The sequence below is a fragment of the Oncorhynchus mykiss genome, chromosome 17 (genome assembly GCF_013265735.2).
Source record: "Oncorhynchus mykiss isolate Arlee chromosome 17, USDA_OmykA_1.1, whole genome shotgun sequence".
NCBI classification, from domain to species: domain Eukaryota; kingdom Metazoa; phylum Chordata; class Actinopteri; order Salmoniformes; family Salmonidae; genus Oncorhynchus; species Oncorhynchus mykiss.
The window spans coordinates 37,259,446-37,331,534 of NC_048581.1; the positions used below are offsets into that span (position 1 = coordinate 37,259,446).

General features: G+C 40.8%; 3 protein-coding genes and 2 long non-coding RNA genes across 14 annotated transcripts in view; 3 read left to right on the forward strand and 2 right to left on the reverse strand.

The window, feature by feature from the left end:
* Nucleotides 1–4,496: 4,496 nt before the first annotated feature.
* Nucleotides 4,497–35,799, reverse strand: tmem74b (transmembrane protein 74B). 4 transcript variants are annotated; one of them, XR_002469199.2, is made up of 4 exons: nucleotides 35,396–35,799; nucleotides 33,038–33,943; nucleotides 4,742–4,900; nucleotides 4,497–4,633 (listed from the first exon to the last, which is right to left on the reverse strand). XR_002469199.2 is itself a non-coding variant. In XM_021568374.2 (2 exons), the coding sequence occupies exon 2, from the start codon at nucleotides 33,880–33,882 to the stop codon at nucleotides 33,127–33,129; it is 756 nt and encodes a 251-aa protein (XP_021424049.2). In that variant the 5' UTR covers nucleotides 33,883–33,943; nucleotides 35,396–35,794; the 3' UTR covers nucleotides 31,968–33,126. The 4 variants fall into 4 exon arrangements, 1 of the variants encoding a protein (XP_021424049.2); XR_002469198.2 differs by having other exon boundaries at nucleotides 4,497–4,900; nucleotides 35,396–35,794; XR_005036976.1 differs by lacking the exons at nucleotides 4,497–4,633; nucleotides 4,742–4,900 and adding an exon at nucleotides 18,480–19,419 and having other exon boundaries at nucleotides 35,396–35,795.
* Nucleotides 35,800–35,876: 77 nt separating this feature from the next.
* On the forward strand, nucleotides 35,877–42,370 carry LOC118940423. The gene is made up of 3 exons (XR_005036977.1): nucleotides 35,877–36,345; nucleotides 36,956–37,094; nucleotides 41,961–42,370. It is a non-coding gene; the product is annotated as an uncharacterized LOC118940423 (long non-coding RNA).
* Nucleotides 42,371–43,436: 1,066 nt separating this feature from the next.
* On the forward strand, nucleotides 43,437–48,499 carry LOC118940100. The gene is made up of 4 exons (XR_005036702.1): nucleotides 43,437–43,603; nucleotides 43,747–43,825; nucleotides 43,927–44,108; nucleotides 48,367–48,499. It is a non-coding gene; the product is annotated as an uncharacterized LOC118940100 (long non-coding RNA).
* A 1,767-nt stretch (nucleotides 48,500–50,266) lies between these two features.
* Nucleotides 50,267–58,258, forward strand: LOC110493859 (bladder cancer associated protein). Of its 3 annotated transcripts, none has more exons than XM_021568382.2 (2): nucleotides 50,267–50,442; nucleotides 57,022–58,258. In XM_021568382.2, exon 2 carries the CDS (start codon nucleotides 57,160–57,162, stop codon nucleotides 57,421–57,423), a length of 264 nt encoding a protein of 87 aa, XP_021424057.1. In that variant the 5' UTR covers nucleotides 50,267–50,442; nucleotides 57,022–57,159; the 3' UTR covers nucleotides 57,424–58,258. The 3 variants fall into 3 exon arrangements, 2 of the variants coding, with proteins under 2 accessions (XP_021424057.1, XP_036805742.1); XR_002469200.2 differs by having other exon boundaries at nucleotides 50,295–50,446; XM_036949847.1 differs by lacking the exon at nucleotides 50,267–50,442 and adding an exon at nucleotides 55,240–56,116.
* A 2,177-nt stretch (nucleotides 58,259–60,435) lies between these two features.
* Nucleotides 60,436–72,089, reverse strand: part of ripor3 (RIPOR family member 3) — a 72,533-nt gene continuing 60,879 nt past the window's right edge. For 4 of the 5 annotated variants that reach the window (XM_036949845.1, XM_021568379.2, XM_021568375.2 and 1 more), the window contains exons 16-22: nucleotides 70,965–71,094; nucleotides 68,907–69,068; nucleotides 67,823–67,981; nucleotides 64,179–64,381; nucleotides 61,765–61,848; nucleotides 61,228–61,318; nucleotides 60,443–60,880 (exon numbers count right to left, since the gene is read on the reverse strand). In XM_036949845.1, the coding sequence (XP_036805740.1) occupies nucleotides 60,780–60,880; nucleotides 61,228–61,318; nucleotides 61,765–61,848; nucleotides 64,179–64,381; nucleotides 67,823–67,981; nucleotides 68,907–69,068; nucleotides 70,965–71,094 (930 nt within the window). In that variant the 3' untranslated portion in view covers nucleotides 60,443–60,779. Of the gene's footprint in view, nucleotides 60,881–61,227; nucleotides 61,319–61,764; nucleotides 61,849–64,178; nucleotides 64,382–67,822; nucleotides 67,982–68,906; nucleotides 69,069–70,964; nucleotides 71,095–72,089 lie in introns of all 5 variants that reach the window. The other variant, XM_036949846.1, reaches the window with a different exon arrangement.

Below are 72,089 nucleotides of genomic sequence, written 5' to 3' on the forward strand. Positions count from 1 at the left end.
TTTCATACATTTAATTGCTGCATATTTAATTGCTATGCTTTATTTGTACTCAACTTCATTGAGTATTGCAATAGTTGTACCAACTCAAATTCTTATGATCTTACTCAAACCCTTTTTGGAAACCGATTTAGGTAGGTACTATTAACTCAAAACTTACCAAACCATACTATATTCTTAGTACACACAACTCAGGCAGACAATTTTCAGGTATTCAAGAAATCTTTATTATAAAGGCTTGAATAATATTTTAAAAAAAACAATTATATAGATTGCTATAAATATACAGTACATAATAAAATTAGGAATCAAATGAAGTAAACAATTGAAAATGTTCTTGACAATGCAAACTTTAATATTCCTATGCCTGTGTATTCAACTTAACAAAACACCTGCCTCCAACACAATAACCAAATGTGACACTAACCAAGTTTCCATCTAACCTTTTTATGCGGGTATAGACAAGTGGAAACGCTTTATGAGGACATTTTTAGATAATAACCATTATATTGAAGTAAACTTGGAGTTACACAATGACGTGTGGTCCTCCCACTACGACTTGTCGGGAAAGCATGCAGTTTATTAGACGACAGGTGAAATAAGTTGTGATCAACTTCACAGGGCGGTGAAAGTGCAAGGTGCTCCTCTCCAATAAATATCAAGGGTCTTATTCTGGTGACATGATCATCAATGCTTGGTTGCAGTTTGACAAATAAAATAAGTATCTCGCTTCTTTGTCCAATCTTATCATGTAGGCTTTATGTGCGCTCTAGCATGAAATGGTTGGATAGAAACCTGGTTAAAGCATTTTCTGTAACTCCATTTGGATAGTCCCCTGTGCTGTACATGCTCAAACTATCAATAAACTAAGAAAATGTCAACTGTATCTCTGCTGATATGTTAGGGTTAGTTTGATAGCAATTTAACATTTGTTGATGGTCTTTGAATGCTCAATTCACTATCTACAGATGGACTATCCAAATAGTTTCACTGAATTTTCTATTTTCTATATATATAGACAAAAACGGGAAAATGAGGAACAACACATTAAAGCTGCAGCCATGAACAAAAACCATGAACTGTTAGAACCATTGCAATACATACATTTTAGAAAATATGTTCCAGCTTTATTTTAGTGCAAATTAACTCTTGCTTACCTCCATTACATTCAGAACATAGTGTACGTTACATGTCAGACATCAATGACAATAAAAGGAAAACATTTATAACTTTGAAAGAATGCATGGTTTTTGATTGGAAACACTGGCTGTGTGAGCCTATACTGCGATTTACAAGGCAATGATGGGACAATGTGGACCCACACAATAAAGACATATCTACGAGAAAGGCCTACAACCTCACTGATGGTAAATACCTCTAAAGGCAAATACCCACACAGGCCCATACATCATTAGTCTTGCGCCAATAGGTCATTTTTCAGAGACACAAGCTTCGGTTTAAGCATTTTCCCATCAGCCTAGAACTGTTTTGTATGAAGTCAGAAGTATGGATCAGCTGCTTGGGATAACTCAGATGCAAGACGTAAATCAAACCAAATAACATAATTGCATCAGCCAACCTGGGGAGATCATTCATTACAATGTCACCTTCTAGCACCACAGCAATCCTGGCTGGGTTGAACTGGACATGATCAGTTAAGTTCTCACTGAGAACAGTGAGGAGAGCGACAGGTGTGTCTAATGTCTGGCTCTTCAGTTTCCTCCACCTGAAACATGCATAAATGTAAGCTTGGCATAGAATCGGGCCCTTCAAAATGATGTTTGTTATGCGGTGGAACTCTGCACACACATGCATCAACAAACCACAAACAAAAGCCCCATTGAACACAATGTTGACTGAAAGAAAGATCTTACAAAGGGGAAGAGGGTTAAAGGGAGCAAGAGGGAGACAGAGACAAAATAAGAGAAAGAGAGGGGGATAACAGCTGTTTTACCTGAGACTCCATGGGAAGGGCTGGCCAGTTCCCTCTGGAACCATTTCACTGGCGGTCCATCATTTCGTCAAAGGGCAAAAGTTGTCTGCATCAGCTTGTCTATTAATGGCAGGTTTCTCTCAGTCTTTGAAACTTGGTTGATGATTTGCTGTCTCAGCTGCTTGAGAGACTCTGGGTCTCTCAAGCATGGCAGGACGTTTACCTCAGCTCGTCTGGGTCTCTTGATGTTTGAGTGGGGTGACTCTCTCTCTAGGTTGTTTCTGCTCCTCTTGCCTGCATTCAGATAGAACTCAGGAACTCCAGCTCTGCTCAACTTGGTCCGATAGTTCCCCATCTTGAACTTCAGACTAGTCATCCATGCATACCATCCAGACCGACTCCCTGCTCCTTTGAGACATGGGTGCTTGGTAACAAGGTGGTAGCCTTGCCTTGCCTATTTCTCCCCCACTTGGATAGGTCTTGAAGCTGTGTATTGCTTTAGCTATGTTCTCAAGAATGTCATGCTTCTGGGCTCTTGTTAATTTAAGAGTCTTTCCAGTTCTCATAGCAACTAAGCATGTGCTCAATATCATAAGAAAAAGATGGCACCCGGAAAACCGTCAGGCCACTTCTCTAGGCACTCTGGAGACTCTCTGGCGTGGGGCAAGTATATCTGTGTCTCCAGATTCGGTTGAGTTGGCATCACTTTCTGATCCAATTAGCTTCCTCAGGAAACTCCTCAATGTCCACTAGACAGCACAATTGTCCATCGAAGTCAGGATCTTCGTATTGAAGAGTGAAGTCATAGTCCAAATTCAATTTGTTTTACATGATGATCTTCAGGACATCCACCGACTGTGGACGTTATCCCGATTTCAAGTTTTCATAACAATCGGAAATCGGTATTTTTGGACACTGACACTGGACAGTTTCTTTTTTTAAATAAAAAATAAATTAGAAAATACACCTTTATTATACTAGGCAAGTCAGTTAAGAACACATTCTTATTTTCAATGACGGCCTAGGAACGGTGGGTTAACTGCCTTGTTCAGGGGCAGAACGACAGATTTTTACCTTGACAGCTCTGGGATTCAATCTTGCAACCTTACGGTTAACTAGTCCAACGCTCTAACCACCTGCCTCTCATTGCACTCCATGAGGAGCCTGCCTGTTATGCGAATGCAGTAGAAGCCAAGGTAAGTTGCTAGCTAGCATTAAACTTATCTTATAAAAAACAATCAATCAATCATAATCACTAGTTAACTACACTTGGTTGATGATATTACTAGTTTATCTAGCGTGTCCTGCGTTGCATATAATCGATGCAACGCAGGGGGATGATTTAAGAAAAGTGCATTTGCGAAAAAAGCACAATCGTTGGACGACTGTACCTAACCATAAACACCAATGCCTTTCTTAAAATCAATACACAGAAGTATATATTTTTAAACCTGCAAATTTAGCTAAAAGAATTCCAGGTTAGCAGGCCATATTAACCAGGTGAAATTGTGTCACTTCTCTTGCGTTCATTGCACGCAGAGTCAGGATATATGCAACAGTTTGGGCAGCCTGGCTCATTGTGAACTAATTTGCCAGAATTTTACATAATTATGACATAACATTGAAGGTTGTACAATGTAACAACAATATTTAGACCTATGGATGCCATCCATTAGATAAAATACAGAACGGTTATGTATTTCACTGAAATAATAAACATTTTGTTTTCGAAATGATAGTTTCCGGATTTGACCATATTAATGACCAAAGGCTCGTATTTCTGTGTGTTATTATGTTATAATTAAATCTATGATTTGATGTTTGATAGAGCAGTCTGACTGAGCGATGGTAGGCAGCAGCAGGCTTGTAAGCATTCATTCAAACAGCACTTTAGTGCATTTTGCCAGCAGCTCTTCGCAAACACAGCACTGTTTATGACTTCAAGCCTATCAACTCCCGAGATTAGGCTGGTGTAACCGATGTAAAATGGCTAGCTAGTTAGTGGGGTGCGCGCTAATAGCGTTTCAAACGTCACTCGCTCTGAGACTTGGAGTGGTTGTTCCCCTTGCTCTGCAAGGGCCGCGGCTTTTGTGGAGCGATGGGTAACGATGCTTCGACAGTAGCTGTTGTCAATATGTTCCTGGTTCGAGCCCAGGTAGGGGCGAGGAGAGGGACGAAAGCTATACTGTTACACTGGCAATACTAAAGTGCTTATCCAATAGTCAAAGGTTAATGAAATACAAATGGTATAGAGAGAAATAGTCCTATAAATACTATATTAACTACAACCTAAAACCTCTTACCTTGGAATATTGAAGTCTTATGTTAAAAGGAACCACCAACTTTCACATGTTCTGAGCAAGGAACTTAAACGTTAGCTTTTTACATGGCAATAATTGCACTTTTACTTTCTTCTCCAACACTTTGTTTTTGCATTATTTAAACCAAATTGAACATGTTTCATTATTTATTTGAGGCTAAATTGATTTTTATTGATGTATTATATTAAAATAAGTGTTTCATTCAGTATTGTTGTAATTGTCATTATTACAAATAAATACTTTTAATTTATTTTATTTTAAATTGGCCGGTATCGGCTTTTTGGTCCTCCAATAATCAGTATTGGTATCGGCTTTGAAAAATCATAATCGGTTGACCTCTAATATGGAGACGAAGTAAGGTCTGGTATGTAGGTTCTGCCATCTGAGGGAGGAAAAATATAGATAGACTGAAGTTAACGATCCATTTTTCCATAGCATATTCCTTTATTTAACAATTCCTTTTTCATGAGTAAGGGAAAATATCAGTCACCTTTTCAATATAGTTGTATGAATCTCTTGAGCCTCAGGAGCAATCTGCCTCCTGTGTTGTATGCTGAGAGGGTGGATGTATCGTTGAACTTTGAGTTTTGAGTTGCCTGAGGACAGTTCATAGGATCCAAGATGTTCCACGTAGCAGGACTCTTACTTTCTACAGAGAAAGGAAACATTGTTATTCACAAGGAAGATCTGCTCAATTCTGCAGAACTGAGGGAGTCCTCCATCCACTCCCACTGATACAAACATGCCATTGGCATAATCAGTGCTATCAATAGTGACTTTTGATGTGCAGTAAATAGTGTTGCTTTCTGTCTCTTGTTCAATCTAGTGCTTAGCTACTTCGGGAGTGTTGAAACAATGGCAGAGGTGACAAAAATGATGGTGCACTGAGGTAATATGCCATCATGTGTTTGTTGACAGTTTCCAGGACATTCTTGAAGTTCTGAGTGCACAACCCGTTTGAAAAAGCGGTGTTTACCCTGAAACCTCATGGTCCAAAGGTGTACAAGAGCCCCATAATGCTTGATGAGCTCAGGGTAATGCTCAACATACTGGTGTTTGGGACGAAGTCTAAACCCAGGAAAGACCTCTTGCAGAGTCTGTCTACAATCACTGATTTTAGATTGCAAATACTGGACAGTTTCAGATGTAAATGTAGGTGACAACACAAGCTCGACGATGTCTTTCAAATCCGTTAACACTGCCCACACTCCATCTCCCTCTGGCACATCACTACCAACCATTAAAGGAAGCAGTCTGAGCAAGGTTGCATTTTCATGCCCATTTTCACCAATACTTCCTATGGTTGCAAATGCCTTTGGGATTGGATGTGGTCTGTTTATTTTGTCTGCGTACTGATATGGGAATGAAACCATTTTCTGGTTTAAATACTCAAGAGTGAAATACTTAAGACGTATAATTTCGCTGATGCAAAGGGCCAAGTCAACGGGCACAATTACTTCAAGCAGATCATGCAGTACATTAGGTCGGAAACCAGTAATTGCATGAAAATATTGCAAGGTCTGGCTCAAAACACTTTCACGCTTCACACCTTACTGACTCTGACCATTCAAAACATCTTGCAGGTTAAGGTCATGGGTGGCTCTTGTTCTCCCTCACCAACTTCATGGGTTTGAAATTGGCCTTGCGTGGCTGTACAGAATCTACACACAAAGTCAGCACTAAAGGATTGTAAAAAGCCTGCTAACCCATGGGCTGCAAGACTGCCAGCTGCAACACACAGGACAGTACCCTGGACACACTGACCGATGGACTCAATGAAAACCCCATCCTGTCCTATAGTGTGAATGTCTTGTAACAAAGGGCCTAACACACATTCATAACCGCCACTATGGAGATCAGGCACCTTACATAATGCTGCCAGCTGAATAATGTGCAAGGCTGATCTGTACTTACTTGGCAGATTGGCAAGCAGCCAGTATACTGCACAGAGTTTGTGTATTTCCCTGGAAGTGTCCAGTGGATTTGCTAGTTCTATGTCATCAATATACAAAAGCAATGACAATTTAAGTTCTCCTGCCGATAACAATGAATTTAATCTGAAAATATGAGCCATCTATGAGTCATGTAAAGACCTGGCTGAGCAACGTTAGATTCTTGGATTTTGTTCCTGATATCAGTATGTTTAAAAATGTCCTGAAGCATTTGAAGAAGAGGAATATGCACTTCAGTGTGTCCAGGATGCTCCATTTACAGTGCCTTGCGAAAGTATTCGGCCCCCTTGAACTTTGCGACCTTTTGCCACATTTCAGGCCTCGAACATAAAGATATAAAACTGTATTTTTTTGTGAAGAATCAACAACAAGTGGGACACAATCATGAAGTGGAATGACATTTATTGGATATTTCAAACTTTTTTAACAAATCAAAAACGGAAAAATTGGGCGTGCAAAATTATTCAGCCCCTTTACTTTCAGTGCAGCAAACTCTCTCCAGAAGTTCAGTGAGGATCTCTGAATGATCCAATGTTGACCTAAATGACTAATGATGATAAATACAATCCACCTGTGTGTAATCAAGTCTCCGTATAAATGCACCTGCACTGTGATAGTCTCAGAGGTCCGTTAAAAGTGCAGAGAGCATCATGAAGAACAAGGAACACACCAGGCAGGTCCGAGATACTGTTGTGAAGAAGTTTAAAGCCGGATTTGGATACAAAAAGATTTCCCAAGCTTTAAACATCCCAAGGAGCACTGTGCAAGCGATAATATTGCAATGGAAGGAGTATCAGACCACTGCAAATCTACCAAGACCTGGCCGTCCCTCTAAACTTTCAGCTCATACAAGGAGAAGACTGATCAGAGATGCAGCCAAGAGGCCTATGATCACTCTGGATGAACTGCAGAGATCTACAGCTGAGGTGGGAGACTCTGTCCATAGGACAACAATCAGTCGTATATTGCACAAATCTGGCCTTTATGGAAGAGTGGCAAGAAGAAAGCCATTTCTTAAAGTGTCGTTTAAAGTTTGCCACAAGCCACCTGGGAGACACACCAAACATGTGGAAGAAGGTCAGCTCTGGTCAGACCAAAATTGAACTTTTTGGCAACAATGCAAAACGTTATGTTTGGCGTAAAAGCAACACAGCTGAACACACCATCCCCACTATCAAACATGGTGGTGGCAGCATCATGGTTTGGGCCTGCTTTTCTTCAGCAGGGACAGGGAAGATGGTTAAAATTGATGGGAAGATGGATGGAGCCAAATACAGGACCATTCTGGAAGAAAACCTGATGGAGTCTGCAAAAGACCTGAGACTGGGACAGAGATTTGTCTTCCAACAAGACAATGATCCAAAACATAAAGCAAAATCTACAATGGAATGGTTCAAAAATAAACATATCCAGGTGTTAGAATGGCCAAGTCAAAGTCCAGACCTGAATCCAATCGAGAATCTGTGGAAAGAACTGAAAACTGCTGTTCACAAATGCTCTCCATCCAACCTCACTGAGCTCGAGCTGTTTTGCAAGGAGGAATGGGAAAAAATTTCAGTCTCTCGATGTGCAAAACTGATAGAGACATACCCCAAGCGACTTACAGCTGTAATCGCAGCAAAAGGTGGCGCTACCAAGTATTAACTTAAGGGGGCTGAATAATTTTGCACGCACAATTTTTCTGTTTTTGATTTGTTAAAAAAGTTTGAAATATCCAATAAATGTCGTTCCACTTCATGATTGTGTCCCACTTGTTGTTGATTCTTCACAAAAAAATACAGTTTTATATCTTTATGTTTGAAGCCTGAAATGTGGCAAAAGGTCGCAAAGTTCAAGGGGGCCGAATACTTTCGCAAGGCACTGTACATACTGCACTGACATGACTAAAGGGTAGTTCTTTGCAAAAACAAAGGTTTTCCTGCGCTTAGAAGTTGACATCTCTGCAACTTAAGCAGTGGCACTGGCAAAAACATTGCTGTCCATGACCTCCTTGACTACTTCGTCAAGGGTAGCATCGCTAATGGTGTGTTCATTTTTCAGTAATACATATTTTATTGCTTCCTTGACAAGAGGTTGAGAGAGAAAATATCTGCCCCAAGTGCTCAACTATTTCCTGTGTTGTGTAGTCAGAAACATGGAGAACACTTTGCATTTTTAAGAATGGAGGAGCCCAAATGTTTATTTAACTGAGCTCTCAACTCGTTTGTGTCAAACTGACACTCACGGAGGTCAAAAGTGTCTGCACTCTGAGTAGGACACTCTTCATCGGGGTGAACTGACCTAGTGACTGGGAGACTACAGCATCTTCACAGAAGTCAGAACTAACAGCAACTGCATGTTTCCTACTCTTGTCAGCATTAAATGAGGACTATACATTAGTGCGATAGTCACAATTCTTAAACGGGCATGTTACCATACCATCTTAATGTTAACTAGCCCACATGCTATGTATCAATGCTTTGCAATTATCTATTTCGCAAGCACGATGTGCGTTGGTAACTCCAATAGCTAGTTTGCTAAACTAAGTCAAAATCGCACAGATTTGTTTGAATACTTTTACACAGCAAGGAATTCAAATGTGTTGATAATTTATAACTCCCCAGATCAGTGGGCTCAATAAACTATGACCACCACGCTGCAGCAGACGATTAGGGTTATGCTAACACCAATGGAACCAACTACTTGTTGCTGCATCTCTTCAGCGCGTGCACCCTTGGCATAACGCTAAACCCATGCAGTCGCCGTACTGTACACACGGTCACAGCATGCAGTTGTCAAGCAGTGTGTTAACATAACCTAGACTAACGTTAGCTAAACTGAATTGCACGATATCTCCATAGAACTCACTAATAACTAAAACGAAATCAACATGCAAACATTAACTGTCCAATGGTAATATATGCTCACCTGTTTGCTAACATGCTGACCAAACCGGACATGAGCATACCGATTTTCTACACCCACACCAGAAGTGATCAGGGCACGCAGGTTGAAATATCTTAACAAACTATGAAACAATTATATTAATTTGGGGACAGGTCGAAAAACATTAAATATTTATGGCAATTTAGCTAGCAAGCTTGATGTTGCTAGCTATTTTGTCCTGGGATAAAGATATTGGGTTGCTAATTTACCTGAAATGCACAAGGTCCGACAATTCATCCACAGATGAGAAAATAATTTGGTTTACCGTTTTGTCATCTCTTCCTTCCTCAGGCTTCTTATTATTATTTTGGACTTAATATGGCGGTTGGCAACCAACTAAGTTCATCTTTCAATCCCCAATGTGGGTGTATGCTCCTAAAAACCTATGAGGAGATGGGAGAGGCCGGACTTGCAGCGCTTTGAGCATCACAAATAGAACAAAGGTTACATATGTAACCCCGGTTATGTGAGCTACATGGATCACTCCAATATATTGGCATCACTCCGCGGCGGAGGGATACATCCGAGGTCAGGATTGACAGATTTACTCCCGTGTACACCTGTGTCACGGCTGGGGTCCTCCCCTATATATAGACCCCATGGCCACGACATCACATTGGAGTGATCCAGATAGCTCACATAACCGTGGTTACATACATAACCTTTGTTATGTTTCACTATATTGTATCACTTCAATATATTGGTACACCCGTACCAGATGTAGTTGGTGCTAAAGGGACCTGGCCAGCCAGCGGCGAAATCCCAGTGCGGAATGGAGACGCAGGGGCCGTCAATGTGGAAGGGGGTCCCGGCACAGTCCCCAGAAGGGGAGGCGATGCCCAGGACTGCCCAACCAACCGCAGAGGGAGGGGCCACATTTACCCGATAGTACCTAGCAAAGGTGCAAGAGGAAGCCCAGCTGGTCGCAGCACAGATATCAACGAGGGGCACTCCTCTCAGTAGATCCCAGGACGCAGCCACACCTCGTGTTGAATGTGCCACCACAGATCCCAGCCCTGTCCTGCCAGCCAGGCGGTATGCTGTCAAAATCGTATCCACGATCCAGTGAGAGAGCCTCTGCTTTGATAACCCAGCCCCCAGGACTCACTCACCACAGCAGACAAAGAGCTGGTCTGTTGTTCTCACTGCCCGTGTCCGCACCCCATAGGCAGCCAGTACCCGCACAGGGCACAGCATGTCAGAGGGAGGCCCAGACTCCCCTCCACTGCCGGGGGGGTCGTAAGCAGACAGGATAAAAGGGATGTTCACATGCCTGTCTGACAGAACCTTTGGGAGGAAGGAAGGACTGGGGAGGAGAGAAATACTCCTCCCACCAGAGTCCATCCGGTAGCACTCAGAACTCATTGAATGAGCATGGAGCTCACCCACCCTCTTCATGGAAGTAATCACTACCAAGAAAGCCACCTTCATAGAGAGGTGTTTCAGAGAGGCAGACTCCAACGGTTAAAAAGGCGGCTTTGCCAAAGCTGCCAAGACAGCATCCAATTCCCAGCTCACCATTGAGCGGGTCCTAACTGGACGCAGGCAACGAAGCCCGTTCATAAACCTGGAGACTAAGGGATGGCGCCCCGCCGGCCTGTCCAGCCACCCCACATGGCAGGCAGATACAGTGCCTTGCGAAAGTATTCGGCCCCCTTGAACTTTGCGACCTTTTGCCACATTTCAGGCTTCAAACATAAAGATATAAAACTGTATTTTTTGGTGAAGAATCAACAACAAGTGGGACACAATCATGAAGTGGAACGACATTTATTGGATATTTCAAACTTATTTAACAAATCAAAAACTGAAAAATTGGGCGTGCAAAATTATTCAGCCCCCTTAAGTTAATACTTTGTAGCGCCACCTTTTGCTGCGATTACAGCTGTAAGTCGCTTGGGGTATGTCTCTATCAGTTTTGCACATCGAGAGACTGAAATTTTTTCCCATTCCTCCTTGCAAAACAGCTCGAGCTCAGTGAGGTTGGATGGAGAGCATTTGTGAACAGCAGTTTTCAGTTCTTTCCACAGATTCTCAATTGGATTCAGGTCTGGACTTTGACTTGGCCATTCTAACACCTGGATATGTTTATTTTTGAACCATTCCATTGTAGATTTTGCTTTATGTTTTGGATCATTGTCTTGTTGGAAGACAAATCTCCGTCCCAGTCTCAGGTCTTTTGCAGACTCCATCAGGTTTTCTTCCAGAATGGTCCTGTATTTGGCTCCATCCATCTTCCCATCAATTTTAACCATCTTCCCTGTGTCTGCTGAAGAAAAGCAGGCCCAAACCATGATGCTGCCACCACCATGTTTGACAGTGGGGATGGTGTGTTCAGCTGTGTTGCTTTTACGCCAAACATAACGTTTTGCATTGTTGCCAAAAAGTTCAAATTTGGTTTCATCTGACCAGAGCACCTGCTTCAACATGTTTGGTGTGTCTCCCAGGTGGCTTGTGGCAAACTTTAAACAACACTTTTTATGGATATCTTTAAGAAATGGCTTTCTTCTTGCCACTCTTCCATAAAGGCCAGATTTGTGCAATATACGACTGATTGTTGTCCTATGGACAGAGTCTCCCACCTCAGCTGTAGATCTCTGCAGTTCATCCAGAGTGATCATGGGCCTCTTGGCTGCATCTCTGATCAGTCTTCTCCTTGTATGAGCTGAAAGTTTAGAGGGACGGCCAGGTCTTGGTAGATTTGCAGTGGTCTGATACTCCTTCCATTGCAATATTATCGCTTGCACAGTGCTCCTTGGGATGTTTAAAGCTTGGGAAATCTTTTTTTATCCAAATCCGGCTTTAAATTTCTTCACAGCAGTATCTCGGACCTGCCTGGTGTGTTCTTTGTTCTTCATGATGCTCTCTGCGCTTTTAACGGACCTCTGAGACTATCACAGTGCAGGTGCATTTATACGGAGACTTGATTACACACAGGTGGATTGTATTTATCATCATTAGTCATTTAGGTCAACATTGGATCATTCAGAGATCCTCACTGAACTTCTGGAGAGAGTTTGCTGCACTGAAAGTAAAGGGGCTGAATAATTTTGCACGCCCAATTTTTCAGTTTTTGATTTGTTAAAAAAGTTTGAAATATCCAATAAATGTCATTCCACTTCATGATTGTGTCCCACTTGTTGTTGATTTTTCACAAAAAAATACAGTTTTATATCTTTATGTTTGAAGCCTGAAATGTGGCAAAAGGTCGCAAAGTTCAAGGGGGCCGAATACTTTCGCAAGGCACTGTATAGTGGCCAAATACCCTCTCAGCGTAGAGGCTGCCAAGCCCTCATCCAAGCGAAAATGCAGCTATTGGAGGACATACTGCACCCCGCATGACTCGGGTACAACCTCAATACCAGTGCACCAAGAGCAGAACAACCACCAGCGCAACTGGTATGCTGCGGTTGTAGCCAGTGCCCTTGCGCTCTGCCTGGTGTACATTACGCCCTCCTGTAGTCCTAACATGGACCATTGGTGCCGTTCAGAGGCCAAGCCCACAGACTGAGGCGGTGCAGTCTCGGATGCCACAGAGTTCCCCCGACCTGAGACAGATGCTCCACCATCCTGGTCCTGTCCTGCACAGCCTGGATCAGGGGAAAAAGGGGGAATGCGTAAAGCTCCAGCCCTTACCAATCGTGAGCCAGAGCATTCAAGCCCAGAGGCCCTGATGGCTTATGTGCATTATCCAGGAAGGCATTGTCTCAGTTCCACCTGAGCCCTCCTGAACATGTCCCACAGGTGCTGCACTACCTGGGGATGTAGGCTCCAGTCCTGACCAGGACATGTGTTCCCTTCCGATGTGGGAGGAAAGACCGCAGGGCCAGCGGTACAGCTCAGACCTCTAGTGTATTGATGCACCTGCTGCTCCAGCGGTACAGCTCAGAGCTCTAGTGTATTGATGCACCTGCTGCTCCTACTGTGCGGTGGCGGTGGCGCTTCGGGTGCAGCTGGTGGGAGTTGAACCACCGTTGAAGAGGCCGGAGATGGAGCAGGTCCAGGGGAATCAGTAACGAGGCCGCCGTCAGCAAGCCCAACAGGCCTTGGCAGGTCAGGGCAGATACCACCCGCCCCGGCCGAAAGTGGTCAAGACAAGATAAAATCACTTGAAATCTTCTGTTGGGCAGGCGTGCTCTCATGTGGACTAAGTCCAGTTCCATTCCAACGAAGGCCACCCTCACTGTCAGATGACTCTTCTTGTCGTTTACAGTAATGCCCAGCCCATCAATGTGGGTCAGGAGCATGTCTCTGTCTGACAGGCCCTGGGTCCTGGTCGGGGCACAAATCATCCAGGTAATTAGGCCAAACAATCCTCGGGACGTGAGAGGTGCCAGGACAGTATCCATGCACTTTGTGAAAGTGCGGGGTGCCAAGGAGAGGCCAAAAGGAAGAACCATGAATTGGTAAGCCGTCCCTTCGAAAGTGAATCGGAGGTACTGCCAATGAGCTGGGTGAACAGGATAATGGAAGTACGCATCCCTCAGGTCCAGCATCACAAACCACTGGTCCCTGGACACGGCCTGCAACACTCGGGCTGGGGACATAATGTGGAACCTTAGTACCCATTGAGGTTGCGGAGGTCCAGAATTGGTCGAAACCCTCCGTCTCTTTTTGGAACCACAGAATAAGTGGAGCATTGTGGACAACACCCAGGGGGACTCCACACCCTCCTCCCACTTTGCCCTTTGAGATCGGGAGAAGTGGCCGGGGAATGGTGTGTCAGGGGTCTTCTGGGGTCCTGTCAGGGGTTCTGCTTCTCCTTTGGCGCCCCGAGCGCCTGGGTCCCCCAGGCACGTCCCTATGGCAGTGATGGTTGACAGGTTGTTGCTCCATCTCACGTTGTTGCCCCTCCCCGCTGTCATCCCTCAGCAAGAGGTGATGGGGCAGGAGAAGGACCCCACCATCGTTCGGGTGTGGGTGGGTGACGACGGCCCGTCTGTCTTGAACCCGGGGCCTGAGGAGGCATCATGAACCGTCTCAGGGTCTCCCGGTCCCTACGAATCGGTCTGCTCCCGAACGTCATCAACCCCTGGGCCAATTGTGAGCCCTGGGGTGATGAGGAGAGTGGAAAATGTGCTTTGGAGAGCAGCTGGCAGACGGGATTGCGCCAGCCTGAGATGGTGCCGGGAGGTAAAGTCTCTGCTGTGAGTCGGAAGTGCCCCTTTGCAGAGGTCCAGCTCTCTTGCAAGGCCTCGCAGAACTCAGCAGAGATGTGGACTGATGAAAATAGCACCATATGATGGAGTAACTCTTAACCTCTCTGCACACAGAACCCGGTAGCGGGATGAAATTCGACAACATACGGTGATCGCTACATAAATAGTAATATTAAACATTCATGAAAATACAAGTATCTCACATGTTTCGAAAGCCTAGAATCTTGCTTCACTGCTCAACTAAGGGACCTTAAAGATTTGTATGTGTGGGGTACAGAGATAAGGTAGTCATTCAAAAATCATGTTAAACACCATTATTGCACACAGAGAGTCAATGCAATTTATTACGTGACTTGTTAAGTACATTTTTTAAATTTTTTAAACTCAGGCTGTAAAACAAAAGAATGTGGAAAAAGCAGAGGGGATGTGAATACTTTCTGAAGGCACTTCATCCACTTTATTCAACATCCAAATTAACGTGAAAACATGGCTGTCATTATTTCAATCAACGATAGAACCTACACTTTATATCACCATTTGAACTTATAATATGAAAGGGATAATAAGAAAGGGAGTGGTTGGTGACACACAGGAGTAGCCACTCACCGATTTCTCAGCTCATAGCACAGTTACACCTCCAACACTGGTAAAACAACCACTATGCGGATGTCGGCCAGCGCATGTTAACGCTCGATCTGATTGAATCAGATGCACTAGGGTGCCATGTGGGACGGAGCCTCAGAGGGACAAGTCACAGGGAGAGACATTCATTACTCTTCTCTGTCATATATGTTTACTATGCATGTCACTATAGGGACAAGCTAAGGTCTTGGACAGCAGCATGTTAGTCAGCTAAACATCCACTGCGCATGCAGTCGCTAGCACAAAAAAAATCTATGCGTTGTCTACTACCAGTGGCAGAGGTTGTTTCCAATTATGATGTTGTGTCCTGTTGTGCTGATGCATTCTAAGAGCTTGCCCCAGTAGAAATGGAGCATATGGAGTGGACACAGTTCTTGATTCTATGATAGTTGGCGAGAATTATTTTAGCTTCTCTATCTAATCTGATTCATCAAAAAAATGTATTTGAATCTTAAACTATCAATCAATTCACCTCAATGGTCAATTCTAGGATGTATATGTATTATCACAGACCCATAACAATGTGAACAGAAGGAATTACAGTAAAAACCATAGAAATATAATTCCTAGAATGGACAAAACCCCTTTAGACCACAGCAATTTATACACTCAATGTTTTAGTAATTATATTTCTATGGTGAAAACACCCAAAGGAAAAACCAAGGTGCTCTGACCCAAGGCATCTGTCTGAATTAAACTGGAGTAACAGGCAAACATACTCTGTGTACAGTATCCATTCTGGATTGCACTCTGCAGTCACATTAACTCAATAGCGGGCTTTTTCAGTAGTTGTCCCACGTTTTCCATTCAGGTTCTCTGTTACCTCTCTAGTATTTGTGTGTCCTGCATTTCAGCAAATGTCCCTTTATCTGCAGCTCCACAGCCTACAATAATAGGATCAGGGAGTTTAACTTGTCAGACATGCTAAACCCCAGGCCTATGTGCCTTCTAATGCCATTGGGATTTAACTGGTCGTCATATTGGCAAGTGGAAAACTAAAAGTAGCCCACTCATCTCAATGTCTTCTGACATAGTGACCCCTGACCCTTGATACCGTCTTACATGAGATGTGCTCGATAAGGCCATTAACTACTGTAGCTAGCCAATTTTACCTCAGAAGAACAGTTGGCTAACTTAACCTCAGAAGAACAGAAAGTTGAGTGAACGTCTTTCGTCAGTACCTGAGAATTGAGGAGTCCAAACGACTTTCGTGCAAATGAGGATCATCAGTGACAAAATCTATGACTCATGAGAATATAATCCATGTGTAATAACAACGTAAAAAATTCATGAACGTGTTACATTATTATGTACAGTCATATTAAGGTCCTGATTGGGCAACAAGATGATTTGACATGTCAAATAGTGTTATTTGACGGGTATCTTTATGGACACGCAAAGACCCAAACGGCGTTCTATACAAAGGCTGACGCGAATACCAGATTTGTGACCAGAAAGAACTTGTTTCATTTCCTCCAGTTTTGCCTGACAAAAACAGATTATCATTGTCAACTACGTTTATCGTCCATATAAAATACAATTTAGCGATCTACTACTGATTCAATAGGCTACCTGACGATTTCATTGATCATTTTTGTATTTCAGGTAGGCCTAGTTTGGGTGGCTACCTGCTATATGTTTAAAGATAAGTAGCTGTAACATTGCACTGTCTTCAATATTATGGGATGAATAATTTATTAAGATATTTGTGAGGAAGTAAAGGGCTACCAGGCTGGCAACGAGCACTCGGTAGGCAGGCTGCCCTCCAACGTGATGGCACGTTCCAGACATGACATGCTTTCCATCCGATCCTGCAACCTCTTCTACAAGTAGGTCATATGGTTGTATGATTCATCTTTCTCTGGACTCCAGATATCGGCTGCTAACATGGATGATTTATTGCTAATAAGTGCAGAATTTATTCCATTTCAAAATAGCTTTGCAAAATACTTTACTCATCAGATTGTAAGAGTTTCTCAGCGTCTGTGACCACAGTTTTCGGGGTGGCATTTTTGGGGGGAAAACATGCACCCCAAAAGATCTGTGCATGGCCATGAATCTTCTCATTATGCTTCTAAACTGAAAAATCTGGAACAATTGTGCATTTTGTGATAAAAGCACAAAATTTGGCACAGATATAGATTCATGTATATCTTTACATTTTAGTCATTTAGCACATGGTCTTCCAAACTCGGTCCTGGGGCCCCCCATGGGTTCAGGTTTTGGCTTTTGCCCAAGCACTACACAGCTGATTCAAATAATCAAAGCTTGATAATGAGTTGGTTATTTGATGTAAAATGTTATTTGAATCAGCTGTGTAGTGCTAGGGGAAAAACCAAAACCAAAACCTGGGGGGGGGGGGGTCAGGACCGAGTGGGGGGCCAGAACCATGTTAGGGAAACCCTGATTTAGCAGAGACTCTTATCCAGAGCAATTAGGGTTAAATGCATTGCTCAAGGGCACGTCGACAGATGTTGCACCTAGTCTGCTCTGGGATTCAAACCAGCAACCTTTCAGTTACTGGCCCAACACTCAACCACAAGGCTACCTACCCGCCAACAGTTGGCCTACCATCATTTTACAGTTCAGAAGAGAGGTACAAATTGAAACAGAAGTAATGGGTTGATTAATAGCCTAAATTGTCTATCCAATGAGCTCGTAGTGGCATAGGCCTATAGGATATCAGAGACGTTTCTTTTCTTTGCACGGGAACAAATATGGCCTTTTGACAAACATTTTATGCAATTCTACTACACTTTATATGTGTGGAGACATTAGCATACTTTTTATATGATGGCAACCTAGGCCTACTCTGCTGACAATGACAACAGATCAATAAAAACAAACTTGTCTTGAATGCAACCATGTAACGAAGACCTATGTAAAGGGTTCATGGCTAGAAGGAATCCAGCTTTTGTCAAATTAACCTCAAAAGTTATTTTTTGAATTTTAGCTAACCCTAACCCTTTTCCTAACCCTAACCTAATTCTCCTAACCGGCTACTTTAATTATGCTAATCTGCTATGACAAAACCTTCTAGACATGACCATGAAAAAAGGGGAGAACCAAATTGTACAATATGAAGTCCATATAGCCTGGAGGAGGACATTAGTCCAAAAAAAGCTCAGTGGCACTGACCCAATGATAATTTGTTGAGAACTTTATTTATAAGAGGGAAAAGGTATGGACATTACAGCAAAGGCCTCAATGGGATAAGACAACCGGCTGTTTTGAATATTGGTTGTTCCAGCCCAACAATATATTTACTCTTTATTTGACACCAAAACAGCTGAATGAATTAAACACAACCAAACAATTAAGAGCCCTGATGGTATAGGTGACCCGAATAAGTGATAATCTAACATCAGGTGGCTTTTAATTTGTTATGTACTGTAGGTTCACCAGCAGACCTCTATCAAGACACCCATGTCGACTGGATTCCCCCGTGAAAATGAGCAATGGTGCAGCAGCATCAGTTTCTACGACTTCGTCCTTATCCAGATATGAAAAGGAGACATATCATTTCCCCCCCCCCCCCCCCCCATCGGGTCAGATGCAGAATGTCAATTGGGTGCCTTGCAAACACCCATAAGACTAATGCCATCATACTGTAGGTCAATGGTTCCTAACTCCGGTCCTCAGGTACCCCCAACAGTTCAGTTTTATTGAAGCCCCGGTGCAAACAAACCTGATTCAACTTGTGAACTAATCATCAGGCCCTGAATGAGTTAAAGTATTGTGTGTACTGTTGGGAGTACTCAATGTGTACTCAAGGCCTGGAGTTGGGAACCACTGCTGAAGGCCTATGGCTACATTGGTGTTGCATACCATAATAAGCTGCAAAATGGGTTCACATGGCTGATATTTGATTGTCACTCTTTTTTTCCAGGATAAAACTAATTGGAGAGCTTCAGACTGAACAAAGGAGGTACTGTTTGTTCATTTGAGAATACACTGCAGAAACAGACAAATTAGAGACATATTCTCTTCCCCTCTTTCTAGCACAATTGTGATCTGTGATTAATTAACATTGACATTACTTCATCACAAAAAACGAGTTCAAGCACTTCACTTCAAAGAATGATCACTTTTATATAAAAGTAAGCTAACTCATATGTAAAGGTTGGACATCTTAATAACTTGTAGGCTATTATTACTAAAGCATAATTTCAGGTGAACAAAAGAAAGTCAATACCAGAGGTGGCGAACCTCCTTCCACTGATCCCTGATCTACTGGGTGAGCAGACTTCTGTTCCAGCCAAGCGATAGCACACTTGATTATCAACTACTTAGTTCTGATAAATTGAATTAGGTGTGTTAGTGCTGGGCTGGAACAGAAGCCTGCACACCCAGCAGGGTTGGCCTGCTCCAGTTGTAATAGCTTTATACATATTGATTTTTAAACTGTATTTTTGTTTTAAATTCGCTAACATACAGTAGGTCCCCATAATCCTCTTCATCCGCAGACAGTGTTTCACAAGTCTCTGTATCTGAGGACAGATAACATTACAAAGAATCAGGCTGCATTATAATCAAATTAGACAGTACTGAATATTATGTTGTAATACACAGTGCACTCGGAAAGTATTCAGACCCCTTTTTCCACATTTTGTTGCATTAGAGCCTTGTTCTAAAATTGATATAATTAATTTTCCCCCTCAATATACACACAATGCTCCATAATGACTAAGCGAAAACAGATTTAGAAATGTTTGCAAATTGTTTCCATTGATCATCCTTGAGATGTTTCTTCAATTGATTGGATATTACTTTGAAAAGACACACACCTGTCTATATAAGGTCCCACAGTTGACAGTGCATGTCAGAGCAACAACCAAGCCATGAGGTCGAAGGAATTGTCCGCAGAGTTCAGAGACAGGATTCTGTTGAGGCACAGATCTGGGGAATTGTACCAAAACATTTCTTTAGCATTGAAGGTCGCCAAGAACACAGTGAACAAAGACTCTTCCTAGAGCTGTCCGCCCCGCCAAACTGAGCAATAGGGGGAGAAAGGCCTTGGTCAGATAGGTGACCAAGAACCCACATTCCAGTACGATAACCATCTTGGCAGCACTCCACCAATCAGGCCTTTATGGCACTGGCCAGATGGAAGCCGCTCCTTAGTAAAAGGCACATGACAGCCCGCTTGAAGCTTGCCAAAAGGAACCTAATGGACTCTCACAGCAGAAACAAGACACTCTGGTCTGAAACCAATCCTTGATCTCAGACTGGGACAAAGGTTCACCTTCCAACAGGACAACTACCCTAAGCACACAGCCAAGACAGGAATGGCTTCGGGACTAGTCTTTGAATGTCCTTGAGTGGCCCAGCCAGAGACCAGACTTGAACCAGCTCTAACATCTCTGGAGAGACCTGAAAATAGCTGTGGAGCGAGGCTCCCCGTCCAACCTGACAGAGCTTGAGAGGATTTGCAGAGAAGAAATGAGAGAAACCCACAAAATACAGGTGTGCCAAGCTTGTAGCGTCCAACACAAGAAGACTTAAGGCTGTAATCGCTGCCAAAGGTACTTCAACAAAGAGTAAAAAGATTGAATACGTGATATTTCAGCTTTTTTATTTATTTCAAAAATTTGATTTTTTTTGCTTTGTGATTATGGGGTATTGTGAGTACATTGATGAGTGAAAAGAAAAAAAGGCTTTAACGTAACATAATGTGGAAAAAGTCAAGGGGTCTGAAAACTTTCCGAATGCACTACATACAGTTGAAGTCGGAAGTTTACATACACCTTAGCCAAATACATTTAAACTCAGTTTCACAATTCCTGACATTTAATCCAAGTAAAAATTCCCTGTCTTAGGTCAGTTAGGACCACCACTTTATTTTAAGAATGTGAAATGTCAGAATGGCAGTAGAGCGAATGATTTCAGCTTTTATATTTTTCATCACATTCCCAGTGGGACAGATATTTACATACACTCAATTAGTATTGGGTAGAATTGCCTTTAAATTGTTTAATTTAGGACAAACGTTTTGGGTAGCCTTCCACAAGCTTCCCACAATAAGTTGGGTGAATTTTGGTCCATTCCTCCTGACAGAGCTGGTGTAACCAGGTCAGGTTTGTAGGCCTCCTTGCTCGAACACTCTTTTTCAGTTCTGCCCACATATTTTCTGTAGGATTGAGGTCGGGGCTTTGTGATGACCACTCCAATACCTTGACTTTGTTGTCCTTAAGCCGTTTTGCCACAACTTTGGAAGTATGCTTGGGGTCATTGTCCATTTGGAAGACCCATTTGCGACCAAGTGTTAACTTTCTGACTGATGTCTTGAGATGTTGCTTCAATATATAAAAAAAAAAAAATTCTCTCATGAAGCCATCTATTTTGTGAAATGCACCAGTTCCTCCTGCAGCAAAGCACCCCCACTACATGATGCTGCTACCCCGTGCTTCACGGTTGGGATGGTGTTCTTCGGCTTGCAAGCCCCCCCTTTTTTCCTCCAAATATAATGATGGTCATTATGGACAAACAGTTCTATTTTTGTCTCATCAGACCAGAGGACATTTCTACAAAAAGTACAATCGTTGTCCACATGTGCAGTTGTAAACCGTGTTCTGCGATTAATTTGCACTTTTCGCACCAAGGTGCGTTCATCTCTAGGAGACAGAACGCGTCTCATTCCTGAGCGGAATGAAGGCTGCATGGTCCCATGGTGTTTATACTTGGTTACTATTGTTTGTACAGATGAACGTGGTACCTTCAGGTGTTTGGAAATTGCTCCCAAGGATGAACCAGGCTTGTGGAGGTCTACAAATTTGTTTTATGAGGTCTTGGCTGATTTCTTTTGATTTTCCCATGATGTCAAGCAAGGCTGAGTTTGAAGGTAGGCCTTGCAATATATCCACAGGTACACATCCAATTGAATCAAACGATGTCAATTAGCCTATCAGAAGCCTCTAAAGCCATGACATCATTTTCTGCAATTTTCCACACTGTTTAAAAGGCACAGTCAACTTATTGTATGTAAACTTCTGACCCACTGGAATTGTAATACAGTGAATTTTAAGTGAAATAATCTGTCTGTAAACAATTACTTGTGTCATGCAAAGTAGATGTCTTAACCGACTTGCATAAACTACAGTTTGTTAACAAGACATTTGTGGAGTGGAAAAAAAGTTTACTGACTCCAACCTAAGTGTATGTAAACTTCCGACTTCAACTGCGCACACACACACACACGCACGCACGCACGTTCAAAAGTTTGGGGTCACTTAGACATTTTTGAAAGAAAAGCACATTTCTTGTCCATTAAATTAACATAAAATTGATCATAAATACAGGGTCGACATTGTTAATGTTCTAAATGACTATTGTAGCTGAAAATGGCAGATTTGTAATGTAATATCTACATAGGCATACAGAGGGCTAATATCAGCAACTATCACTCCTGTGTTCCAATGGCACCCTGTGTTAGCTAGTCCAAGTTTATCATAAAAGGCTAATTGATCAATAGAAAACCCTTTTGCAATTATGTTAGCACAGCTGAAAACTATTTTGCTGATTAAATACAACTGGTTTTCTTTAGACTAGTTGAGTATCTGGAGCATCAGCATTTGTGGGTACGATTATAGGCTCAAAATGGACAGAAACAAATAACTTTCTTCTGAAACGCGTCAGTCTATTCTTGTTCTGAGAAATGAAGGCTATTCCATGCGAAAAGTTGCCAAGAAACTGAAGATCTCGTACAACGCTGTGTACTACTCCCTTTACAGAACAGAGCAAACTGGCCCTAACCAGAATAGAAAGAGGAGTGGGAGGCCCCGGTGCACAACTGAGCAAGAGGACAAGTACACTAGAGTGTCTAGTTTGAGAAACAGACGCCTCACAAGTCCTCAACTGTCAGCTTTATTAAATAGTACCCGCAAAACACCAGTCTCAACGTCAACAGCGAAGAGGCGACTCCGGGATGCTGGCCTTCTAGGCAGGATTCCTCTGTCCAGTTTCTGTGTTCTTTTGCCCATCTTAATCTTTTATTTTTATTGGCCAGTCTGAGATATGGCTTTTTCTTTGAAACTCTGCCTAGGAGGCCAGCATCCCGGAGTGACCTCTTCACTGTATCTAGAGTTAGACATTTCTAAGCGGAAATTACTACGGCTTGATTTGCCCTAACAAAAAATGGATATACCACAAAAATATCCTTTAATTATAATCCACATAATGCATGTGTCCTGCTGCTGCAGAATTGTTTTCCTGCTGTAGCAAACTGACTCAAATTAAGATCCTACATCTGTAATGGTATTCATGATGTAAGCAGATATGAATGCTCTTTGGCTGGACCCTAACATAAGATGAGCAATTCCTAATTCTACTACAATAAGTAGACTTCAACCAGGATCTCAGCGATCACTGCCTCATTGCCTGTATCCGCCACGGAGCCGCAGTCAAACAACCACCCCTCATCACTGTCAAACGCTCCCTAAAACACTTCTGTGAGCAGGCCTTTCTAATCGACCTGGCCCGGGTATCCTGGAAGGACATTGACCTCATCCCGTCAGTTGAGGATGCCTGGTCATTCTTTAAAAGTAACTTCCTCACCATTTTAGATAAGCATGCTCCGTTCAAAAAATGCAGAACTAAGAACAGATACAGCCCTTGGTTCACTCCAGACCTGACTGCCCTCGACCAGCACAAAAACATCCTGTGGCGGACTGCAATAGCATCGAATAGTCCCCGTGATATGCAACTGTTCAGGGAAGTCAGGAACCAATACACGCAGTCAGTCAGGAAAGCTAAGGCCAGCTTCTTCAGGCAGAAGTTTGCATCCTGTAGCTCCAACTCCAAAACGTTCTGGGACACTGTGAAGTCCATGGAGAACAAGAGCGCCTCCTCCCAGCTGCCCACTGCACTGAGGCTAGGTAACACGGTCACCACCGATAAATCCATGATTATCGAAAACTTCAATAAGCATTTCTCAACGGCTGGACATGCCTTCCGCCTGGCTACTCCAAACTCGGCCAACAGCGCCGCCCCCCCCCCCCCCCCCCCCCGCAGCTCCTCGCCCAAGCCTCTCCAGGTTCTCCTTTACCCAAATCCAGATAGCAGATGTTCTGAAAGAGCTGCAAAACCTGGACCCGTACAAATCAGCTGGGCTTGACAATCTGGACCCTCTATTTCTGAAACTATCCGCCGCCATTGTCGCAACCCCTATTACCAGCCTGTTCAACCTCTCTTTCATATCGTCTGAGATCCCCAAGGATTGGAAAGCTGCCGCAGTCATCCCCCTCTTCAAAGGGGGAGACACCCTGGACCCAAACTGTTACAGACCTATATCCATCCTGCCCTGCCTATCTAAGGTCTTCGAAAGCCAAGTCAACAAACAGATCACTGACCATCTCGAATCCCACCGTACCTTCTCCGCTGTGCAATCTGGTTTCCGAGCCGGTCACGGGTGCACCTCAGCCACACTCAAGGTACTAAACGATATCATAACCGCCATCGATAAAAGACAGTACTGTGCAGCCGTCTTCATCGACCTTGCCAAGGCTTTCGACTCTGTCAATCACCATATATATTCTTATCGGCAGACTCAATAGCCTCGGTTTTTCGGATGACTGCCTTGCCTGGTTCACCAATTACTTTGCAGACAGAGTTCAGTGTGTCAAATCGGAGGGCATGCTGTCCGGTCCTCTGGCAGTCTCTATGGGGGTGCCACAGGGTTCAATTCTCGGGCCGACTCTTTTCTCTGTATATATCAATGATGTTGCTCTTGCTGCGGGCGATTCCCTGATCCACCTCTACGCAGACGACACCATTCTATATACCTTCGGCCCGTCATTGGACACTGTGCTATCTAACCTCCAAACGAGCTTCAATGCCATACAACACTCCTTCCGCGGCCTCCAACTGCTCTTAAACGCTAGTAAAACCAAATGCATGCTTTTCAACCGATCGCTGCCTGCACCCACATGCCCAACTAGCATCACCACCCTGGATGGTTCCGACCTTGAATATGTGGACATCTATAAGTACCTAGGTGTCTGGCTAGACTGCAAACTCTCCTTCCAGACTCATATCAAACATCTCCAATCGAAAATCAAATCAAGAGTCGGCTTTCTATTCCGCAACAAAGCCTCCTTCACTCACGCCGCCAAGCTTACCCTAGTAAAACTGACTATCCTACCGATCCTCGACTTCAGCGATGTCATCTACAAAATGGCTTCCAACACTCTACTCAGCAAACTGGATGCAGTCTATCACAGTGCCATCCGTTTTGTCACTAAAGCACCTTATACCACCCACCACTGCGACTTGTATGCTCTAGTCGGCTGGCCCTCGCTACATATTCGTCGCCAGACCCACTGGCTCCAGGTCATCTACAAGTCCTTAGTAGGTAAAGCTCCGCCTTATCTCAGTTCACTGGTCACGATGGCAACACCCATCCGTAGCACTCGCTCCAGCAGGTGTATCTCACTGATCATCCCTAAAGCCAACACCTCATTTGGCCACCTTTTGTTTCAGTACTCTGCTGCCTGTGACTGGAACGAACTGCAAAAATTGCTGAAGTTGGAGACTTTTATCTCCCTCACCAACTTCAAACATCAGCTATCTGAGCAGCTAACCGATCGCTGCAGCTGTACATAGTCTATTGGTAAATAGCCCACCCATTTTCACCTACCTCATTCCCATACTGTTTTTATTTATTTAATTTTCTGCTCTTTTGCACACCAATATCTCTACCTGTACATGACCATCTGATCATTTATCACTCCAGTGTTAATCTGCAAAATTGTAATTATTCGCCTACCTCCTCATGCCTTTTGCACACATTGTATATAGACTCCCCCTTTTTTTTCTATTGTGTTATTGACTTGTTAATTGTTTACTCCATGTGTAACTCTGTGTTGTCTGTTCACACTGCTATGCTTGATCTTGGCCAGGTCGCAGTTGCAAATGAGAACTTGTTCTCAACTAGCCTACCTGGTTAAATAAAGGTGAAATAAAAAATAAATAAAAATAGATTGTAACAGATCCTTGCTAGCAACATCTGCATAGCGGTTATTTTGGCGGTGTCGGAGGTGGAACTGCATTAGAGCTGTCAAAATCACATGCGGCTCCTTGTGTTACCTTGCCACGGACACTGCTATTGGATGAAATGAAACCACACCAAACTTTATATCTGACAAATTCCATGCAGCCCCATTAGAAGTTCATGCAACCGTGTTACAAGTTCCAACACTCTAATTCGTGATGTTCTATTGTCTACACTTCAGAAAGTAATCACACCCCTTGACTTTTTCAACATTTTGTTGTGTTACAAAGTGGGAGTGAAATGGATTTAATTGTAATTTGACTACACAAAATACTTTAATGTCAAAGTGGAAGAAATATTCTATGAAAATAAACACATACTGTATGTATCCAGATTATGTATCCAACCCAGAGTCATAATCACCTTTGGCAGCGATTACAGCTGTGAGTCGTTCTAGGGTAAATCGCTAAGAGCTTTCCACACCTGGAATGTGCAACATTTGACCATTATTCTTTTCAGATTTTTTCAAGCTCTGTCAGATTGGTTGTTCATTTGTAGACAACCATTCAGGTTTTGGCATAGATTTAAGTCAAAAATGTAACTCGGCCACTCAGTCACATTCACTCTCTTCTTGGTAAGCAACTCCAATGTAGATTAGGCCTTGTGTTTTAGGTTATTGTCCTGCTGAAACAGTGGAGGCCGCTGAGATGAGGACGGCTCATAATAATGGCTGGAATGGAGTGAATACAGTCGTGGCCAAAAGTTGATAATGACACAAATATTAATTTCCAAAGTTTGCTGCTTCAGTGTCTTTAGATATTTTTGTCAATGTTACTATGGAATACTGAAGTATAATTACAAGCATTTCATAAGTGTCAAAGGCTTTTATTGACAATTACATGAAGTTGATGCAAAGCGTCAATATTTGCAGTGTTGACCCTTCTTTTTCAAGACCTCTGCAATCCGCCCTGGCATGCTGTCAATTAACTTCTGGGCCACATCCTGACTGATGGCAGCCCATTCTTGCATAATCAATGCTTGGAGTTTGACAGAATGTGTGGGGTTTTGTTTGTTCCCCCGTCTGTTGAGGATTGACCACAAGTTCTCAATGGGATTAAGGTTTGGGGAGTTTCCTGGCCATGGACCCAAAATATCTGTTTTGTTCCCCAAGACAGTTAGTTATCACTTTTGCCTTATGGCAAGGTGCTCCATCATGCTGGCAAAGGCATTGTTCATCACCAAACTGTTCCTGGATGGTTGGGAAAAGTTGCTCTCGGAGGATGTGTTGGTACCATTCTTTATTCATGGCTGTGTTCTTAGGCAAAATTGTGAGTGAGACCCTTCCCTTGGCTGAGAAGCAACCCCACACATGAATGGTCTCAGGATGCTTTACACAGGACTGATGGTATCGCTCACCTCGTCTTCTCCGGACAAGCTTTTTTTCGGATGCCCCAAACAATCGGAAAGGGGATTCATCAGAGAAAATGACTTTACCCCAGTCCTCAGCGGTCCAATCCCTGTACCTTTTTGCAGAATATCAGTCTGTCCCCGATGTTTTTCCTGGAGCCTCTTTGCTGCACTTCTTTGCTTCTTCTTTGCTCGGCTACACACGCACACAAGGTCTCAGAGTGAGTGACGTCACTGATTGAAACGCCACTAGCACGCACCATCGCTAACTAGCTAGCCATCTCACATCGGCTACACACGCACACTGAGTCGAAGACTTTTGGAGGATGGTCTGGTGTGCCGATGTGAGATGGCTACCTAGTTAGCGATGGTGCGTGCTAGTGGCGTTTCAATGGTGCGTGCTAGTGACGTAAAGTCTATCCTGTTACACGTGCAGATGCACTCACACCTGCCTGCTGCCATTTCTGAGCAAGCTCTGTACTGGTGGTGCCCCGATCCTGCAGCTGAATCAAATTTAGGAGACGGTCCTGGCACTTGGTGGAGTTCTTGGGCGCCCTGAAGCCTTCTTCACAACAATTGAACCGCTCTCCTTGAAGTTCTTGATGACCCAATAAATGGTTAATTTAGGTGCAATCTTACTGGCAGCAATATCCTTGCCTGTGAACCCCTTTTGTACAAAGCAATGATGACGGCACATGTTTCTTTCCAGGTAACAATGGTTGACAGAGGAAGAACAATGATTCCAAGCACCACCTTCCTTTTGAAGCTTCCAGTCTGTTATTTGAACTCAATCAGCATGACAGAGTGTTCTCCAGCCTTGTCCTCGTCAACACTCACACCTGTGTTAACGAGAGAATCACTGACATGATGTCAGCTGGTCCTTTTGTGGCAGGGATGAAATGCAGTGGAAATGTTTTTTTGGGATTCAGTTAATTTGCATGGCAAAGAGGGACTTTGCAATTAATTGCAATTCATCTGATCATTCTTCATTCCTTTCTGGAGTATATGCAAATTGCCATCATACAAACTGAGGCAGCTGACTTTGTGAAAATTAATATTTGTGTAATTCTCAAATCTTTTGGCCACGACTGTAGAATGGCATCAAACCATGTGTTTGTATTTGATTCCATGCTGCTCCAGCCATTACTATGAGCCCTGTCCTCCTCAATTAAGGTGCCACCCACCTCCTGTGTGCTGAAAGGTGAATTCTCCCAGTGTGTGCTGGAAAGCAGACTGAACTGGTACAGGATTTCCTCTAGGATTTTGCATGTGCTTGTCTCCATTCCATTTCTTTTTTATGTTGAAAAACTCCCAAGTCACTAACGATTAGAAGCATACCCATAACATGACTCAGCCACCACTATCCTTGAAAATATGGAGAGTGGTACTAGGTAATGTGTTGTATTGGGTTTGCCTCAAACATAACACTTTTAATTTTCAGGACAAAAGGTTAATTGCATTGCCACATTTTTTTTGTAGTATTACATTAGTGCCTTGTTGCAAACAGAATGCATGTTTTGGAATATTTGAAATATGTGCAGGCTTCATTCTTTTCACTCTAAATTAGGTTAGTGTTGTGGAATAAATACAATGTTGTTAATCCATCCTCAGATTTCTCCTTTCACAGCCATTAAACGATGTAACTGTTTTAAAGTCACCATTGGCCTCAAGGTAAAATCCCTGAGCGTTTTTCCTCCTCTCCGGCAACGGAGTTAGGAAGGACGCCTGTATCTTTGTAGTGCCTGGGTGTATTGATACACCATCCAAAGTGTAGTCAATAACTTAATTTGTAAAAATGTGTGTAGGCCAGTGACAAAAACAAAAATAATTCGGAATTTCATACATTTTTAATTCAGACTGGAAAACAACAATGTGGACAAAGTCAAGGGGATGTGAATCCTTTTGAAGGAACTTTAACCCCCCCCCCCCACACACACACACACACACACATCTAAAATGAACGTGAATACATGGCTGTCATTATTTCTATCAAGGATAGAACCTACACTTTATATCGACATTTGATGTGAATACTTTCTGAAGGCACTTCATCCACTTTATTCAACATCCAAATTAACGTGAAAACATGGCTGTCATTATTTCAATCAACGATAGAACCTACACTTTATATCACCATTTGAACTTCTAATATGAAAGGGATAATAAGAAAGGGAGTGGTTGGTGACACACAGGAGTAGCCACTCACCTATTTGTCAGCTCATAGCACAGTTACACCTCCAACACCGGTAAAACAACCACTATGCGGATGTCGGCCAGCGCATGTTAACGCTCGATCTGATTGAATCAGATGCACTAGGGTGCCATGTGGGACGGAGCCTCAGAGGGACAAGACACAGGGAGAGACATTCATTACTCTTCTCTGTCATATATGTTTACTATGCATATCACTATAGGGACAAGCTAAGGTCTTGTTCAGCAGCATGTTAGTCAGTGGCAGAGGTTGTTTCCAATTATGATGTTGTGTCCTGTTATGATGATGCATTCTAAGAGCTTGCCCTAGTAGAAATGGAGCATATGGAGTGGACACAGTTCTTGATTCTATGATAGTTGGCGAGAATAGTTAGCTTCTCTATCTAATTCATTTTTTTTTTTTCATTTGAATCTAAATCTATCAATCAATTCACCTCAATGGTCAGTTCTAGGGTTTATATGTATTATCACAGACCCATAACAATGAACAGAAGGAATTACAGTAAAAACCATAGAAATATAATTCCTAGAATGGAAAAAACCCCTTCAGACCACAGCAATTTGACTGGATCACTCATGGGTATACACTCAATGTTTTAATAATTATATTTCTATGGTGAAAACACCCAAAGGAAAACCTAGGGGATCTGACCCAAGGCATCTGTCTGAATTAAACTGGAGTAACAGGCAAACATACTCTGTGTACAGTATCCATTCTGGATTGCACTCTGCAGTCACATTAACTCAATAGCGGGCTTTTTCAGTAGTTGTCCCACGTTTTCCATTCAGGTTTTCTGTTACCTCTCTAGTATTTGTGTGTCCTGCATTTCAGCAAATGTCCCTTTATCTGCAGCTCCACAGCCTACAATAATAGGATCAGGGAGTTTAACTTGTCAGACATGCTAAACCCCAGGCCTATGTGCCTTCTAATGCCATTGGGATTTAACTGGTCGTCATATTGGCAAGTGGAAAACTAAAAGTAGCCTATACCTGCCCACTCATCTCACTGTCTTCTGACATAGTGACCCCTGACCCTTGATACCATCTTACATGAGATGTGCTCAATAAGTTCATTAAAGGAATAGACCAGCCCTAAATTGGGGTCGGTCAATTCCATTTCAAATTAGTCAATGGAATTGACCCCGAACTAGCCAGATGGTCACCATGGAAAATATGCACAAAACTTCCAAAGGGGCTCTCTACCAAAGTATGATGGCACTGCATAATGGCACTGCAGCTACATTGAAAAATCAAGGTATTCAAAAAGGATACAAGAAGTATTCAATACACTGTAGAAAAACCTACCTGTGTTCCACTGCCTCTATCAATCAGATAACCAATTCTATCACAGGACAGTCTTATTTAAATACACAGAGGATTCTGAATGTTTATATGGTGCTGATAAGCAACAAAAGTCAACCACAGAGGAAAAATAAAGAGGACACAAGAGACGTAGAGTTGAGAGAGAAGAAACAAAAGTTTGTCACGTTGAAATTATTCTTAAATTGTCATGAGGCATTGGATTTTGACATTATCTCACAAAATACATATGCAGTTTCAACAGTGTCCTCTTTGTTACTCTTGTACCACCACATGCACTCAGAAATTATTCAGGCCCATTTCGACTTCATCAAAAATGTTGTTACATTACAGGCTTATTCTAAAATGAATTAAATAAATAAACTCTTCATCAACCTACACAAAATATCCCGTAATGACAAAGCGAAAACAGGTTTTTAGAGTTTTTGGCAAATGTATAAAGAATAAAAAACAGAAATACCTTAAGTATTCAGACCCTTTGTTATTACACTTGAAATTGAGCTCAGGTGCATCTGGTTTCCATTGTTCATCCTTCATTCTTAAATGGAAGAAGTTTGGAACCACCAAGACTTTTCCCAGAGCTGACTGCCCGGCCAAACTGAGCAATTGGGGCAAAAGGGCCTTGGTCAGGGAGGTGACCAAGAACCCAATGGTCACTCTGACAGCACTCCAGAGTTCCTCTGGAGATGGGAGAACCTTCCAGAAGGACAACCATCTCTGCAGCACTCCACCAATAAGGCCTTTATGGTAGAGTGGCAAGACGTAAGCCACTCCTCAGTAAAGGCACACGACAGCCTGCTTGGAGTTTGCCAAATGTCAACTAAAGGACTCGGACTCTGCATTGTGTCCCGCCACCCACCACCCCCTCTTTTACTCTACTACTACTACTCTCCATTTCTCATATATACAGTCACTTTAACCATACCTACATGTACATACTACCTCTACATACTACCTCAATTAGCCTGACTAAGCAGTGCCTGTATATAGCCTCGCTACTGTATATAGCCTCACTACTGTATATAGCCTCACTACTGTATATAGCCTCACTACTGTATATAGCCTCGCTACTGTTATTTTTCACTGTCTTTTATTTCTTTACCTATCTATTGTTCACCTAATACCTATTTTTTACTTAAAAATTGCACTCTTGGTTAGGGCCTGTAAGTAAGCATTTCACTGTCAAGTCTACACCTGTTGTATTCGGCGAAGTGACAAACTTTGATTTGATTTAATATTTATAATACATAAATTACTTATGTGCTGGTGTTAAACTGGCTGATTTTAAAAAAGAAAGCATGAGAGCAAGAGCCCGAGAGAGAGAAATTCACACCTACACTTCCATTATTAACTTTAGATGACTGTTTTACCGAATGACTGATGTTTTTATAAAGATAAAGGCTATATTTGTCCAAACCACTGGGATGATTGTGCGGACATCCTCCCCTTAAGACATTCTGATGTAAAAGTTGTTTCTAGTTTTCCAAATTTGGTATATATTTCTACATCATTATGAAATAAAATCTTTGGTTTTCTTAATCAAAAACCTGTCCAAAAGCCTCTAATGCAAATCTAAACATTTCACTTGCTTGGATTTTTGTTTGTTTGTGCTGCTGTATATTCTTACCAAGATCATGTTATAATAAAAATCCAATAGATTAAGTGGTTCCAGTGAGTTGCTACATATTTACCTTGGCTTATTGGCTCACAGGAGCTTGGTATGTTTACAGTGACTAAGTTTAAGGCATATTGTATCCTTACATGATAATAATGTCCCGTGTGGCTCAGTTTGTAGAGCATGGCACTTGCAATGCCAGGGTTGTGGGTTTGATTCTCACGTGGGACCAGTACGAACAAATACGAAAATGTCTGCACTCACTACTGTATAAGAGTGTCTGCTAAATGACTAAAATGTCATGTAAATAACATTTGTAGGTCTATACATATTGTACATGTTTTGTTCATTTATGATATCCAGAAATACTGTATATTCAATTCTTAAAGAGTCCGATAGCCATTATTTGCAGCATGTCAAGTTAGCCTATCCTATTCATTCCTCAAGGGTGCCCATTGTGCTTTTCATAGCCTATCTATTTCAGTCTCTGACTTGATCCTACATCTAACAATACATGATGTGCATTTCCAAATGTGCTCTTATATAGTCTTAACCACAGTCGGCTTACCTTGCTGGCTTCACTTTTTTACAAAGCCCGTTAAGTAATGATTACAACCCTTGAAATAGGTCTGTGGATAGAAACGTGCTCGTATTGTGCTACTCCTGTTGGGTGCCACTGTGCACCTGTGTTCCATCTGTAGGCCTAGTGGCTAGAGCTGTGGTGCCAGTGTGGCTAAGTTCACATTCAAACAGAGATTCTTCCCCCTCGCCCAACTGTCTCATCCGGAGGTGAATCGACCCGTATGTTTTCCTGGGTTGGAAAAATGTCCTCCGGTGGTACAGCTCACCTTTGCATATGGACACCATTAGCAAGATGGACAAGAGCATTCCCCCTAGAGTCAACAGTCCCAGGCCTGCTATGATACACTTGTCGAGGTGCGAGCCCAGTTGTGTGTAGTACATCTCCAGTTTCTCCATCTGACGGGCTGACACCAGGTCTGGGTTGACCTTAGCCTCTCGGGGAATGGTGTAGGCAATGACCACCAGTACAATTCCACTCACCAAGAACACCATGGCAAATAGGAAACCGTAGTCGAGTGAATGGTTTTTAAAGTCAGTCTCATGTCCCGCCTCTGAGCGGTGTGACAGCTCATCTCGCTGGAAAGGCCGGGGTTGTGACTGATAGCCCCTGTCATTAGACGTGGACCGATGAACACTCGAGCTGTCTGCTCCCTGGGGACTGAACCTCGTCTCGTGCTCCTCGTCCTGATATGACGTGTTCTCGATTCCAGTGCTAGCTACTGTCCGAGGTCTTGACTGGGTAGCTTTTCGCGGAGTTGTAGTGACCTCGCAGGTAGCGGGCTTGTCGCCATCCCCCAATTCACAGAGCTCTACGGCATTCAAAGACTCCATCGAAATTCAGTCGATCTGCTCAGGTCATGATTTGGCCACCCTTCCTTATTTTGCCAAATACCTGCAGGAATATTTTAAATTATGAAATAGCATTAACAGGCTGCATAGCTATCATGCATGCGGTGTCTGCCGCTCAAATTTGAATAGTCCGCAATATTTTGTGAAATATAAATACAATTTAAATCTAATTTTAAGCCATATATATCTTTATTCAAAAGCAATAAAATAACATGTAGCCATAACAAAACAACAAAGCGTTGAAGTGTGTCAACCTTGGTCATGGAGTGAGACGTCCCAACTAGTACATGACATCCTGAGAACCTTAAGTGGGAATTTCAGCACAATGTTTCCTCATGTTTAAAGTAATGATCTCAAAATGTTTAGAGAACATTTAGAAACAACGTTCTTCTGTGGGAATTTCAGTACTTCAGCACAACATTTTCAGCAGGATTCCTCATGGTTCAAAAGTCATGTTCTCAGAAAATTAAGAAAAGTTTCCATAAAAACCACAAGAAAACATTTATAAGAATGTTATTTAAAAACATATACATTCCATTCTCAGTGTCAACAAAACTCTCTATCCTCTACCCTGTTAAGTGTGTTCAGGTGTGCTGGCCACGCCCATTAATTAGCCACACCTGATTTTAATGAGCACTTTTTTCCCTTTGAAATGGGGTCCGGGTTAATAGACTAAAATGACATCCTGCTGTCTCAGTGGATTAATTCCATGGATAGAGGACATGAAATAGCTTTGAATCTCACTGACTCTGTGCCACAAAGTGTTTGCATGATTAATTCTAAGCAAAATAATTTCTGTGCTTGGAGTTAAACTAGCAGTGTTATTAAAAGTCTTACCAAAATATGTTCTCAGATTCATCTAGAGGCTATCCTTATACTGACATTATGCATCTTAAAAACACTTCACTCAAGTCACTGATTGTAGGCTATTTATGGGAATGAATGCATCCCTCCCACCCTCTAACCTAGAAGGAAGACCATGTAGTGCGACTGGTAACACAGCTGCTCTGATTATCATTAAACTGGGTGGAGAAAGTCAAGGCTTCAAAAAACGTTGATATGTTAACAAGAACAGACTTTTCATTATCAGTTCAGCCTACAATTAGCAGATTATCTAACAGTTTGATAAGGGTCTGTGACAATATATGCGACATATACCAATAACAGTGGGCGACTGACACATTTTTATATGATTTACATTTCATGAAATACCTTCTATTTCTGCCCATGATAGGGGTTTAATCGTCTTTAAAAACAGCGCAAAATCAACCCTGGCATGACCTTGATTCCCATCACAAAAACGTCGCCTATGTATTGGATTAAATTAGGTATGTTGACCGGTAGTATATCGCCTATCTATATCTAAGTATCAATCAATTAAAGAGGACTATTCAACAAGAACCGCATACACTACAATAATATTATAAACATCCTATCCAAAAAAAGACAGCCTACTCTATTGATATATCAATATTAAACACAAAAATGGACCTACCCCCAAGCGTTGACGCTCCAGTGATAAGATGTTGTAGTGCAGTGCAAAGATGCCGGTTGTTTCGAGGGGGACCGAAAGACCTAGAGAGCAACTGGCCATGCGCAAACAAACGGTGCCATGAAATTGGTGGTTGAAAGGGAGCGCATCGCTTCAGCTGGTTGTGGAGCTGACAGTAATGACATTAAAAACGTTTACCTGCACTATAGGGGTGATATGTGCCAGAATTAAGCCTAGTCAACCATACTACCACGTGGCTGTCCATTGAACTTCTGACTGACTTGGCATGTGCAACGAACATGCATAGTTTATATTAATTAAATCTCAACCATAAATGTTACAAATTTACAGTTTTTCCCGTGCACGCCGACATTCCGAAGTAGCCACCTTGAGCTATAGTGTAGCCTATGGCTTGTGTATTTCCTGTTATTGCTATCCTGTTATCCCTAATTGCCTAGAAAAGATTATGTCCAATCTATAGGTTATCTGTCTAACATCGCATGGTATGTTATCTTATCTCGCTGTATAGCCAATCACAGACTCTGTTGTTACCAGTTCCCAGTAACCTACATCAGACAACCAATAAGAGTTGTGTCCATGGCTTTCAGTCAAATAGAGGAGTTCATAGGTGTTCCCAGGGGGTCCGTGCTATTCAGGATTGTTGGGATATCCCTCCCTCAATCAACTATACATGTAAAATGGTTAAGTTTAGTGTTAGTTAGGGGTTATAGTTTAGGGTTCAGGGTAGAGACATCCTAAGGAATCTGGATTGCAGTGACTGTTCATAGAGTGAGAGAAGGGCACGTTATTTGAGAGCTCGGCGGCAACACAGACATTCATTTTGTTTTGTTTTTTTACAAGCGACAGAAGCGATTTTCGAGAGTGTCTGCCCCAGATAATTATTTTCAACGACTCTAAGGAAACTATCAAGATCTCCCTGATCCGATTGAGTAGTAAGTAGGCTATATTTAAGTTGTGATATCGATAGGAAATATAGGCCTACTGTGTTGATAAGGCAAATTTGGTTAATATGAAAATAATTACTTTTTATTGAAAACGAGTTGATAACGTATTGTCGAAAGCACTTAGGCAATACTATTTAATGTGTCGATAGGGGAATAGGCTGGTGTACAATAATAATGCAATTTGATGTGCTAGTATTATTTATTTCATGGGTTAATTAAATTGTAAAATCAAATATGTGGCCAGTTTCAGGAAACTAGGAATATGTCACAGGTCACTACTTCACAGAGAGCTGTTAGAACATATGTTTTTTTTAAATCAAAATTAGCCTAGTTGGTTTAGCCACAGAAAAAGTCAGCAACCTTCCCGTTAGCCATGATTGTCTGAAATAATGAGTGGGCTGGACATGCCCAGAGGTGAGTTTGGATTGGTCTGCCAAATAGCACCCATTTATCTATTTGAGCTGGTCTGTGTGTCTAGGTAATCCTATCTAAAACAGCTTTTTTATGTATCACATAGTAAAACTGGATAAGCCTAATGTCAAGTTTGAGTGTACTGTTAGCTCGCTAACGTTACGTGTATGCTCTCCACATTCTGGAGGACCGAGTTTTGAAATCAGTGAAATTTGAGTATGCTGGCTAAGGAGATGGAGAAAAAAAGCCTGTCTCCGGATTACATCTTCAAACTAAGGGCAACCATGGCATCCGACAGGAGACGCGGCCATCCATGATGTATATAGGTAAGATAATGTAACTCGCTAGACTTTCAGATATTACATGTTTAAAATTTTGACAGAAAGTGGCCCGCTAGCTAACATTACGTGTATGATCTTATTATTCGGTATCTCAGAGCCATTTGCTTGACTAGTTATAGCCTAATGTTAGCTAGCTAACATTGAACCTGATTGGTTAGCTCCCTGCAGATTCATGTAGCGTAGTAACGTCATGAGCTGGGATTATGGTTCATTGTTTAGCTAGCTACATGTCTTAACAAAAGACTCTCATCTGAGTGTGTCAGCCTAACTAGCTCTGCTAGGGCGAGTAAAATGGTCAGAGTGGGGTGTTTTCTCATTCGGGTCTGGAAGTAGCTAGCCAATGTTAGCCAGGTAGCTTGGGTGCTTGACTGCTGTTATGGTCAGAACGTTGAGAGCGAAATGCTCTGAATTTTCGAACGGACAATCTGACAGCACAGTGGCAGTCACCAACGCTCTGGTTAACATAACAGCCTAACCAGTTCAGCTAGGGCGAGTAATGTTCAGTGAGCTGTTCTCTCATTTGTGTCTGGAAGTAAGTTAACAAACAAGCTAGCAAGTTAACCTCTCTGCGCACCGAACCCGTTAGCGGGATTAAATTCGACAACATACGGTGATCGCTACATAAATAGTCATATTAAACATTCATGAAAATACAAGTGTCTCACATGGTTCGAAAGCCTAGAATCTTGCTAATCCAAACGATTGGAAGACAACAAGTGACGAACCCATTGTGCACCAATTATATGACCACTGTCTCGTTGATTGACTGTATTTTAACCCAATGGCCACTGATCATCTTGAAATCTAGCTGGGTGGATAGCCAATGAGCAGAGGTAAACGGCAATATCCCATGATTCTTTGTTGTAAGACAAACCTTTCCATTGAACGCTGGCGTAAAGACCGTTCTTTCGCCATTGCCAATTCAACCGTGAAGGAGCAAAGCTTATTACGCACAACAGTATTTCGGTGACTTGCATCTTCAGCTGTTTATTTATCCAACATCATGGCGAATAAGTCAAGGAAAGCTAATTCTAAGACTAGATATACGAATGTAGAAACAATTTTAGAGGAAATTCATTGTGAAAGTGAGACAGATCTGTTTTTTGAAGACTCCATTTTGAAGACTCTGAAACTGAGGCATATTTTTTTAATGGAGAGGACATTGTTTTGGACTGGTAAGTTGCTCTCATGCTAATGTCATTGTTTGAAATTAATATAACATATTATTTGTGATTGTTTTTACATTTTATTTGCAAAATATAAAGATTGTGAGTGAGGGTCTGTTTGTTTGTATGAGAACGACCATAGCCTATGTCTGTGTGTGTGTGTGTGTGTATACAGTGGGGCAAAAAAGTATTTAGTCAGCCACCAATTGTGCAAGTTCTCCCACTTAAAAGATGAGAGGCCTGTACTTTTCATCATAGGTACTTCAACTATGAAAGACAAAATGAGAAAAAAAAATCCAGAAAATCACATTGTAGGATTGTTAATGAATTTATTGGCAAATTATGGTGGAAAATAAGTATTTGGTCACCTACAAACAAGCAAGATTTCTGGCTCTCACAGACCTGTAACTTCTTCTTTAAGAGGCTCCTCTGTCCTCCACTCGTTACCTGTATTAATGGCACCTGTTTGAACTTATTATCAGTATAAAAGACACCTGTTTGAACTTATTATCAGTATAAAAGACACCTGTCCACAACCTCAAACAGTCACACTCCAAACTCTACTATGGCCAAGACCAAAGAGCTGTCAAAGGACACCAGAAACAAAATTGTAGACCTGCACCAGGCTGGGAAGACTGAATCTGCAATAGGTAAGCAGCTTGGTTTGAAGAAATCAACTGTGGAAGCAATTATTAGGAAATGGAAGACATACAAGACCACTGATAATCTCCATCGATCTGGGGCTCCACGCCTTATCTCACCCCGTGGGGTCAAAATGATCACAAGAACGGTGATCAAAAATCTCAGAACCACACGGGGGGACCTAGTGAATGACCTGCAGAGATCTGGGACCAAAGTAACAAAGCCTACCATCAGTAACACACTACGCCGTCAGGGACTCAAATCCTGCAGTGCCAGACGTGTCCCCCTGCTTAAGCCAGTACATGTCCAGGCCCGTCTGAAGTTTGCTAGAAAGCATTTGGATGATCCAGAAGAAGATTGGGAGAATGTCATACGGTCAGATTAAACCAAAATATAACTTTTTGGTAAAAACTCAACTTGTCGTGTTTGGAGGACAAAGATTCCAAAGAACACCATACCTACTGTGAAGCATGGGGATGAAAACATAATGCTTTGGGGCTGTTTTTCTGCAAAGGGACCAGGACGACTGATCCGTGTAAAGGAAAGAATGAATGGGGCCATGTATCGTGAGATTTTGAGTGAAAACCTCCTTCCATCAGCAAAGGCATTGAAGATGAAACGTGGCATTTCAAGGTCCTGGAGTGGCCTAGCCAGTCTCCAGATCTCAACCCCATAGAAAATCTTTGGAGGGAGTTGAAAGTCCGTGTTGCCCAGCAACAGCCCCAAAACATCACTTCTCTAGAGGAGATTTGCATAGAGGAGTGGGCCAAAATACCAGCAACAGTGTGTGAAAACCTTGTGAAGAGTTACAGAAAACGTTTGACCTCTGTCATTGCCAACAAAGGGTATATAACAAAGTATTGAGAAACTTTTGTTATTGACCAAATACTTATTTTCCACCATAATTTGCAAATAAATTCATAAAAAATCCTACAATGTGATTTTCTGGATTTTTTTCCCTCATTTTGTCTGTCATAGTTGAAGTGTACCTATGATGAAAATTACAGGCCTCTCTCATCTTTTTAAGTGGGAGAACTTGCACAATTGGTGGCTGACTAAATACTTTTTTGCCCCACTGTATATGCATATCCTGGCTTCTGGGCCTGAGTAACAGGCAGTTTACTTTGGGCATGTGAGTCAGACAGGAAGTGGAGAAAAATAGGCCCTAGCTTGAAAAATATTTATTAAAGAGATGGGTTGGGCTAAAGCTTAAACCTCTATATGATCGCTGTCCCTATACCGGGACGGTTGTTGCTGACTAGAATGACGTAAGTAACAGCCTATTTTCCAGGACAAAATCCCAGGACAGACATGTCTTAAATGTGCAGAAAGCTTAAATTCTTGTTAATCTAACTGTACTGTCCAATTTGCAGTAGCTATTACAGTGAAAAAAGACCATGCTATTGTTTGAGGAGAGTGCACAACAACAAACTTTTATCACGCTAATTGGTTTGATACGTTCACCTCTAAAGGTAAATAATGTACTTACATTCAGTAATCTTGCTCTGATTTGTCATCCTGAGGGTCTCCGAGATAAAAAGTGGCCTAGTTTTGTTTGATAAAATCAATTTTTGTATTCAAATGTAGGAACTGGGTTCTACAGTTTGAAGCCCCTTCTTTTATGGCCCCACACCCTGGGAGTGCGTAAATGTACATTTTTTATTACCAAAAGATTTTTGTATGTTCTCTGTAGTTATGTTCTTGGAAATGTATCAATTGACCAATTCGGCACATTTGGGTAGACCTGATTCAAAATGTTGTGCAGTAATGTAATGCTTCACTGGATCAGTCTGAAACTTTGCACACACACTGCTGTTCTGGTAGCCAACATCTAAATTGCACCTAATCTACTATGTGATGTTATGGCCTTTCTCTTGCATTTTAAAGACGATGGGAAAAACAATATGTGTATTATCTTTTACCAGATCTAATGTGTTATATTATCCTACATTGATTTCACATTTCCACAAACTTCAAAGTGTTTCCTTTCAAATGGTATCAAGAATATGCATATCCTTGCTTCAGGTCCTAGCTACAGGCAGTTAGATTTGAGTATGTCATTTTAGGCAATTTAAATTTGTTAAAAGGGGTCCCATCCTTATGAGGTGTGAACAATGGATGGGTATAGACAAAGAAGCTCTCTCCAGCTTTCAAAGCAAAATTATGTTCTCATTGTTCCTCAACTGTACTGTATGATATACAATTTTATAGCTCTGAGTCTCTACTTTTATCTAATGTAAAAAACACTATTTCAAACTTTGCTACATAAGACATATACAGACGTGGTGCAATAGGATATTTACATATTTTACATTGTAATACACTATCCTTACAAGTCATTGTGTGCTGAAGCTATGGGTTTATTTTTCAATTGTCACTAAGCCTACACATTCACACTCAAACTATATTGAATGGGGGATGTATAACTACTTTTCACTGAAGTTGGGAACAAGGTACGATACACAACTTCAATCGAAGACCTTAAAATCATGCCTGACAAGACCAATGAAATCATAACAGTGTCCTAATATAGTGTGGATACAAGAGTAGCCTATTCTAAAATAATGTAACTATGTGCTTGTATTATTCATCTAAATTATTAATTAAATTAGAAATGTGGATGGGTACGCTACTTCATTCAATGATTATGGTATTGCACAAGGTAGGGGCGGCAAGTAGCCTAGTGGTTAGAGTGTTGAATCCCCGAGCTGACAAGGTAAAAATCTGTTTTTCTGCCCCTGAACAAGGCAGTTAACCCACTGTTTTTTGTTCTTAACTGAGCTTGCATAGTTAAATAAAGGTAAAATAAAAAATAAATAAAGATACTGGAGTAGTATATAATCTACAATAGTAATGTCATTGAATGTGCTATGGTATAACTTATTTAATTGATGAATGAAATTGTAAATGGGGATGGGTAGGCTACTTCATTCAGTGAATATTGAATGTCTTGCTATCTCTGGGAGTATGTTAATGAAGGCTTTTCAGCTGTTGAACTGTTTGAGCAAGATCGAACTAATTTCTAAATCTATCTTTCTTTTAGCCAAGAAGTGATGAGCCAGAGCAACCAATCAGCGTCACTGTAGCTGTTCTACCCACCACCCACACAGCTCTCCCTCTACAAGCAACCACATCCTCTTCTCCTGTTCAATTAATTTGCCAGCACACTGAAAAGGACTGTACATGCATACCTCTGTGCCCATCTCATTGCAACATGATCCATCCAAGGTCAAAGCTGGAAGCCTAAAATGTGAGAAATGTAAACAAGTAGTGTGTGTTGTGTATGGATGGCGTTCCAAGAAAAGACACGAGAAAAGGGCAAAGTAGATTGTGATGAGAGTGAGAGCATACAGTATGAAAATAAAGACCCCATGGGATCTAAAATGAGTGGGGGTGCCCTCGTCTCCTTTTTATTCCTTTGAGGATACTACAGTCACCCCTGGTGGAGGTTCTTGGAACACTGCTATTTAAGTCTGAGCAGAGGTTGACAAAAACCTTCAAAGGTGATGGTGCTATGTTGCGTGTTATCTCGAATACCTGGCAGATGTTTGAGTACTGAAATAAATGCTGTAAACTTAACAGGTTAAAATTTTCGAGTGTACTCTTTGAGAAAGGGGTTCCAACATGGTTCTGTGGCTGTCACCAAAGGAGAACACTTTTTGGTTCCAGGGAGAAGTCTTTTTGGTTCCATGTAGAACCCTCTGTGGAAGGGGTTCTACCTGTAACCAATAAAGGGTTCTCCTATGGGGACGGTGGAAGATTCATTTTAGTTTGTAGATAGCACCTTCTGAGTGTAGGCCTATATTGCAGTGGTGGTTCTGTGGTTTTCTGTAAAGAAAAGGCCTCCCAGGTATTTAAATGTTATGTATGTGATTACTACCGCTAGGGGGAGCTGTGATGCCAATGGAGTGAGTTAGTGAGATCTTGGAGATTTCTTCTTCAATCTTGGAGAATGACTATTACTGAAAATGAACATTTCTCCATCTCATCATTTTACTCTATTAATTCAGGTATATAATGTGCAAAAGTGCCATGTGACTCAAAATATTGAGGTAACATGGTTAATTAGACAGACCATGAGTTTGGTGATGTTTGAAGGCAATTGAAGGGAGTTTTCACAGAGTGAAAAACTGGTTGGTATTTTTCCCATTGTAAAGTAATGGGGTTTGCGAAGTTGCTAATGGTTCACATGTAAGAGAAAGGATTAAGATGGCGTCTGAACTTTCTGTACTTTTTTTTCACCAAAGTTTTATTTTCTATTAACAAAGGCTCAGTTTACTTTAGGTATTATGTAAATATGTGAATATTAGTACAAGAATAAGAGTTTAACAGTTCGCTAGCTTGATGCTAACCAAATTGAGCTTGGCTAAGTGTTGGTTAGCTCTAGGCTAGTTGGTGTCAGAGAATGTCAGCGGTTAATAATGTAATGGTTGTAGCATTGTTTTGCATAGGCCTTCAATAATTTAGCGTTTGTTTTTGAAATTGACATTTGAGTACAATATATCATGTGTAGCTGTATGGTGACTCCAGGTTTGGATGGACTGCCATGGATGGACTTTGGATGGTGGGAATGGTGGGAAGACAATCTGAAGGTAATTATCGTTGCACACAACGGTAGCGTCCAGGCCTCCAGAGTTCTCACCCTATCGCCTGATGTACGGACAGGAGCCACAGCTGTTTACTGAGGTAGACAATGCAATTGTATATACAATTATTGCATATACTGTAGTATAAAAATTGTGTGATTGACTTAGCGCTAGTGATTTTTTTCTATTGCTATTTTTGTACAACGTACTTTGAGGTCACTGAAACTCCACCTGATGTGATAGATGTGTCAAACCAGATCAGAACACCTTCGAGGACCACCTTCAGGCATGGGATGAGAAGGATGTGGAGATTTTTGACCAGGTAAAAATTATTGTCCCCAGTTATTTATTTTCTGGCCTTCCAAGAGATGTATATTTAATAATGTGAAAATATAATTGCATTTATTTCTATTATCAATCAAGGTGAGACTGTACATGGACAAGGCACAGGAGAAACAGAAGGAAAGCCACCAGATGAGAATCAAGGGGACCAAGTGCTTCGACATCCGGGCAAATGACTTGGCTTGGAAGAAGGACAAAAGGAAGGCGAGACCTGGGAAACCTTGCTGCTCTTTCGCTTCTAGCTGGGGTCCCCATCCGTTAAGGTAAATATACAAATCTCAGATGATAACTATTTGCATTTGCCTTCTCATTGGGTGGTATCGCCATACTGTCAGAAGTACCAAAACTGGCCCAGGGGTTTCTCCAAATAGTCCATCTCAAGGCTAACCACTGGGTCACGTTAAGTAACCGCCACTTCCAGGTAGGTACTGTTAAGGTGTATGGGGGTCATGGGGGTCATGACACCACCCTGGAGTTTCTCTATCTTTTCCAGGGACCATCCCTTACCTCCCACATCAAGCCCACTGACATAAAAAATTACAGACAGGTATCCTTTTAACATTATTGCATATTTAATCAAACATTTAAATTAAATCATTCAATAACTGTATTTTTACATTCAGTACCTGATAAACCTGCAACCTGTGTGTTTGCTTGTTAACGTCTGTCTCCTACCCTGTTCCCTTCACTCTGCTCCTGTTCTCCAGGACCTAGGGGTTCTGCCTAAAACCCAGACATGGATCCACCTGATCCTCCTTTACCAACCACCCTCCAACTTTTCATTGCATCAGCTACTCTTATTGTCATGTGGTCATTATCTGCTGAGAAAGAGCAAGAAAATGATCTTACTGGGCACATAATGTGAGATGCACAGATAAGCTAAAAACACTAGCACTGCAAACACTCAGAACAAAGAGAGCAGCAGCGCCTGGACTTTGCAGTTTCCCTCTTCGAGTCCCCCTTCCTAGACTGACTGCCTGTTGAAAACAAGTGACAGGCTGAATCTCCCATCCACACAGCACCCACCTCCTCTCCATTCCACACGCCAGAATTCAGTATTTCAGTCTGATTGCCATGTGAGTGTGCAAAACAAATCTGTGAAAGTAAACGGACACACGTACCAAAAAAATATACATATTTTTTATTTAAATTTAAAATATTGCCAGCTTGGTATTCACAGGTGTTTCATGAGGTGTTTATTATTGTAAATTGTAATTTATTTATTATTTGTTAGCTCAATATTATTCATTGTTGTAGCTATGATTTGTAAAAAATAAAATCATAATATTATTTCTGCGTAGATAAGGGAAGGCCTGTTTAAAGTGAAAACATCCCAGACAGACAAGCCAGTGTATGAATCAAATGTATTTGCATATGAATGGAGTGGAAATTGGATGACTTTGGGATCAGCAAGGTAAGTAACAATGTGTGGAGGGGGGTCATTAAAATATACATTTTTTTTTTACCCCAATGTCTATTTATTCATAAAAAGCAGAAGATGGCAAGTAACATTAACAGGAATACATTAGCCTGATCGGTAACAAATATGACGTGGGGAAAAGTCAGGGCCCTCATTTATTAACGTTGCATACAAATAGAAATGTTCGTAAACCATGCGTGCGATCATTTCTAAGCAAAGTGGGATATATCCATTTGTACTTATACTTGAGAATGTGTGTAAAAATTTAAGCGGACCTCTGACCATGTGGTAGAAAAGTCAAACTGCTAATGAAATGCCATCCACCAAATGGAGAAAGGATTGACATACCGGACCCAAATCATAAACTATGACGAAAAAAGTTAATATAATAATAGTTAATTTTTCTTTTATAGACACTTAAGCTACTAATAGTTTTCTTAGGATGCTATCGAATACATAAACATGAAACCATTTAAGCCTAATTGAATAAAGTTAATTAGAAAGAGTGGAATGTAATGTTGGAGGCAATTTAGTTAAACCAGTTAAATAATATAAAAGGCAACACTGAGGCATTGTGACTTGTCCAAAATGGCAAATATTGCATTGCTGGAGGATCTGGCACAAGCCCCATTATGCAGGTAGTGTATTTTCAATGAGCATGCAGATTTCTTTGCTGAGTGCGACGTGTTTTCGGTTCTGTTTAGGCTAAAGTTATGCATAAGAATGCAACTGCACTGAAATTAATTAAAAAGTATTTATCTGTTAAACTGTTTGGTCTATGCATAGACACATACGATTCTATCTTTTTGGTATTTTACGGTAGGGGGGGACGAGGTCAAATCATGATATCAGTGATTTTCAGGTCAGAGAAAGATGCCAGAGTTTCCAGAGTTTCTGGATGACCGTTGGATGACCGTTCCAAAAAATGAAATCCCAGTCTGAGTTCGTTTTTTTCCGAGTTCCCTGTTGTCTTGAACGCACAGAAGTCGGAAGTCAGAGATTGACGATTTCCGAGTTGTTTTGAATGTGCCACTAGAGACCTTGACTATCCCTTATTTCTGAATAGGGCTACCTCCAACAAAGAAGCCCTTGTGTCTGTATTGATGTGAGAAATAGGCATATCTACACAGTAATGGTGGCTGGCTGAAATATCAACTAGCCTAATAATTTTTGTATTGAGGTGATATGCCTATTTTAGCTAAATTGACAAATGAAATTGATTAGATTACTCTGGCAATGACATTTCTTTTTGTACATGTAGACGTTTTTAAGGCGTTCATGGTAAGATCTTTCATAATAAACTTACAAGCAAACTGACACGTGACGTTACACGACGTGAACACTACGTCTACATGACGTGTGCACTACGTCTACATGACGTGTATGTGTCACGTGACATGAATGTGACGTGAACGCGTCGGCAGTTTGACGCCTTAGAAAAAAATGGTAATTCATAGCGGTATTTTATGGTGCTAGGAAGACATACATACATATGTTCAATACCGGAGATAAATAACGAAGTGCGCGCCCGCATCCACACGTGCCACAAGACTACAAGACTACAGTCCAAAATGAGAGCCACCTTGAAAAACTAAAATTATTAACTCATTTTTCTAAAAACAAGCCTGAAAGCCTTTCTAAAAACTGTTGACATCTAGTGGAAGCCATAGGAACTGCAATCTGGGAGGAATTCCTTTGAATATCCCGTAGACAAGCATTTGAATGGGTGGTGACCTCAAAAAAATAATTCTGTATGGATTCTCCTCGGGTTTTCGCCTGCCATATCAGTTCTGTTATACTCACATACATTATTTTAACAGTTTTAGAAACATCAGAGTGTTTTCCAATCCAATGTTGCCAATTATATGCATATCCTAGCTTCTGGGCTTGAGTAACAGGCAGTTTACTTTGGGCACGTCAGTCATCCGAACGTCCGAATACTGCCCCCTAGCCTTAAGAAGTTTTAAAGAGAGAATGAATGTCCAGTTATTACACGTGAATACATACATTTCACATATGCACAACTGGAATACACTACAATACCTTTCCACTTAGCCTGGGTACCAGTCTGTTTTTGCCATCATGCCACTCCTTGCCACTTTTTGTAATGCCAAAGATGACAAGGAGTTGACATGATAGCACAAACAGATCTGGGACCAGGTTACTTCTCACTCAAGGTTCATGAATGAAAGTAAATCAAAAGATGAATGTGGGTGGCATCACAATAATGCTCACAGGATCATATTACGGTTAATGCAATATTGATATTTTGAAGTTTGACAATTGAATGATCGTTAACATGATGTCAGCTTCACATTTTACACACAAAGACCACAAAAGAAGTCATGTTATCACAATTGCATCATCTTCAAGGTAATCACCACACTGTATATTCCAAACATTCCTGTTTGTTTTGACTTGAAAGTGTCTATATGCCCTTAAACGAGGACACAAAACATTTATGAAGTTGATTCATCCTGATACCTTTGAAAACCGACCTGTGATAACTCAATCGTTTGTAAACCGATGACAATGATACAAATGATCAGCACAGCTAAATGAACTAGCATGATTGAGGCTTCTATGTATACCATTGACTGTTAGCCATTGTGTGCCTTGTTTTTAAGGAGCACAGTCATACAGTTACTTAGTGATGGAGTCTCACAGTACGTGGCGGTACAAGAGTAACAGAGAGGAAGCTGTTGAAGATGCATGTCTGTTTTGAGAGATATTGAAGAATAATTTCAATGTGACAAACTGTTGTTGTTGTTTCTACTATCTTGACTACGTCTGTATTGTGACCTCTAATTTTTGCTCTCAGTGGTTGACTCTGTTCTTTTTGATGCTTATCAGCCCAATATCAACATTCCGAGCCATCTGTGGATTTATAATTATGCGATGTCTGTACGAAGAACCATTTTTTTCAGCTAGTTTGTATTTGTAGCTAGTTAAAACTGCATCGCCTGTCAATGCACAATTGTCATCATAGGTCAGAGTCTCTGCAAGTTGGCACAGTTTAGACAAGAGCACACTTTAGGGGTTGTTAACTACATAAAAATAAAATGTCACTGGGCCAATCGGGTCTGCGGTCTATTTTTCAGGCTAGAGACCATGTTGCGGAGCCTTCGGTGGGCAAGCGGTCATTTGATTGATGAAGAGGTGGCCAGCAATCTAATTGCTGTTGCAGGGGAGTTCCTGCAAGAGGCAAATTACATCAACAACGGGAACCTTACCAAGATGGCAAGTTGTTACATTTGTATCATTTTTTTTGTAAGGCGTGCATGGTAAAGGCTGAGATTGTATCATTGTACTTGTCCTGTGTTGTCTCCTGTGTCAAGTCTGGGATTTTATCTGTGCACTTCTATCTTGCGAAGTCAGTCAATAAAAAAAACATTCTAATGCTGTTCCTAAATTCTATAGGGTGATCTTATAGTCTTTTAACCTAAAAAAGTTTGTAGGAGTGTATGTTTTAACAATTTATTGTATTTTATTTTTGTAGCCTATCCTTTGGAGGGAAGGCGGTAATCAGATCACCAAGGAGCAGTTTGAGTTCCTCATAGATTGCCTGAATATGCAGGCCATGGAAGATCTGGGACATTTTCAACTTACTATATGGGGCCGTGCATTATCATGCTGAAACATGAGGTAAGGTGAATTTTGTGCACAACATTTGAGAGAAATAAGCTTTTTGTTCTATTGGAAAATGTTGGTGATCATTTATTTCAGCTCATGAAACATGGGACCAACACTTTACATGTTGCATTTATGTTTGTTCGGTGTATATTTGTAAGTACGGTGTCTAGTAGAGGTCGGTGTTTGAAGGCAGCTTGGAATCAAAGAAAGCTTCGGAACCGCGGAGAAATCAGTGGGAGCTCGCATTTTGTAACACGGTTTGAAAAAGCACATGATCAAACTAAGCTTTGGATGTCATTGATGACATACAATCGATATACCGATATAATCCATCCACCTGACAGGTGTGGCATATCAAGAAGCAGATTAAACAGCATGATCACTAAACAGGAGCACCTGGGGACAATAAAAGGCCACTTTAAAATGTGCAGTTTTGTCACACAACACAATGCCACAGTTGTCTCAAGTTTTGAGGGAGCGTGCAATTGGCATGCTGACTGCAGGAATGTCCACCAGAACTGTTTCCAGAGAATCTAATGTTAATTTCTCTACCATATGCCGCCTCCGTCATTTTAGAGAATTTGGCAGTATGTCCAACCGGCCCGACAACCGCAGACCACGTGTAACTTCACCAGCCCAGAACCTCCACATCAGGCTTCTTCAATTGTGGGATTGTCTGAGACCAGCCATCCGGACAGCTGATGAAACTGAGGAGTATTTCTGTCGGTAATAAAGCCCTTTTTTGTGGAGTAAAAACTCAGTCTGATTGGCTGGGCCTGGCTCCTCAGTGGGTGGGCCTATGCCCTCTCAGCCCAGGCTGCGCCCCTGCCCACTCGTGAAATCCATAGATTAGGGCCTTAATTTCTATTGACTGTTTTCCTTATATGAACTGTAACTCAGTAAACTCGTTTAAATTGTTGCGTTTATATTTTTGTTCAGTATATTTCTTAAGAGTCCTGCAATGGAAATACTGAAGCTACGTCAGACTGGGTCATCACTAGTCAACACAGCCACAAAGTCAGATTCCACAAGTACAAAGTCAAAATTGGCTTTAAATTTTTTAAATTTTTGGTCTTAATTTAAAATCAAAATGTAAGAAGATAAATTGCAGAAATGTGCGGTGTTTCGCCATAATTTTGAATTTGTGGCTGTGTTATCTAGTGACAACCGCTGGTGGCTACGCAGTCGTCTAGGGGTCAGTGCTATCTGGTATCCTTGGGACGTCCCTATATCCTAATATTTCGAAATCACCGACAGTGTCTGGCATTTTGGTACACCAGAATTACATGAATTTCCACTGAAACGTTGCAGATGCATTGTGTTCGGTGTGAATGTTGAACTTTTGTTGCATACATATCCAGATGATGCCGCTTACTATTATGCGTAAAACACGTTCCGTGTGTTCGAAGCGTAACCATTTTAAACTGCAATGGGGGGTGTAGGGAAGTCCCAAGTATCCATCATAGTACGGACCGTCGTCTACTCTTAAGGCAGCAGCAATGGAGTCGAGTAGTGTGCTCGAGCAAGAATGAACCTGGAAATTGGCAGGTCTAGTTTTATTCTTTAAAGCGTTTATGCAAATACTTAGCTAGCTATTAACACTAACTTGTATGTATGATGCAATGTGACATATTATTGACTCTTGCTATGCAAGCAAGGAGCTAGTGTCTCACTAGCCAGCCAGCTAATTATTAACAAGCAAACATAACGTTGACTACATGTTTTATTGTTTTAGCCAACGTTAGCGTTACTGACTGTAGCTAGCTAGTCAGCCAAATCAATCCCACCATAGTTAACCGGCCTTGAATGCAAAAAAAATACAGTTTGTTGTCCTGGATCTTAGCTAACCAAATCCGCTTTAGCTAACTGCTAGTAGTAGCTATGTTAAGTCACTTCGACCCTACGTATTAGCAGACTAGCGTAGCTATTTTTGCATTTGCAGGGACATTTTATAGCTAGCTATTAAATAAGACAATTGTGTGCATGTGATCCTTTGTTTCTATTAACTAACAAGCAAATAGACTGATTCGGAGCTTGATTAGCAATGTTGCAACAAACTTGCTAAAGCAGCTGGGTGAAGGGGACTACGTGCATCTATGGTTCTGGTAGGCTGGACATTAAATTAACGACTTTTTTTTCAGATTTAAAAACTCGTTAATTGCATCCGCCGTGGAGTCCAGTTAAATAATATTACCGTATGTCCCAGCTGCCTTATTTTAGGGCATTTTTCACCCTGCCAGCTCCTATTGGTTATATAGCACCGTGGCACCAATCTTCCGAGTGTTCTATTCCTAGCCTATTGTTCTGCGTCACAAAGCCTGTTTTGCTATTGCTGGCAATGAGCCCACGTTAACTTCGTAGATTTACCTCAAGTAATCTCTTACTGCTACTTGGTGTGGTAACGTCAGCTCACTTTTCGCCTGGCTGAACTTTGTAGTGACAAACAGTGTAATGTATGATAACGTTTGGCTGGCGCATAGCTTTCTGGTCATGGTTAACTATATATATATATATATATATATATATATATATATATATATATATATATAATTTTTTTTTTTTTTTTTTTTTCATAAAAGGGTATAAACCTAAACAAAACATGTCGTGTCCTATTTTTCAAGATGTGGCCGATTTTAAACAGCTAGAAGACATATTTTTAAATTATTTTTATTATTTTTATTTTCGATTTAATGTTATGGCAGGTAGCCTAGTGGTTAGAGCATTGGACTTGTAACTAACTATTCGATCATCGAATCCCCGAGCTGACAAGGTAAAAAACAGTCGTTCTGCCCCTGAATAAGGCAGTTAACCCACTGTTCCTAGGCCGTCATTGAAAATAAGAATTTGTTCTTAACTGACTTGCCTAGTTAAAGGTCAAATAAAAAAAACTAATGCAAAATGGTCTCCTTCTCCATTCCACAGAAATCACGTTTATAGTCAATATTCAGCTTGAATCTTTCCAAAACATGTTTCACAGGATAAATTCTATGTAACATTTTAAATTAAACGTCCTTTACCCTGCTACTGATACAATATTTGTTAGCAATTTTCCATGCTTTCCCCCATTGTATATCACCATAGATATTTGACCAAAATAATCTTGCTGAGGGAATTGTAGTATCACAAATAATATTCCTAATCTGTTTATTACTACATTTATCTTCGATGTTAATATTGCCAATGAATATATTTTCATGTAAGTCTGTTACTTCCATCAAAAACAATTGCATATTCTTTCGGGGTTATTGGAATTTTAAACTTATCAAGAAATTCCCCATATGACAGTAGATATCCATCCTCATTCAGTAACTGACCAACCAAAATAATTGTATTCTCAAACCAATTATGAAAAAAAAAGAGACTTATTTTTAAATACTTTATATGGAACAACAAAAAAACTATCTGTGAGGGGGAAATTGTTTTTACGCCAACATCCAAGCTAAAATTGCCTGCTTATGGAATTTGGCCAACTTTACTGGGATTTTATCAACATCAAAATTACATCAAAGCAAAAATTCTAAACCAACAACAGAGTCAAATAAATACTCAGGGAAGACATTCCAAATACACTTCTGGTTCTTAACATACTTTAAAAATAAATTAGATTCTAAAGTATTATTTAGGGTATTTAAATCTAAAACCTCAAGACCTCCTTGTTCTTGGGTATTGGTGAGAATATATTTTCATAGATAGTGAGGCTTGTTCCTCCAAATAAAATTATAAAGAATCTTATCTAAGTCCTTTACAATTTTAGGGGATAATTCAAGTGATAACGAGACAAACTGATCTGGATAACCCTTCAGCTTTGGACAATAAAACCTGACCGTATAACAAAATATCTCTCAGCAACCAGAGGTTCAATTTCTTCTTTGTTTTCTCAATAATGGGGTTGTAGTTTAATTCCCTCCTTTGTTTTTCATCCTTGCATATAACAATTCCAAGATAAGTATCCTTATCTTTAATTGGGATACCATTTACTTCCTGTAAAACACAATCCTTGAGTGGAACTAAGAATGACTTATTGATATTAAATTTCATACCCGAAACTAAGAAAAAATCTTCGATACAGGAAACTGCTTTAGAAACCTCATTCCGGTCTCTTAAAAATATGGTGGTATCATCAGCTAGTTGACATAGTTTAAATTCATTGCCAAGTGCTGAAACATCTTGAAAATTCCCTTTCTTGATATGAAGAGCCATAATTTGAGTAACCAATAAAAATGGACCAATTGGGCAGCCCTGCCTAATGCCACGGCCAATATCAAATCTTTGGGATGTCCTGTGAGCTAATTTTACAGAGCTAGTACAACCACTATATAAAGTTTGGACTGCTTTTTTTTAAAAAGTCACCAAACCCCAAAAAACATATTGCTTTGAACATAAACTCAAGTTCTACAGTGTCAAAAGCGTTATAAAAATCAACAAACATAAGAGAACTATCATCAAGGATGAGGTCATTATAGTCAATCATATCTAAGATCAACCTGATGTTATTACTTATGTGTCGACCATGCATAAAACCAGATTGTTCTTCATCAATTATATGATGCAAGCCTTGTTTCAACCTCAGCAAATACAGGGGCAAATCATTTCCCATCATTATTAAACAGGCTAATGGGTCTCCAGTTGTCTATATAAAGAGTATCCTTAGGTTTGGGAATCAAAGTAATAACACCTTGCTTTAAGGAAGCCGGTAACTCCCCTTTTTCTATTGGTTCTTGGAACATAGCAAGAATGAAAGGAATCAATTGATCATTAAATTATTTATAAAACTTGCTTATTAAACCATCATTTCCAGGGGAGCTATTGTCTGTCCTTAAGGCTTTTAATGCAGTTGTTTATCTCTTAGCAATGTTTGCTACGTTGTCTAAAATATCCTTAATTGGAAGTTGACTGGGCTGATGTATACATATTCTGATAAAACTGGGCAACATGCTGAGAGATTTCTTTTGGCTTTTCATTGGAAATATTATTAATCATTAATTTACATATGGAAGGCTTTTCGCCTGCCCTTTTTTTCCTAAATTAAATAAACATTTTTCTCTCCCTCTTCCTTCCGTCTTCCTCTTGATCTTACAAGCCCTCCCCGGGCCTTTTCCTCGTAGATACAGTCTAACTGCATTTGCAATGATGATAGCTCCAGTAATTCCTGATTAGTTAGTTCAGTTTTTTTAGTACAATCCATTATTCCCTTTATGTCATTTTCTTTCTCTCTCTTGGCACGAGCAATTTCCTTCCCCATTGAAATAGCCAAAAGCCTTATCAAATTTCATTAGCTCCCAAATGTATTCACGACACAGGCACAATTCCAGTGTTTAGCAATAATTCCTGCTATTTCCTTCTTAAATACTTCATTATTGAGTAAAGTCTTGTTCATTTTCCAGTAACCATTAATAACTTTTTTTTGTAGACAAACCATGCGTATTTATCTTTATTGAGATCCCTTTGTGGTCTGTTAAAATTGATGGTTCTATAGAGACTGTATCAACCTTGTCAGCCATATCTTCAGTTATCAGCCAGAAATAAATACGGGATTATATAGATAAATCTTTGGTACTCCGTGTAAACAAAATGTTATCTGGGTTCTTATGTCTCCAAATATATACAACACCTAACCATAGACATAGATTCCTTATATCACAAACAGAATTGCTATCTTTAGGAGGCCATCTATCTAGATTATCATTTAATACTGTATTAATCTCCACCCCATATTATTTTGGCCAATGTAGACATAATTTCACTTATTTTCCTCTCAATGTCTCTAAATAAAATAGTTACTTGACTTTTTATTGGAAGCATAAGTATTTACAACAATGAGTTGAATGTGGTTGACATCTATACCAATAGTATAACCCCTGTATTACCTGCTTCATGACTCAATATATGACCCTTACAGTTGCCTTTTAAAATAGCGACCCCTGCTGACCGATTAGTACCAAATATCATTCCGGCATTGACACTTCCAAAACGCAGTATCTGTGGAACAGACATGATTCAAACTGTTTTAGAAACTTCAGTGTTTTCTATCCAAATCTACTAATAATATGCATATCTTATATTCTTGGCATGAGTAGCAGGAAGTTGATATTGGGCATGCTATTTATACAAAAGTGAAAATGCTGCCCCCTATCCCAAAGAGGTTTTAAGGATCAGACCCTTTTTTTCAATTTTTGCCAAAAATTTAACTGTCTAGCTCAGGACCTGAAGCAAGGATATGCATATTCTTGATACCATTTGAAAGGAAACTCTGATGTTGACGTTTTTGGAAATGTGAAATTGCTGTAGTAGAATATAACACATTAGATCTGGTAAAATATAATACAAAGAAAAAAACGAAACACACTGTGTATATTTAGAGTTTAAGTCAGACACCATTTTAGTCAGGACAATCTCCTCTTTGTAATAAAGTAAGTCTGGGCAGCGAGCTCGGTGGTCGTTGATCACTAGACCAGAAAGAGTCTAGAGTTTTCATTTTTTCCCTACTTCCTCATTACGCAGACATGCTCAGTCGACACCATCAAGGTGCGGTTTGTTTACTTTCTACACAAGTAATTTTTTTCAGTTTCATCCTAAGAAACTTGTAGTGGTAAAATAGAAAGGGATAAAAAAAAATCTGCCATTTAGGGGAAATGGAATTCTAAGCATCACTTCAGTCAGAGGCTCTGCGACGGTTTGTTTCAATTCAATTTCTATGGCCTCGCGCTAGTGTTCCAAGCTCAGCCAACTTCTTCTTTGGCCCTTTTTCAAGCCTTTGGTGAGTTTTGACTCATTCTATTGTCTATTGTCATTCTATTGTCCAGCCTAGTTCTGGTTTACGTTACTTCGTTGTAGAGAATCTTCTCAGGAACACAAGACTTAATTTCGTGAGGGTAGGACTTTGATTAGATCTTATTTTCAAGTTATCGGAAAAGGTCAAAAAGGTCGCAGAAAGATCAATGTTAATCATGAGTCAATAATGGCATCAAATCACCTGTCTGGTTTCTTAAATGAAACACGTTTTGACCAAGGAAAAGAGTTGCTACTTTAAAGCATCTCAAATATAAAATATATTTTAAGTTTTGTTTTGTTACTAAATTATTGCATATGTGTTATTTCATAGTTTTGATGTCCAAACTTTTCACTTGTACAGTATATATCTAGCTATGGCTCTACAAAAAAAATCCCGGTCTACCAGCAGCCTATCACTGACGAATTGGGGTCAGCCCTACTTCAAAGGTATTAGCTGTAACACATTAGCTGGGTTTCATTGTAATGTCATTTTTGGTGTTGATGAGTTTGAAGGAATGATAAACTGCAATGTTTCCAGCAAATAATTAGCCTAGGCTCAGAAGAAACAGTGGGCTGCCTGCTAGCCAGCTGCACAGAAAGAGAGATTTGACCTATTTTCAATTCATTATTTTCAAGCCACTGAATTCTAGTAGTTTTTACTTGAAAGAATAAAAAATCAAAAAATTTGCAGATGGCACAAAACGGTCAATGCTGTGCAGCACTGCCTCTCACCCGGCTCATTGCCTCAGTGAACGGCATGGACCAATCCCTGACAACCATACATCAAAAAGTAGCTACAAAGTTCTACTTTGTTACTTGCTATTTGTTTTGTGTCTGAAAACATCTGAAGCCGAAGGAAGAAACATTTCACCTTATATTTCAGTCAAAAGATGTCCGATGACCATGCAACACCCTGAGGACTTTCCCATACTTCAAATTTCACATCGATCTTAAGTTGAGGAATACCCATCACAAAGAGCAAATATGATGACACCGGTTTTGCAAAAAGGGCTTTCCCACAGATTTGAACGCTCTTAGCACAGCACATGCTTTACATTTGGACTCATATTGCTTAAATATCGTAACGAACAGTATTGGGATTTTTAGACATGGGTGATAACTGCCACATTGTTTTCAAATAATCTATGTGTTTTGACAACCACATTATTGACAATAAGTGAAAACAGATTTTACTGCATTTTTTTGTAGAATTGTGTCTTTTTTTTGTAGCGTTTTAAGCCCTACCAATAGCTACACTACGCTAAACGTTCTTCATTGTCATGTCAAAGAGAAACTGATGGCTTGTGTTGTGTTTCTGTACCTTTTTAATTAATTGTATGCTCTCCTTTTAGGCCCGACCTGAAGGTAACAGATTACAACCTGCTCCGACGTCACAACTGCGATGGTTAGGAAACCCCACTGTGTCATTCCACCCAGCCCTGTGGCCACCTGATTAAGCTTGGTGTGTGTTTGCCTTCCCCTCAAAGACGATGTACTGCCTTCAGTGGTTGCTCCCGGTTCTCCTCATCCCGAAACCTCTGAACCCGGCTTTATGGTTCAACCACTCAATGTTCATGGGCTTCTACCTGCTCAGCTTCCTGCTGGAGAGGAAGCCATGTACCATTTGTGCCTTAGTGTTCCTGGCAGCTCTGTTTTTCATCTGCTACAGCTGCTGGGGGAACTGTTTTCTGTACCACTGCCATGACTCCGCACTACCAGATTGTGCACACGACCCCAGCATTGTGGGCACCTAAGAGGATTCTCCGTGACGTGATGCGCAGATGGATCCTGGACAATATGTATCTAGGCTGTGAATAAAATCTCCCACCTGACACTGTCCATGTGGAGAAACATAGACTTCATCCTGATTCTCATCCCCTCGACCCTTTGTGTGCACTTGTTCACGTCTCTTAATGGATTTAAAAGGAATTGACTGGTGTATGAAATATGGTTACTCCCCCATGCATACACCAGTCCACTGCTTTTAAATGTGTGGGCATGTGTACACTTCCCAGAGAATAGCCTACCCTACCCTCCTCACTACTGCCCTCCACCCCTGCCTTTTCCCCCTGTTTTTTTAGTGAATGTCGCCTACCCTGGCCTCATTGGATCTAAACGTTTGCATGGGTTGCCTTTTTTAGAGTTTTCAAAAGTCGTGTTAATACATATGTTTTAATTACAGAAATCTGAAAGTTTCCAAAGGGTAGAAATCAAATGTGTTGTTCGTGTGAAAATGCTGACTATCAGTATAAGTTACAGTAGCAGGAAGGTGAACATGAAAATCCTGCTTCCCTGTTGAGCTTTGGACGTCAAGAGGAGGCGAGTGATGTGAATCTGTTATCTAGAGTGCCTTCAGAAAATATTCATACCGCTTCACTTACTCCACATTTTGTTGTATTACAGCCTGAATTCAAAATGGATTAAATAAAACCTCACCCATCTATACACAATACCCCATAATGACAGTTAGAACATGTTTTTAGAAATTTTACCTAATTAAATACAGAAATATCTCATTTACGTAAGTATTCACAGCCCTGAGTCAATACTTTGTAGAAGTGCGGTTGGCAGCACTTACAGCTGTGAGTCTTTCTGTGTATCTTTCCACACCTGGATTGTGCAATATTTGCCCATAATTATTTTCAAAATTCTTCAAGCGCTTTCAAGTTAGTAGTTGATCATTGCTAGACAACCATCATAGATTTTCAAGTAGATTCAAGTCCGAACTGTAACTCTGCCACTCGGAAACATTCACTGTCTTCCTGGTAGGCTATTCCAGTGTAGATTTGGCCTTGTGTTTTAGGTTATTGTCCTGCTGAAAGGTGAATTAATCTCCCAGTGTCTGGTGGAAAGCAGACTGAACCAGGTCTTCCTCTAGAATTTTGCCTGTGCTTAGCTCCATTCCATTTATTTTTAATCGGGAAAAACTCCCCCCAGTCCTTAACGATTACAAGCATACCCATAACATGATGGAGCCACCACTATGCTTGAAAATATAGAGAATGTTACTCATTAATGTGTTGTATTGGATTTGCCCCAAACGTTACACTTTGTATTCAGGACAAACAGTTAATTGCTTTCCCCACATTTTTTGCAGGCAAACTTTTAGTGCCTTGTTGCAAACATGACAGATGTTTTGGAATATTTGTATTCTGTACAGGCTTCCTTCCTTCAATTAGGTTAGTATTGCAGAGTAACTAGAAGAAAATTGTATCACAGCCATTAAACTCTTAACTCTTCAGGTCAATGGCTCATGGAGACATACCTGAGCGGTTTCCTTCCTCTCCGTCAACCTGACTTAGGAAGGCTGCCCGTATCTCTGTAGTGATTGGGCGCATTGATACACCATTCGACGTGTAATTAATAACGTCGCCATGCTGAAAGGGATCTACCAATAGGTTCCCTTTGCGAGGCATTGGAAAACCTCCCTGGTCTTTGGTTGATTTATGTTTTGAAATTCACTGCGCGACTGAATGACCATACGCATACAGAATGATCTGTATGTGTGGGGTACAGAGATGAGGTAGTCATTAAAAAATCATGTTAAACAATATTATTGCATACAGTCCATGCAATGTATATGACTTGTTAAGCACATTTTTAATGTATTTTTATTTTATTTGTGCTGTAACAACAATGTGTAAAAAGTCAATGGGTATGAATACTTTCTGAAGGTGCTGTATGTCACTTCTGCAGAGTTCAAATGCTACTACTGCTTTTCATTTAATAAAGTTCACCCTCTGAAGGTGTTATCACACTGAGCATGATGCTGTGGCCTTGTTTTCTCAGTTCTTCTAGGCTTCATATCGACTTCCAAGTGTTATCAGTTGCCCACTATCTGCATTTGCGAAGGCGAGAACCCCATGCCCAAGACCGAAAAATGAAAATACTAATTTGCTGAAAATAACAATTTGATTTTTGAGATTTCACAGAATCATAATATTTGAAAAGACAAAAGTTTGCTTTTATAAAGTTTTGTAACTTGTCATTGAAATGTGTACAGTATACTAATGCTGTCTGCTGCTGGAGGGATATTAACTGATTATTTTCAGTTGGGCCATAAAGAAACTGCTGGACAAGATAATGAGCTCTTAATCAAAATGTTTTGGGATTATTTTTAACTCCAGCACGGTGTGATACCTATCAGGGAAAGTTCACCATTTTGAAGCTGGCTATCCTGTGAACCACAGACCACACGAAATGTTTATATTTTGCCCGGTCTGGTTTTGAGAACTTTTGACAATGAAACTTAAGTTAATTATATTATGTTCTGTTGCTGTAGCAAATTACATTGTTTGCCATTAAGAGGTTAGGTCATCAGTCTGGATTTGCTCTTTCATGAAAATGTTGCTGCCAATTTTATTTATAGGATATATTCAATATGTGGGAGGTTTGTAAATGCAAATAGTTATTTTGGCTTTGTTAGTCATTCTGTTCTAATCTTTTTTGGCTTGTAATTAGCTCATTGTGCTTTTTAATACCTTTACACACCTTTTAGTGTGGTATATCTAGTAATTACATCCAATGTCATTTCTACATATAGATGTAAATAAACAAAGATGGAGCTTTTCACTGTAATGCACAGGGAGTGAGTATTTTGTTCAAAGGGAGATTTTACAGCTAATTTTTCAATAAATCTTTGCTGGTCTTGTCAAGGCGTTATTTGTAGAGTTACCTGTCCAATTAATGCTTCCCAACATGTTCCGGCCAGTTGAAACTTTGGTCACACCCCAGAAACATTTATCAACACAAAGATGCTTGGTTCGAAGCAAATATGTACATGTATCCACTTTATTTGTATTGTGTACATTTCATATTGATACTGCTAAAATATAGAATAAATATCTGAGGTGTTTTATATCATACAGAGCACCTAGTGGTTATACAGGTTTTCCTGTACATGAAGCCGGGCGACTGTTTAAGGCCCCATACACTGTCAGGACAACTGCTTTGTACAACATCTGTACAGTTTGAGTATGTACAGGGATTATGGCCCATTATGTTTTGCTGCTGGTCTATTCTAAATGTTCCTCTGGCTCAGATCCAGTCACTGCAGTTTGGCAGCCCAACCGGGAGAGGGGGGTACATTCATATGACTTTTCTCTCAACTTTAAAGGATTGTGATTTCAGTATCCAAGTTCTGATATGCTTCATCTTGCAACTCACAATAAATCTTGTCCATTCGCTGGAATGCAAGGTGACCTTTTTTACCTAAAAGAAGAAAAAAATGCATCAGGTCTACAAAAAAAATCAAGGCTTACATTTGTAAAGCGTCTCAAGAGTACGATTGTTGACCTCAGATCAGTTTTGCCTTTTAAATCATAATGGATAACTGTGGGGACCTGATCCTACGTTAGCACTCTTACTTAGAAGATTCGTGATATAGGCCCAGGTTTCTTATCATTCACTCATGAACACAATATAGGAATTCAGAAAATGATGCATCTTAGGTAGAAATCTAGCCCAATTGAACACAGGACAGTTATTAAAATGATTTATGTAATCAAGTAATTGCAAGCAAATGAACATGTTAATGAAAACACCATCTGGCTGATTACCAAATGATAGCACAGTCTCTCTAGCAGCGCTGCGTAGGTCCTCGTCAGCCGACCGCCACAACTCAGCCACCTGCTCCACACTCTCAGTCGCCTGCCAAACACAGGAGTTCAAAGTTCAAAGCGTGTTATATAAACCAAACCACTAGGGTGCCATCTCCTCAAAACATAACCACAACACATCTCAAGAATAAACACCTGTAGCTTTACGCTGGCTTGGTGTCTTTATTTTCAAGCAGGGCCAAAGGTCTACCACTTGAGTGGCTCCCTCAAATATGCCACCAAAAAAATCCCAATGAAATAGGGTGGTAGAGAGAACTGCCAGGCCAAAACAAACAGGATTATAGCATTGGCAGCCAACGGGCTGGTAATCTACAGCATTCGTGTCCAGGATAAGATGGTGTGTTGACGCAGAGTGGCGAATGGCAACATGTGGGCAGACAGAGGAGAGATCATCTGTGTATTCTGGGATTTGGGTTTGGTCTCCTTGTGAAACCCTGTGGCTTCGGCACAAAGACATCACACACCAAGAGGACTCACTTTGAGACACTTGAGGGCCAGACAGGCAGCCTGCTGGAGCTGGACATTGCTGTCCCTCAGGGTTTCCGTGTAGTAGACGATAGCCTAGGAGGATAATACAATTACAAGGACATAAACTACTTTATGTTCCAGTTTCCCAGACTCAGATTAAACCTAGTCCTCGACTAAAACAACTCTTTCAATGGAGAACCTCCATTCTGAATGCTTTTTACTCCTGAACAAGGCTTAGTCTGTGTCTGCAAAACCGGTCCTAGAAGAACTTCACTAATAAAGCATCATATAACAATGATATGCACTGCTGCTCAGAGTCTCAGTTTAATCAACTGTAATAAATACCATCCCAACCGAGGGAGGGATGATGGATCTAGACTAGAGCTACAGTAAAGACTAAATAGTAGGATGAGATGCTTGTGTTGTCCTTCGGTAATGGATTTGTTTCTTATGGATCCCAGGACTCTTTGAGAATAATTACACAATTTAGAAAGGTAAAGAAATTAGTATTTCATTATTTACAAAACATTCATAAGCATTACAATTCATTAGCATTTATAACATTTAATAAATCCTCTTAGATATAAAGTCCCCTGTTCTGGAGACCTGTGTGGTTCTGGTACCAGTTCCAACCAACATTTTTGCTTATACATCGATCTGTGGACACCGTAGATCGAAATTGCTTGCGTAGCCCTGGTTCCCATGGACACAGTAGTATATTTAGTCCGCCTGTGTGACGTAAGATGTGACATTTGAAACCACTTGAAGCTGGGATGTCCCTCCCTTCGCTCTTCCGACTGTCCACCAACTCCTGGCTGAACCCTATGTCACGGCCACTGATAAAGCACATGCCTGCAAACCTTACATCGTAGCGCAGCAGGAGAGAGGGGTTTCATCACTATAGCACGTTCAGAGATCGATTTATAGCTATTAATCTAAAATGATTAATAGATTCTAAACAAAGAACACTTTGTCATAGATGGACAGGATATGAGATGAAAGGCTAGTTCCTAATGAGTTCAGGAAGCCAATCTAGAAGGTAGGAAGCTAGAGCTCTGTGTGATGTTCATAGTGGTGGGAGCAGACATTTTGATCAAAACAGACCTTTAGAAAATATACACATTTTCTCTTACACTAAACATACAAATATGTATTTTACAGTTATAAGGAAGGTGAAATCTTATAGTTAGTGGTTTTATAATTTGATTATACTACATTTAGAACGCATATAAGTTATTTCAGTGTTATTCATAGACTTTTGTTGAATAGTTTCATATTTTCATATTTTTATCATATTTGTTCTGTGTACATGCAGCTTGTGTCCTAAAAAGTGACTACACCTCAGCAATTTATAACTCTTTTTTACCAGAAAGGTGACAATTGAACCTTTCTTGGAATATTTCAATTTTACCTTTTGTGATACAGCCTGGATTCGAACCAGGGACGGTAGTGACGCCTCTTGCACTGAGATGCAGTGCCTTAGACCGCAGTACCACTCAGGAGCCCATTACTAGTTATTGTTTATGGTCCTCTCATGATAAATAATTACTTTTGGGGATTATGTAGATTACATTTTAAATTATATGCAGTTACATTTCAGAGGTTTTAAACAAAGAAGGATTTATAAACATTTACAAGCTTTTTGTAACTTGTACTTGACACCCAGGGCCATAAGACGTTATGACACGGTCATAATCCTGTCATAATTTGTCATAACAACTGCTATAACTTGCCATAACCTGTCATAATTGGTCATAACACTGTCATGGCCCATATATTTACAACTGATGTAAATGAATTATTTACAGTTATGTTTATTGTCATCGTATTTGAAATAACTTGTAGAAAATACGCTTTATGACTCTGTCATGAAGCATTATGACCATCCTGTGTCACTTTACTTGGACTAAGAAATTACACTTTTGACAATGACAAGAGCATTATGACCATCATAATCATATAAGCCAGAAAGGCCTGTCACATACATGCCATTATATCAGTCATCAGTCGAAAGAACAATGTCTCGTCCTACTCCTAAAATATGCTCCTGCATTCAATCCCAGTCATCAGCAGCAAAGCATTGGGGTAGGTGCATGTCTGACATCAACGTGTGCGCAATTACAAAGATAATTTAATATGGTCAATAAAATAAAAATAAATCTAAAATAAACATACTGTTGACACGTAGGCTATGGTGTAATGGAATGTTTTGCCTTGTGTGGAAGGTTTTGTGGGTTTTGACACTCTTATGTAGGTGTCATAACCAGCCTTAAAATGACGCAATACATGTCACAACAGGTCTAAATATATGTGTCGTGACAGTGTTATAACCGTGTCATAACTGTGTCATGATACTGGGTGTCATATAAAGTGTTACCAAGCAGGTAATGACTTAAAAGTTTCACTATTGGCCTCGTCCGTACCTTTGTCCTGAAGGCCTTGTAGCCCACGGCTCTGCAGAGACAGTTGCTGGCTGCCTGGGACACCTTGTGGTTGGCATCTGTCTGGAGACTGGCTAGGCGCTGGAGGGTATAGCCCAGGGGCAGCAGTTCGACGATGCGCCTCCCTTTCAGCTTCTTCAATGCCTTTCTCCTCTTAGGACTCTCCAGAGCAGTCACCAGGTGCACTGACAAACACACACACCAAAAGATTGTAAGTTATTTTTACCTTTCTATATAATACATTAGGAACCACCTGCTCTTTCCATGACATAGACTGGCCAGGTGAATCCAGGTGAAAGCTATAATTCCTTACCTATGTCACCTGTTAAATCCACTTCAATCAATGTAGATGAAGGGGAGGAGACAGGTTCAATAATTATTTTTAAGCCTTGAGACTTAAATGGGCAAGAAAATTGAGTGTGTCAAGAACTGCAACGGTTGGGTTTTTCACACAACAGTTTCCTGTTTGTATCAATAATGGCCCACCACCCAAAGGACATCCAGCCAACTTGACACAACTGTAGGAAGCATTGGAGTTAACATGGACCAGCATCCCTGTGGAACGCGTTCAACACCTTGTAGAGTCCGTGCCCCAACGAATTTAGGCTTTTCTGAGGGCAAAAGGGGGTGCAACACAATATTAGGAAGCTGTTCCTAATGTTTTGCACACTCAGTGTATAATTAAAAATCTGGGTGCCAGTTTGCTTTTGTCTGCTTAAAGACAACTTGTCATTAATTTGCCGAACAACTCGGTAGGTATTGTTGAATGCAGAAACAGTAAGGAAGGTATAAACAGGCTAAATATTTGTACAACAACAGTTGGAAAGGAAATAGATAGAGAGATAAAGGACACACATGTTGAGGAGATGTTGAGCAGAAACCCAAAAGGGCTTATCAATAAAAACCACAAGACTGAACCATCCCCTATCAGTCAAAATGCATAGCCTATTGTACAATAATAAAACAAATTATGCATGGCTTCCATCCAATACAGTACTCTGGGCTGTTCCCCAACTGCTGCTGTGGCAGCTCAGACTAGACCTGGGTTCAAATACTATTTGAAATACTTTGAACCCTTTCTTGAGCATGCCTGAAGTGCCAGGTGGATGGTTTTGCACTTTTGGGACTTTTCTGTTGGTTCCACATTGCAACGGGCACACTAAACCAAGCACATCTAATCATTTCAAACAGTAGTTGACCCCAGGTCTGGCTAGACCATACATGCCCAATTATCAAAGCTTTTCTGCAGCATTCTTCACAGGGCAACTCATCACGTTCTGCACATGCAGATTTACAGTAGTATGGATCTTTCAGTGTGTGGTGTGAGTTGTCCCCTGGGCTTTCTGAAGACACAGCTGTAGGGGCCACTAACGAAACCTGTCCTTTGTTTCACACGATGGGTCTTTTCATGTCCTAGAGCACCCACATGCTTCAGTTTATGACTTAATTTAGTTCTGGTGTACATGGAATAGGAATAGTGTCGACAGATTCCATCCAGATGTGTAGTGTGTCTTGGGAATGTTTTTGGGACTCTCACGTTCTCCTGGATCTAAAATACAGTTGAAGTCGGAAGTTTACATACACTTAGGTTGGAGTCAGTAAACTTTTTTTCCACTCCACAAATTTCTTGTTAACAAACTATACTTTTGGCAAGTCGGTTAGGACATCTACTTTGTGCATGACACAAGTAACTTTTCCAACAATTGTTTACAGACAGATTGTTTCACATGTAATTCCCTGTATCACAATTCCAGTGGGTCAGAAGTTTACATACACTAAGTTGATTGTGCCTTTAAACAGCTTGGAAAATTCCAGAAAATGATGTAATGGCTTTAGAAGCTTCTGATAGGCTAATTGACATAATTTCAGTCAATTGGAGGTGTACCTGTGGATGTATTTCAAGGCCTACCTTCAAACTCAGTACCTCTTTGCTTGACATCATGGGAAAATCAAAAGAAATCATCCAAGACCTCAGAAAAAATATTGTAGACCACAAGTTTGGTTCATCCTTGGGAGCAATTTCCAAATGCCTGAAGGTACCACGTTCATCTGTACAAACAATTGTACGCAAGTATAAACACCATGGGACCACGCAGCCGTCATACCACTCAGGAAGGAGACGCGTTCTGTCTCCTAGAGATGAACGTACCTTGGTGCGAAAAGTGCAAATCATTCCCAGAACAACAGCAAAGGACCCTGTGAAGATGCTGGAGGAAACGGGTACAAAAGTATCTATAACCACAGTAAAACGAGTCCTATATCGACATAACCTGAAATGCCGCTCAGCAAGGAAGAAGCCACTGCTCCAAAACCGCCATAAAAAAGTGAGACTAAGGTTTGCAACTGCACATGGGGACAAATATGGAGAAATGTCTTCTGGTCTGATGAAACAAAAATAGAACTGCTTGGCCATAATGACCATCATTATATTTGGAGGAAAAGGGGAGTAGCTTGCAAGCCGAAGAACACCATCCCAACCGTGAAGCACGGGGGTGGCAGCATCATGTTGTCGGGGTGCTTTTGCTGCAGGAGGGACTGGTGCACTTCACAAAATAGATGGCATTATGAGGGAGGAAAATCATGTGGATATACTGAAGCAACATCTCAAGACGTCAGTCAGGAAGTTTAAGCTTGGTCGCCAATGTGTCTTCCAAATGGACAATGACCCCAAGCATACTTCCAAAGTTGTGGCAAAATGGCTTAAGGACATCAAAGTCAAGGTATTGGAGTGGCCATCACAAAGCCCTGACCTCAATCCTATAGAAAATTTGTGGGCAGAATTGAAAAAGCGTGTGCGAGCAAGGAGGCCTACAAACCTGACTCAGTTACACCAGCTCTGTCAGGAGGAATGGGCCAAAATTCACCCAACTTATTGTGGGACGCTTGTGGAAGGCTACCCGACACGTTTGACCCAAGTTAAACAATTTAAAGGCAATGCTACCAAATACTAATTGAGTATATGTAAACTTCTGACCCACTGGGAATGTGATGTAAGAAATAAAAGTTGAAATAAGTCATTGCCTCTACTATTATTCTGACATTTCACATTCTTAAAATAAAGTGGTGATCCTAACCTACCTAAGACAGGGTATTTTTACTGGGATTAAATGTCAGGAATTGTGAAAAACTGAGTTTAAATGTTTTCGGGTAAGGTGTATGTAAACGTCCGACTTCCGACTTCAACTGTATTTATGCTGTGGTCTACTACATTGTCTTTGCCTCTGCTTCCCGTACAAAACCCCATTGTTTCCTATGGATAGGATTTAGGGGCTTTAAAATATGAATAAATAAATGTATGATACTCACTATCCTCAAGATCAACTCAAGACTGTTCTGTTAAACCGCAAATCTTCCATTATGGTCCTAAGACTAACATACTGTAGCTAACTTTTCTCAAATGCATGGAACTGAATGAGGTGATACAGCAACACTTCAATGTTGAAGGTTGTCGTCGGTTGTGTCTATGTCCCTTCTTTTTATTTTTTATCTTTGCTACTTTTTTGTACAGCCCCGGAGCTTTGCCTGGATGGAATGTAAATGATCCTCTTGCCATGTAAACCAAGCCTGCACAGTTTGGTTCAGGTCAGGTCAGCATGATAGTGTGAAAGAGTCCTATGACAGGATACCTTCTCTGGAGAGGCGGGATATGTGTTCTCCCAGGTCTGTGAAGCTCCAGCGGCTCAGGTAGGTGGAGAGCTGGAAAACTGTGACCCTCTGTGGACTGTAGCGGGCCATAGGCACCATCCGACAGCTAGCTTGGATCTGCTGCAACAGCTGCGCAAACACTGCAGACGACACAATTTTTCAGTGACCCACTACAGTCAAATACCAGCTAGCCTCTGGGTCATTCCACCAACTTGGAGAGAATTATGTGAACATTACAGTTTTGAAAACATAGCTTGTCCATAAAAAAAGTGGTTAAGCTACAAATTTCTGTACTGAATGAAATATTACCACTACTTTTGTAAAAACCATGTCTATCTTTATTTCCAAAACACAATTCAACACAATCACAATCGCTTGTTTGTCTTTTAATAATGTTAAGCATCTTTTAACACAGGCTTAACATGTACTGTAACAAACACTTTGTACGTTTTCTTTTTACACATTTAACATAGGCCAGGCCCTGTTGTTACCTCATATCCCAGTGATAATGCCTTGCTTCAATTGGCTCAACCATTGGCTCAGCTTACCCAATTTTGACCATATTAGTCCACACAGCTACAAGGATGCACATGCTGGGGTTATGACCTCATATTGAAGCTTATAGAGAACCCAACTGATATATAGAACCATTTAAAAATGATCTGCTTTGGTTTAGATACAAGCACCATGAAACCTCTAACACAGCACATTCATTTGACAGGCTCTGTTGTGGCACTCTTTTCATGGAACGACCCCTCTATCTACCTTAGGCATAGCTGTTTTAACGAAACCGAAAGGAGCAGTTGGAGGTAAAGGATGACAGCTGCCATTTGGGACATTTTTCATCAGTCAACAGATTTGATATTGTGACTAATACTGGAACATACTGTATCACTTTTAGCCTGATTACCTGCTTCTGCATTCAATTACATTATATGATTGGCCTGCCAAGACAACAATTAGGTGGCCAAAGCAGTAAAAGACTAGCAACCAGGCTAGCAACTATACTGAAGCCATGCCCTTTTATTGTTTCCATTGAGTTAGCTGTTGTGCTACGGTGCTGACCTGCATCTGGCTGGCCGGGCTGCTTGGCTTTGACCTTGTGGATGTAGCGTTTCCTTAGGGTCTGGACAAACGTGTCAGTGGGGCAGCAGAGGGGCGACTCGGTGCTTGTACACTCCTCCCAAAACACCAGCAACTCCCTCTGTCTCTGGGCCTTTGGGAGAACTAGGGGAAGATCAGAGGAAGAGTTATGCAGATGTACTATGTTAATTTGACCAGTTTCTCACAGCAAGAAAATAATCCTGCAGCAACAAGAAATGTGAATTATTATATGGATAATAATTAAATTGACCTTTTTTTAGGGGTTGGTCTATTTTTTGGGGTGGGCAAATCAAACTTTAGAAGCCTTTTTAAACCTTGCATTCACTACAAGTTTGCATTTCCTGTCTGCGACAACAGAGTCATCAAATTAAGAGCATACACCTGTACATTTATTGATATGTTAAATCAGATCAGAGGCCTCACACTGACCACTATTGACAGAGTTGTGTAATTCTGTCTATGCAACCATGACAATTTATATCCAGTATCTAGGAAAGTAAGTTAATTAGTCATATACAAAGCGTCTTTTTTAAAGGGAAATGGAGCTTCTCTTCCCTGTCATACATTTGATTTAAAACAATTACAGCGGGACAGGAGACAGACACAAATCAAATCAAATCAAGCTTTATTTATACAGCACATTTCAGAGCCAGGAAAACAATAATAAAAACAATGAAAATAAAAACTGAAATATTTACTACACAACAAACATAAGAGGATAAAAAACTAAAGAAAAGCAACACTAAAAAGTTGTGTTTTAAGAAAGAAAGGGATAGACAAATTCTTATTTACAATGACGGCCTACCGGGGAACAGTGGGGATAGGGATCCTTCTTTGGGATAGGGGGCAGCATTTTCACTTTTGGATGAAAAGCGTGCCTAGAGTAAACTGCCTCCTACTCAGTCCCAGATGCTAATATATGCATATTAGTATTAGCATTGGATAGAAAATATCTGAAGTTTCTAAAACTGTTTGAAAGATGTCTGTGAGTATAACATAACTCATATGGCAGGCAAAAACCTGAGAACAAATCCAAACCGGAAGTGGGAAATCTGAGGTTTGTAGTTTTTTAACTCATACCCTATCAAAAACACAGTGGGATATGGGTTATTTTGCACTTCCTACGGCTTCCACTAGATGTCAACCGTCTTTAGAACATTGTTTCAGGCTTCTACTGCGAAGGGGGCCGAATGAGAGCTGATTGAGTCAGAGGTCTGGCAGCAGCCTCAATCTCAGTCATTCGCATTCACATGAGAGGTAGCTCTTGCTTTTCTACAGACAATGGAATTCTCCTGTTGGAACGTTATTGAACATTTATGATAAAAACATCCTAAAGATTGATTATATACTTAGTTTGACCAGTTTCTACGACCTGTAATATAACTTTTTGAACTTTTCATCCAACGTTCGGCTGGACCTGAACGCGCGTTTGTATTTGTTTATCAAACGCCCTAACAAAATAAGCTATTTGGACATAAATACTGAAATTTATCGAACAAATCAAACATTTATTGTGGAACTGGGATTCATGAGAGTGCATTCTGATGAAGATCATCAAAGGTAAGTGAATATTTATAATGCCATTTCTGACTATTGTTGACAACACAATATGGCAGATATCTTTTTGGCTGCTTTGTTGTCTGAACGCTGTACTCAGATTATTGCATGGTTTGCTTTTTCCGTAAAGTTAGCAGAACCCAAGTCCTAGACAAGTTTTAACTGCCTTGTTCAGGGGCAGAATTACAGATATTTACCTTGTCAGCTCAGGGATTCGGTCCAGTAACCTTTTGGTTACTGGCCCAACACTCTAACCACTAGGCTACCTGCCGCCCCTGTGCTGAAGGTACTGCTAAAGGCTTTCGAACCCTCGCCATATGTATGGTCCAGAAGCAGCTCTGTTGGCTACGAACCCAAACTCTGACACATACAAAGATATTTTTGTCATTTTCCCCCATTTTTTAAAATAGTTGAACCAGTCTCTAAAACAAAGCATTTGAGAGAGAAAAGATGGCTACTTACTGTTACTGACAGAGAGCATGTCTGCTGTCTCCAGCATCAACCTGCTCACTTTTTCAAGTACCTCTGCTTGGAGTGACATCTCTTCCAAAATGTCCCTGTGAACTACCGCTGACTCTGAACTCCTCATTGCCTGTAAATCAGGGCCACTGGTTACACACTTTCAATTTTAGGCTGCATAGTTACACAGTTATAACTACTTCCATTACGATTTACTTTGTTATTTTAATTTAAACCATTCCCTGTGTCCCAATTCTCTGTCCTTTCCCCCGAAGAGTGCACTTGTTCACTTACCCATTGGATTTAAAAGGAAATGACTTCTGGACCATGCTTACACCAAAACAATGCTTGTACATTTGCGGTGAAAAGTACATGATCTCACACTTAAAACCTTTTGTGACTAGGGGGCAGTATTTTCATTTTTGGAAAAATAACGTTCCCGTAGTAAACGGGATATTTTGTCAGGACAAGATGCTAGAATATGCATATAATTGACAGCTTAGGATAGAAAACACTCTAAAGTTTCCAAAACTGTAAAAATATTGTCTGTGAGTATAACAGAACTGATATTGCAGGCGAAAGCCTGAGAAAAATCCAATCCGGAAGTGCCTCATGTTTTGAAAGCGCTGCGTTCCAATGCGTCCCTATTGAGCAGTGAATGGGCTATCAACCAGATTACTTTTTCTCCGTAAATCCCAAGGTATCTACAGCATTGTGACGTAGTTTTACGCATTCATGTTGAAGAATACCCGTAAGCGGCTACATTGCGCAACTGGTCACCTGATGCTCTTAGAGTGATTCTCGCGTAAAATACAGAGGTAGCATTATTCCAATCGGTCCTACTGAAAAACCAATTGTCCCGGTGGATATATTATCGAATAGATATTTGAAAAACACCTTCAGGATTGATTATAAACAACGTTTGCCATGTTTCTGTCGATATTATGGAGTTAATTGGAATATTTTTTGGCATTTTCGTGACTGCAATTTCCAGGCGATTTCTCAGCCAAACTTGAAGAACAAACGGAGCTATTTTGCCTACAAAAATAATATTTTTGGAAAAAAGGAACATTGGCTATCTAACTAGGAGTCTCGTGAGTGAAAACATCCGAAGCTCATCAAAGGTAA

Excerpts from the sequence above, each read along its gene's own strand:
- LOC110493859 (XM_021568382.2), top strand. The coding sequence starts at position 57,160 with ATGTACTGCCTTCAGTGGTTGCTCCCGGTTCTCCTCATCCCGAAACCT.
- tmem74b (XM_021568374.2), bottom strand. The coding sequence starts at position 33,882 with ATGGAGTCTTTGAATGCCGTAGAGCTCTGTGAATTGGGGGATGGCGAC.